Source organism: Populus trichocarpa, chromosome 19 (assembly GCF_000002775.5).
Source record: "Populus trichocarpa isolate Nisqually-1 chromosome 19, P.trichocarpa_v4.1, whole genome shotgun sequence".
In the NCBI taxonomy this organism is placed as follows: domain Eukaryota; kingdom Viridiplantae; phylum Streptophyta; class Magnoliopsida; order Malpighiales; family Salicaceae; genus Populus; species Populus trichocarpa.
The window spans coordinates 4421860-4493948 of record NC_037303.2 but is presented as its reverse complement, the minus strand read 5'-3'; the positions used below and the strand labels follow the sequence as shown (position 1 = coordinate 4493948).

Sequence of the window (72089 nt, the reverse complement as noted above, 5' to 3'; positions counted from 1 at the left end):
TATTTATGGATCATGTTTGGAGTTATTTGATGAAGGTATAAACGGGTTTATTTAAGTCTTTAGAGTGTTTTTAAGTGTTTTTTAGTCAAATTGTGGTTGAAAAATAAATTTTTAGGTGTAAAACACCTTTGACTCGACTTTTTGGTGACCAGAAATAGTTAAGACTTGGGCAAAACAAGCGACGTGCTATCTACCTCTTTTAAAAAGAAAAAAAATAAAGCCCAAGTGTGCGGGCTTGGGGTGGAGGGCCCGTGCACCTGGTCTTTTTTGTTGAGGCCACCCAGGCCCATGCACCTAGGCTCTTTTTTTTTTTTACTTTAGATTTTTTTCAATTTCATCGCCCAAGGTTTATTTTAAAAAAAATAATTGAATTTTTTCAATTTTATCTTGAAAATATTTGGTTTATTTTAGATGGTCTTCCTAATTTTTATTTTTTTATTTGCTTTGTATGGGTTCATCACGGTCTCAAATAAACATCCTATCATTTTGTTGGTGTTTGATTTTATGTACGTCTATTATTTTTAGTTTTTTCTGATCATTCAAGTTTGTTTTACTCATCGAATCAATTAGGTCATATTGGGTTAAACCTCTACATAATTTATTTATATTTATACTAGAAAACATGTTAGTAGCGCAATACTCATAGCTCTGGCCAACAAACTAGAAAGTTTCTAAATCATGTGCTTTTCATTTGTAAATCATGTGAGTTTTTTAATGGACTAGCCTAAAAATCATACCAAAAAAATAGATTAGAAACTTAATTAATGTTTAAGGATAAAATTGGTTCAATTAAAAATATAACGATAAATTAGAAACTTAATATGATATATTAGTCGGAACCCTTGAGGATTCTCAAAAAAGGTCGAGAGAGAATGTTGAGTTTGCAATCGAGTTTAATATTGAAATTGAAATAAAGAGGGAAAATTAATTAAGAAAACTATATATATAATTGGAAGATTTTTTAAATATTTGATTGAAAAGTAAAATGAGATAGCTTAGTGTCTAATTTGATCAATAACTAAGATGGGATTTTTATCTTCCTTATATTAACAAGTGTAGATATAAAAGAGTTAAAGAGATATATATTAATGAAATCCATTCTTCACAATAGTTATATTTTAAATTTTAATATAGTTATGGCGCATTCACAATAAAACTTGAGAGAAAATAAAGAATTAAATCTGATATTGATAATAATGGTCATTGTAAATAGGAATGGCAATGGGTATCCATGTATTGGATTTCTTGATATTGATACTATTAGCGCTATATCTCCACATTATATATATAAATCATTGTCCAGTTATTAAAAACATATGTTTAGGCTTTATTCTTGGGATCTTATCTCAGTTTCCATGTATTATATACCTGTTGTAACCATGAATGCAAAACACACAAAACATAAATCTTCTACTTTACATGGTATCAGAGCTTACTTCTTTGTATACGTTCTTCAACATCACTTGTTTCTTCTTATAGCCATGTCCAATACCCCATCTCAGAAAGCCTTCTCTTTAACATCTTTATCAATTCCAGATGTATCCTCTCCATATTTCCTTCATTCCGCTAATCACCCAGGTGTCATCCTAGTCTTCATCCTTCTTAATGGTGACAACTATCCTACCTGGAAGCGGGCCATGAAAATGACATTGAATGCCAAAAACAAATTGAGTTTTGTTAATGGTGTTCTCTCCAAACTAACATCCTCCACATCAAAAATTCAATTATAGGAACATTATAGTGAGATGGTCTTGTCATGGATTCTCAACTCCATTGATAAATCCATTGTTAGTAGTCTGATTTATCATGAATATCCCCGTAATGTATGGCTCGATCTTGAGGATTGTTTCCTCAAAGCAACAATCCTAAAATTTTCAAATTGAAGCGTGACATTGCTACTGCCATCCAAAACTCTATGACCATCTCTGAATATTTTATCACACTCAAAGGTTATTGGGATGAACTCGTCATGCTCACTCCCACACTAAAATGCACTGTGGTGTCCTAAAAGAATTAACCCATATGTAAGACATTGAGCAGGTTTTTCAGTTTTTGATGGGGTTATATGACTCTTATGCTTCAATTTGTGGCCAGATTTTGGTCATGAATCCTTTACCCTCTGTTACCAAAGTGTATTCAATTTTACATCAAGAGGAGAAGCAATGCCTCCATATCTTTAGTGTTCCAACAGAATCTGTTGCAATGGTAGTTCCCTATCTATTCTCTTATTGTTCTGATAATAAGGGAAGAGGACATGATTGTCCAAAATACAACTACTATGACTGTGATGGTCATTGAAAATCCCATTGTTATAAGCTGCATGGTTATCCTAAAAACAAGCCTCAATACCGTGAAACATTTAATGGACAATCTGGTTCATCAATGGCAGTGAATAATGTCACTAGTCCTTCAACCTCTTCTGAGATTACTATTATTGACCTCACCAGTGACCAATACAATCGACTCTTGGATCTTCTATCACCCTTAAACACAAACTCTGCAAACTTTGCTAGTAACCTTGTCTTTTGTCATTCTACTTCTTTCCCTAATCATGAATGGATTATTGATCTCGGTACCTCAGATCATATAACTTCAAATTGGTCATCCCTTAATAATGTTCATCCCCTACATCAACCATGTCCCATTAAACTTTCAAATGGTGATGTTATTTCTATAACTCATACTAGCACACTGCATGTTTCCTTTGATATCTCTCTTTCTAATGTTCTATATGTTCCTTTATTTAAATTTAATTTACTATCCATTAGCAAACTCACCATCAATCTCAATTGCATTGCCATTTTTTATTTTGTGTGTTTTTCAGGACCTATGAACGAGGAAGCTTATTGGAACAGGTAAAGTACAAGATGGACTTTACCACTACAAACCTTTCTTTGCCTCAGTTTTCCATTCTCAAAACATCCCTAACTCTATTATTTGGCATCAATGACTTGATCGCCTTTCTACTTCATATATTCCGAAAACTCTATATATTTATAATCAACATTTGGCTTGTGATATATGTGCTAGAGCAAAACACACTCGTCTGTCTTTTTCTTTAAATATAAATAAAAACATATTTTGTTTCAATTGTATTTATTGTGATATATGGGGTGGTTATCCTATTGCTTCATATTCAAAAGTACATTATTTTTTAACAATAGTGGATGACTACTAACGTACGACCTGAGTCTATCTCATGCCTGGTTTACCAAGTTTACCTATCTTTTTTTATTTTGATCCTCTATCTTCCAATTCAATCATTTCTTAAAAAAAAAGCAATTAGGTACCAATTTGGCCTAAAAAAGGCTTAATTGTATAAAAAAAGTTCAATAATAAAATTGAAAATTAAGAAAAAAATCACTACTCCAATCCATAGTAATTTACGAGGGAGTGAACAGATAATGAAAACACCACAAGTTTTAGTTTTCGTTAATTTGGACCAGTTAGGTGGGCTGACCTGGGACACTTTCATCTTAGAGTCTAAACTGATTGGAGTTAAAGAAAAAATTGAAGAAGAAATGACTTGGCCTTATCCAATTAAAAACCCTAATTGACTTGGAGTAGAATCAATTCTAAACCTGACCCTTAAACAATTAACTGTTTTTTATTTTTTTTAAAAAAAAGTTATGTGGTTTTTATTCTTTTTCTTTAAAAAAAAAATAGATTGACCATTCATCACTCTAACGTAAACTTGGATCAATCCAAATTTAGTTTTATAATTATAGTTTAAAGAGGTTTTGAGACCTCAACACAGAAAATAAATCGGATCAATGTTTCAACAACAAAGCCTCTCCCTCGCAATAAAATCAAGCTCGTTTGACTTTCATTATGGGCCTTTCTTAGAGAGTTTTTTCTTTGATTGTCCGGCCTAATGCAAGAGATTCGGAAACCCATTTTCGAAAACATGAAAAGTTGCCACGTTTCCTTTCTTTAATATATTTTTATATCTTTAATCGTGTTAATTTTATACACCAAGTTTCTAATTTATCATTATAATGAGATTTTCGCTAGCTCGTAAGATTTAATAACTTAAATTCACATATAATTTAAAAACTTAATACATATTCAAATATAAACTTATTATTATAATAAATCATGTAGTTAATTCCTATGAGTGGGCTTGAGAATCTCATTCAAAACAAATTAGAAACTTGATGTAATTTCAATGATAAAATTAGCACAATTAAAAACATAAAATGAATTAGAAAATTAATATAATTTTAAAAAAATTAGTGCACTAAATTACTTCTCTCAATGTTTAAATCTATCTGAACAATTAGTGCTTATAGCTTGTTAGACATTTAACAAACAAACAACACAATATAGAGAAAATTAATGATTAAAGAAGAAAAATTATATTGTTAGCTACCAGAATGATATTATTATAAGGATTATGGGTTTATTATTGTGATGTAAAGTGCTTTTCAAAAATGTTTTTTCATTTAAAAATATATTAAAATAATTTTTTTTCAGATTTTATTTTAATTTTTGACATTATCATATCAAAATCACCAAAAAAATACTAAAACAAGCATTAATTTAGTACTTTTTAAATTAAATATATTTTTAAAATGTATATAAATATAGTTTCAAATGTAAAAATAAACGGTATTGCAAAATAAACTATCTTGAAAGGATAGTCACCATTTGTTCAAATTAAAAAAAAAAAACATTTTTGAATCAAGACGATACGATGAGAAATATTAATAATTAGGCCGGCCAAAAATAATGCTATCAACCATTTTCGACACAACTGTAATTGCATTTTCTAAGTTTTGAAGGGAAATTTTAGTTTTAGAATAAAAATATTTGACATTATATAATGTAAAAACTATAAAGAAGAGATAATTATAAAAACCGTACTATAGTTTAATTTGAATTTTACTTTTTCTTTATACTTTTATAAATTATATTTTTCATCTTTTAGTTTATAAGTTCAATAACAATTTATATTATTAGAAATTTTGTTTGAATTTTTTTAGTTTATCTAAAATATAAAATGTAATTTATAAAAATATATAAGAAAAATGAGATTTAAATCAAACTATATGAGAGTTTTTATAATTATTTTTTATAAATAATTACAATAACTTTTTGAAATACTACCGAAATCACCTAAAAATATGAAGTTTTAACACAAACTTTCTTTTATATTCACACACTTAATAAATGTTTAGAAAAAACAATTATTTAAAAAAATAGAAAACAGAGAAAAGGGTTAAAAACGAAACTCATAAATAAATTGATTTAAATCGAATAGCAAATTTAATGAGGTAATCATGTCCATTTTGTTTTTTGTTTTATGTTTTATCTCTAATTATATAAGTTTTAAATTTAATTATCTTTTCTGAATTACAATTAATGACATTAATTTTGGATAAAAGTGGAGGCTTCTTTAATAATATTTTTCAAACATGGATAGGGTTTTTATTAAATATTGAAATTGAAGACTCGGAGCAAAGTTGATGAAATTAATACTATTCATGTACTAAAAAGTACGTAATTGTGTTCATTTTATTATATATGTTCTTTCTGTAATTTTATAAGTCTTCAATTTAAATATATTTTTTAAAAATCTCAATTAAAGATATCTTGGATAAAGGTAATTTTCTATAGAAATTTTTTAAACATGATTTTTTTTGTTTTACGTGATTTGTGTAATAAGAGATTAATTAATTATCAAGATTTATCTTAAATCAACAAAACATCTTAGTATATTATGAGAGAGAGAAAAAAAAGAACAATTATTTACTGTTTAGTAATGTTTTATATATATATATATATATATATATATATATATAGTTTTGATTTGCTAATATTAAAAATAAAAAAAATTATCAATATATTTAGTTAAGAAAGCAATTTTTTTTATTATATTTAGTTAAGTGTAATTTGTTGTTAGGATTCCTAATTAGTGTTTGTTTATAGGGTCAATGATTAATGTTAGTGTTTAGATTTGTTTTTGAAATTTAGGATTATAGTTTAGGGTTAGGGTATTATTGAGATTTATATTTAAGATTAATTTGAGGTTAAAGTTAGAGTTAGTTTCCGACTTGATTATGACATCATAAATGAAACAAAAAGTTTTGTTCGAACATTGAACTTTGCCTGGTGGTGATCCTTGGCTCCTTGTCCAAATTTAATACAGCCAGAAATTCTGTTTGTCTAGAACATGTTCAGTGCCTGGCTTTCAATGTGCATGCATGTTTCCCTTTCACAAATCTCCTCCTTTTTCTGCTTGTCTGCTTGGCCTCTTCCTCACCGTTTCTTCATCTTCCAAAATTAGACTCTGTGTTTAGAAATATGATAGCGATTATTTTTTAAAATATTTTTCATTTTAAAACACATCAAATTAAATAATATTTTTTTTTATTTTTTAAAAATTATTTTTGATATCAACACATCAAATCATCTAAAAACATCAAAAAATTATTAATTTGAAGAAAAAAAATAAAAAAATTTCAAATATTTTTAAAAATACTTCCAAAACGAAATCCCAAACTCACCTTCCGATATCGCATGCTAAAAGCTGCGAGACCCACTAAAGGATAATGCTATATCATTAAGAGATGATTGTTTCATGCATGATTGCAACTGTTAACATAGGCTGTCTTGACTCTTGGGCAATATTAGCCAGGCAAATTCATAGAACACTACATCACAAGTCTGTAATGGTCTGACCGAGAATAACAAGAACAAAATCCAATAAATTTTAAAGTACACGTACTCCTAGAAGAGCTAGTCAGTAGAGATAATAAAAACAAATTATGGAAAACTAGGGAACAATTCTCTTGTTTTTGCATCCTCTACAATGAGTTATTCATATCTAAACTCTAAAATCCTAGCTTACTTCACTGAGAAAATGGCAATACCAGAATAAATGCAACATTTAGTTTTTCCAAAATTTGAAATATCCTTACATAAACCTAATTTGGACCACTCATATTTATAATGATAACTTAGGATAAAAAGATTAATAATCTTGGTCGCATGCAGCAGCGGAGCTGGTAGCATTGGATAGGAGAGTCTAAAATTAATATAACAAGATATATTATTAAAAAGTTTATTTATTTAAAATAAAAATATCATATTATTACATATTTAAATAATATATAAAAAGAATTAAAGTGTTTTGCAGAGCCCGGGCCTGCTTGCCTCCCTGGTTCCACCCCTACTCCCATGAATGATAGGTATTCATCACCCTTTTTTTCTTTTTTCTTTTTTTCTCTTTTCATGTTTTAATATCTAGCTAACCTCACCGCTTCGTACCTCAATTGTTTTTGGTAAACTCATTTTGCATTCTAAATATTATGATGCATTGCCCTCCTCCACACACACACACACAGATATATATATATATATATATATATATATATATATATATATATATATATATATATATATATATATTAAGAATACGTACGGTGAGAAGTGTTGAATCTCATACTCATATTAGGTTTTGCCACCAAGCCATCAATTTTATAGTTAATGCACCGCTTAGATTGGGATGAATGCATTCATTAAGCTATTATTAGAAACTCCAATATTGTTTAGATTCATCCTCTGTAATTTTGACCACCGCTCTAGCTAGTTGAAGAAAGAAGGTTGATATTTTTCTTTTTTTGGTTACATTAATTTCCTTGCATATAAATATACTTATAATCTGCCTCCATTCATCGGTTCAGCCTCCATACATCTTATCTGTGACATAAGAAAGAGAGGGATCTGAAAATAAAAGGGAGACACAGTACTCTTTTTGGCAAACCGAGGAAACCTTGGTAGACGAAGGTATCCCAAGCTTTCTGCCTTTTTGTATTGAGTGCTGAAAGTGCCTTGATTCACGAGTCCTTCAATTCCCGATAATGAACGGTTTTGCGGTGCCACACTGCTGCCGCTCCTGCTTCTCATGTGGTAGTGTTCTTTAATCCTTATTCTCTAACTTTCTTCCAACAAGGCAACATTTCAAATCAATCCTTCGTCTTTAAGTTTAAAGTTCTCCCCGCTCCCTGGTGCAAGCATACAGAATCCAAATCTGAAGAATTATTGAATTAATATGAAACCATTCTCGTAACCTTACTTTATAGTTTTAATTTTTCTAATAAAAAAGGTTATTTAAAAAGAGAACAATGAAGAATTTGTTTCTCTGACATGCATGAAAGTAGATTGAGAGTAGTTAATCACCTCATTAACTACTCTTTTAAGCCTTATATGAATATATTAGCACCTTTAATCTTTGAAAATAAAGTAATATAAGCATTATTATTCCCGCTTCCGAGTAGTCTTGAAAAATTCTAAATCAATAAGTTAAGAATAATAAAAGGCTTAACCAATTGGTTAGCCAACCTTACCTATTTATATATGTAGAGCAATGTACAATATTTATTGTAAAGATCTAAACACAAGAGTGAGCCTATCAACCTTTCATAATTATATACAACCTATATTGTGCAATTTTCTATAATACATCCCCTCAAGCTACGAGTGGAGGATCAACACGAAACTTAAACCGAAGACCAGTAAAAGAAGTAGTAGTAGGAAATGGCTTAATAAGAATATCGACAAGCTAATCCTTGAAAGAAATAAAATGAATTTTAATGTCTTTCTTAGCAACATTGTCATATACAAAATGATAATCAACCTCAACATATTAAGTACTAGCATGGAAGATAGGATTTACAAACAAATAATTAGTACCCAGATTATCACACCAAATCATAGGCACAGAAGTAGGTGTAATTTGCAGATCAGGCGACAAATACTAAAGCTAGAGAACCTCAACAGTGCCATCAACTAAGGCTTTATACTCAACTTCGGTAGAAGAACGAGCAACCGTGCATTGTTTGGCACCTGATTCCCAATAAATTGAGGTATTACTAAAGAAAACAAAATAGCCACTTATAGACTTACGATTTTCAACATTATCAACCTAATTAACATCTATAAAACCATGTAAAGCAAATGAGGAGCTATGGATGATATGTAAGCCAGAAGAAACCGTACTCTTAAGATAACACATAATGCATTTAATGGAAGCCATAATTTGACAAAACTGAGTAGGAACAGAAAACAAGCAATCAAGCACTACAGTAACCTTGGAGGTAGAAATAAGAGTATCAACAGGTTTGTAAGAAGACATACCTTCTCGATGGAGAATGTCAAGTATATACTTGTCATAGCATGAGTCTCATACTAGTAGGATGGACCTCAATCCCTAAAAAATAATGAACAACGCCTAAATTCTGAAGTTTGAAATCGGAGCTCAACAATTGTATCAATTGGTGAAGCAAGGCTGAATTGAAACACAAGAGTGAGCCTATCTTGTCGTAGTATGAGCCTTTCAGAGATCTAAATATAAGAGTAAGTTTATCAACCTTTTCTAATTATATACAACCTATATTATGCAATTTCCTATAATACAGTAAAAGATCTCCTTTCCAAATCATGTTTTATATATATATATAAAAAAATTGAAATTAAGACTATCAGGTCTTAGAGCTTTAGACCTATCACAACTCCACATTGCACCCTTCACCTCCTCCAAAGTTATCTCTCTCTATAACCAAGTTAAAGAATCATTACTTAATGTCTTAAACCTTATACCCTTTACATACGATCTATCAATAATAATACTTTTGTACTAGTTGGAAATGAAAGTTGTAGCCTGAAATTTGATCTCTGAAGGGTTAGAAATACCATTCCCTCCAGTAACTTTTGTATCAATAAAGTTTCTTTTATTGGTTAAAGAAGCCCAGAGCTAAAGAATCTAATATTTCTATCACCCAACTTGCACCAATTATTTCTTTTTTTTCCTCTAGAAAGATTCAAGATGCTTGTTCAATTTCATAATCTCAGAGTTCAAACACATCAACTTTGCATATTCAACATCCATTAGACTCTTACTTTCACCCTCATTCTCAATAGCCTTAATTCTAGATTATACCAATTTGGTCTTACTTTCCAAGATTCTATAGGTATTAAAACTCCACTCTTATAATTTTTTTCCTAGTCCATTAAGCTTCTTAATGATACAGAAGCGATTCAACAGTCATAACAGAGTAAGGCCCACATCATCTTTAAATCAGAATAAAAGGACTTATGCATCAACCAACAATCTAAAAAATAGAAAGACTTTTTACTGCAATCTCTGTATTCTCTACCATAGACAATGGCACAGTGGTCTGAGAGGTTTCTCTCTAACCTAAAGAGTTTGTGCTGAGAAAAACTCAACATAGCATCTAGATGTGTAAAATAGCTATCACCGTGGCTTATAGATGAGCCTTAAAACCAAGTATACTAGTGACCCTGCAAAGGAATCTCCAAGAGATCATAAATAGACAAAAACTTCTAAAAGTTCCTTTCCCAACACTATTTAAAAACCCACAACTTCGCTCAGTTTGAACCAAAGTTTCATTACAATCACCTATAACATATAATGACCATCCAAATGCAAACTTTAGAATAGTTAACTCCTCCCACAATATTTTCCTATCTACTAAACTACCCTCAGCATATAGACAAACAACCATACAATTAAATCTCATGTCAACATGAGTATTGCTACCTAATTTTTTACTCTATTTTTGAAGTATTTTCAAACAATAAATAAAAAAATATGTTCTTTATGTATTTGTGTCATTTTCAGTGTTTTTTCTATGCATTTAGTTGTTAAGGCGCTTTTTTTTAATTGACGTTGGTGTTGCTTTAAAAAAACACAAAAAATACATATAAGAAAAAATCAAAATGGATAAATGGACTAAAAGTGAAAAAAAAGTTGAGGGATCAAATTATTTTTGGGTTGCTTGGTCACCAAACATATAAAAATAACAAACTTAATTACCTATAAATAGTTGCCTAACATACACAAAGGAAGGGGGGAGAGCCAGGAAAAAAAAACCATAAAGAAAAAACGTACAACACGAAAAAACCTTACCTTATTTTTTTTGGCAATTGTGTAGCCGTCTCTCTTCTCTCAGCTATCCCCTCCATCTTCACCAATCTAGCTAAGCGTATTTACTTCCCTCTCTGTTGTCAAAACTGAACTACCTCTTTGCCTTAACTGACCACCATTTTCCTCTTCTCTGATACAACCTTTCCTTATCTTCTGATTAACAACTCCTTCTCTTAGCCATTACGCTAGCCACCCCTATTTTCTCCCAGTAAACCTAAACAGCCATCACCCACACTTCCAGCCGAAACCCTCGCCTACCATTTCAGCTTCTTCATCTCCTTCAACCAGCTTCGAACAACCCCTCTTGTTTTTTTAGCTGAAAACAAAACCCCCTCCACCAGCAGCACCCCTTCTCATCCATCCACCATTAACCCCTAAAAACAACAACCTAGTTACCTTCTTCAACACATTAACACAACCCAACCATATATAACCAATAAACCACAGCTACCACCCATTGTCAGTCAAGTTAAAAAAAAACCCAAAAACCCTTTTTCTTTCATTAAACCAACCTCAACTGTGACCGACCCACCATAACCAGAAAACACGGCTTCAACCCTTCCTCTTCGCTACTAATAGCAGCTCAGATTGATGGAGACAAACAAAGTGGAAGATTGAAATAGAAAGCTTAAACAAATCTAAATAAAATAAAATAAAATCAAGTGCTTGTTGCGTTTTATTCCTTTTGCAGGTGATGGTAAGACTCATTGCCGACATAAGGAAGAGGAGGAGGAGGAACCGCTCTAGATCCTCTTGTTTTCTACCTTCCCCTACAATGGCATGTAAACCTACATGTCGGTAGAGATGGTGGCACATGGATATATGTGCCACCATTGTTCCTACAATTTCAGAAGTTTTCCAACTTGTTTCATTGATCACAACAGTCTCTCCAATTAATTCCCAGCCTTCACAAGGTTAATTCATGACCTCAAATTATTTTTTGATAAATTGCTATTGTAACAGCCCGGCCCAACTTGCCATATATTGTCCGCTTTGGGCCTTACAGTCCTAACGGTTTTGTTCCTAGTGACGCGAGCCCACTTCTGAGCCTGATGCCCCAAAACGCGTATGACAAGTCAACAATCAGCACTACTAATAAGGGCAGCTACCACATCCTTACTCGCCGATGTGGAATATTACAATCCACCCCCCTTAAGGAGCTAGACGACCCCGTCGGCACAACTGGGCAGCCAGTGAGGTCGACTCTAATACCAAATGTAACAGCCGGGCCCAACTTGCCATATATTATCCGCTTTGGGCCTTACCGCCCTCGCGGTTTTGTTCCTGGTAACGCGAGCCCACTTCTGAGCCTGATGCCCCAAAACTCGTATGACAAGTCAGCAACCAGCACTACTAATAAGGCCAGCTACCACATCCTCACCAATCGATATGGGATATTACAACTATAATGTTGTGGAATTTGAGACAAATGTTTATGATTTTATATAACATTTGGACTGATTGGACACTATTAACTGATATGTGTTTTTTATTTAATAATTTATGTTGGATAATGCGTTTATTTTTATAGAGTGTGATTGCTAATTGAAATTTATTTTTTTAATTCATGGTTTATATTTGAGTTTGGTGTTTGCTTGTTTTTGAGTCGATTTCGAATAGTAAATAATTTGTTTTTAAATTGATATCTTGTTCGATTTAAAACATATTATTGTGTTTCGCCGAACATGACTTTAGTCAACTTTTCAAAGGTTTGATGACAATTTTGCAATCAATTTTGATTTCTCCACTTTTGTTTTCTCCCTTTCAAATTTAATATTTTGAATTGTAACCTACACACGAGGCACTTTTTTTGTATTAAACAAATTGGTTCCCTAAAAAAAAAAACAAAAAATCTTTCCTTCAAAAATATAATTTCTATTTTAATTTGCATCTGGCCAAGTCTCTCAAAAATAAATTATACTTGTATATTTTATTATATTAAAAAAAATTACAAAAAATAGTCTTATATATTTGCATGCATTTTGGATTTAATAACTTGTTTATAATTAAAGTCATGAGAACTTGGCTTATATTTCAAAAATACCAAAAAAATTATTTTGTTTTCTATTAGTATTCGAGATTATGAACTTATACGTAAGATATATTTCTAATATTAAATAAAAAGATAATTTCTTTTATTTTTTTAGACCAGTTAAATTTTTAACCTAATAAGATAAGGATCTCCTTACCGAGGAGGACTTTTCTTCGACCATAAATAGACCAATAGTTAGAAAACACAATATTTTCTTAGTTTATATCAGACATATAAACAATGAATCTTACCTTGAGTAAGATGTATTATGGGTGCTAATACATTTTCTTTACGCAATTAGTTTCCTTACTCGAATTCTGAGACCAGTTATGGTTTCTAATAACCAAAATAATAGATGACGACTCTCATTCTCTCTTTTTAATGATAAAAAACAAGAATTTCTTGTTTTTTTTGTCCCACACCATTCCCAACCATTCTCGATTTAAAAAGATGATTCCCGCAACGTGTGACAATGAGTATCAAACAAAGCAATCTGAGAGCTATATTCAATATTTGCAACCTCAAAAGATTATGAATAAATCTCTTGACCTACCTTGTGAGTCTGTACCATGCCATTTTATATTGCAATTTTCCCCTAATCCACAAAAGAATCAGTTAACCTTAGCAATGCAACACAAATCAAGTTGATAAACTATCAATGACATTTCTAATCACGTCTTTTGGGACCATATCAGTTAACCTTAGCAATGCAACACAAATCAAGTTGATAAACTATCAATGACATTTCTAATCACGTCTTTTGGGACCATATCAGTTAACCTTAGCAATGCAACACAAATCAAGTTGATAAACTATCAATGACATTTCTAATCACGTCTTTTGGGACCACTCCCTGGTGCTCAAGTATTCCAGAAAAAATGATCTTAGTAGATATGGTAAAAATAAATGTCTATTGCAGAAACGGGAAGGAATTAATTATACCGTTTTCACCCATTCTGCAACCTCCTTATCTACCATTTCTTGAAATTGACTCTTCAAAACCTCCTCTCCATACAGTACTGTAATGGCCAGGTCATATTTAGTATTCAATGACCTCTCAACTTAAGATTTCTGATATGTGCAGTACCCATCTCTATTTTGCGCCTTTCGATGCTTCTTCTTCTTCACACAATCCTTCTTCTTCTTACGTGTAGTGATATTAACCATATCAAAAGTTCCTGGAGAAAAGGTGTGATTTGACGATGTCCCGTCTACATCCGCCATACCAGTCAAGGTATTCACAATCCCATTATCAGACCCAAGCTCTGGCGCCTCCCCTGTACGATTTGCCAACCCACATGGTGAAACAAGCATAAGCTCGAACTGATATGGTTTGTCAGCCAAATAATAATCCACCGTTACTTCCTGGATTTATGGAAACAAACAGTTTATAGAGTGATTTTGGAAGTCAAAATAATGTCTCGTATGCTTAAATATTTCAATCTTGACGCACACCCAATGAAGAAAAAAGTCGCATAATCGATTTGCTCATAAGCTGCTATACGTTTAGCCATATTGTTATCCTTTTAAAATTTTGTTTTTTTTAGCCATTGTAACGTGTAGAAGTTATCTTGAGTATTGATTTTGACATGGGTAAGGCAAAATCTCTTTGAATGATGTCATAATAGCCTCTTGTAAACTTGGAAAGGACCACCTTCTTTGTACCCAAAATATATGTAATAATTAATTACAACTTCATGAGTATTTTGCTAATATTACTCGATTCAATGACAAAAAAGGAATGAAAGGATCCTTCATCACTTTTTTCAGCTGGGTCCAAAATTAGATCCTGACATAGGAGCTGTCGCTGTTGCCTCGGCAGTAGATAATGCGTAAAAAATTGCAAGATATTTTACCACAAATCTCAGCATACCATCGCCACCTCTTACCACAAATCTCAGCACACCATCACCACCTCTCACCCCTTCAATTCTATTTAAGGCCATAAGTCGCCTCCTCCATTTCATCCAATCTTTCTTCTTGATATTCACCACACAAAACTCTCTTTTTATCCTTCCATCTCTCCTTCTAAAGCCTCCAAGACAATGTGTCCTTCTTGCTTCAGTTGCTGTCTCACTATAGCAGCCTTGCATGGAGGCTCATAAAGTTTGATGCAGCCAAGGATGACTTGCCGACGACTCAATTTTTGCTTCCATATGGTAGAAGAGATGAATAGGTTGGCAGGTTTTCCTTGGCTACATTTTCCTTTCTGCTCCTCCTGCTAGGTTTATGGTGATAATCCTAATAACTTGTAAGGAGCTCCTTGAAGAACACTATATACTGCTTCTCTGCATGAAAAATCATTGTAATGAAAACATTATATCGCATTACTGTTACATATGCTACTTTATGGATCGACTAGGGCTTCTAGGCTTCCTCCCTTTAACAAAATCTCCACGCATAAACTTGAGGAATAATTTTAAATTCAAGTAAACCTCCTAGCTTTTTTCTCTGTAGATATAAATCAATCATTACTATCATATTAATATGCTACGTAATTCATGCGCACACACACACACACACACATGTTATTGAGAGCTTCTTGTCCCATTCCAGAATCCAAGCTATCATGAAATTGTATGAGATGATCTTGGACACAACAAAAGACTACATTAACTCTTTAATTAGCATTTACAAATGTTATTTTGCCTAAGTAGATCTTATATGAAGCTCTTGGGAGATTTTTTCATGTTTGTCTTCTGCTTTAGTATATCTTCTTGAAACTTCAATACATATGTTCGCAAACGCATCATCTTCATTCTAGTTAATCAAAAACATCCCTACGATAATTACATAGTAACTCTTCTATAATGATTTTCAGTATTATATATTTGTAAAGTATATATTAGGAGTTCAAAGTTGTTCCCAGTATTGCTGCATTTTCCAATTGATAGATGTCTCACAGTAATATCATTAATGTTCTTAGTAGTTTGTTAGTCGATTGTTTAAAATTAACACGACGTTTAAACAAGAATTAATTACTTTTCCAATCACTATATCTCATTCAAAGTCAAAATAACATGATTTTATGAGTGCGTGTATTATCATTGGATTCCATATTTCATGACCTAAACTATACTTAGATCTACTAGAATACTCTATCCCATAAAAAATATGTCATTACTTCCTTGTATTGTCAGAGTTTCTTTTGTCATTAGGGATGTGGACAAAGTCTTCAAGTTTCTATGTAATTTGTGATTTGTATCCTAGGTTCTTTCCTTGTGTAGGAAGAGTTTGTTCTGGCAGTCTGTAGACTAATCATGTACGTTGAAATCATTGATTTCTATCCATGCTCATCACGTGATTCATTACATATATTAATTACATCTATTATAATTAAGGTCAAGAGTTAAAAGATTAAAGAGATATTCAATGAATTATTTTAGGATATTTGGGTTTTATTTCCTATAAAATTTATGAATTTAATTTATTTTTCTACTTACATGTATATTAAACTTATTTTTTATAATATATAATTTTATATTAATAGGTATAATTTTTAATTTGACCGGACTGAAATTTTGTTAAATAATTCTAAAGGCTTTATTTTTTTATAGGGTTAAAATTTTATAAAGATTAGATATCGCAAAAGCTCTTCCCATAAAGACCAAAAGATACCGGGCATGAATTGCACTAGTTTCTTTGTTGATTTATGATTATTTTTTTATTTTATTTAGAATTTTTTGTTATTTTTATAGTCTTGTTTATGATGTTTTACCTAATATAAATAGAGTTATTTAACATTTATTTAAAGTTTTTAAATTATTACAGATAGATTAATTATTCAGAAATAAAACTTGTATGTGAGAGCTTACTCTTACTATTATTTTCTTGTGGAATTTTTGAAAATCAATTATCTTTGTGGCGTTCATCCTTATATTTTTTTTTATTTGTTATAATTCACGAGTCACGGTTTTTTTATCCAATAATTATGATTATGTGATTCAAGTAATCTCTTGTTCGGATTTCTTTCAAATTAATTTTGATTTTCTTAAATTGTTTTTTTTTTTAGGTGTGAGTTCAAGAATTCTTCCATTCCAGATTCACATCACTGCTTCTTTCTTCATGTAAATGCAACATTGCTGAATATAAAAAATATATAAAAAAAAAACGAAAATTTAGAAAGGTAAGGCACCTGTATATATACACACACAAGTAAATCAATATCAGATTTCAGGGCACAAAATGCTAGCTTTCTTGGCATGTAGTGTCTAGAGTTTGGATAATTCTGTCACATGCTTCTGGATGCATTGATCGGTGATCATCATAGAGAAAAATTATTCTGATTTAACATATATAACTGTATATGTGTATAAATTGGCAGCTAAATTCATTGGTCGGCAAATGGATTTTGCAGTCCCAATAGACCGAATATCAAGAACTTATTCTTCCTATCTGTAACCCAAACATTATATATATTAATAAAAACTAAATAACTTGTTGCTCGTAAATTTTCTGCGTAAAATGACACATAAACACAGTACACACACATGTATATTATCATATAAAGTTATTTTTTTTGGTTATCTTTTTCTTCCCATCTTCTGTTCTATATGTACAGTACAACCATTCTTTTACTCAGTGCAGAGACAGGGAATGCAGACTAGGAGACAATGTAATGTGACGTAAGCCCTTTTTGTTTCTGAGCTAAATTATATGGCTTATCTGCAGCTGTTCTACTTGGCAGAGAGATTTCACTAGTTCCATAATTTCTTCTTGGACGTTGTAAAATAATAATCTCAATTTAATTAGATTCATGAATAAGCTTTTTTTGGTTTCTAGATATACATAAACAAAAATTATTATAATTCAAAAGTTTAAACTATTAAATAAAATTCAATGAATTGTTTTATATTACTCTTTAATAGATCTTCTTAATTAAAATACATGATTTTACATTTTATTTATCGGTAACGAAAGAAAATATGTTACGTATATAAATTGATTAATGGTATTTTTTAGTTTATTTTGCACTATTTTCTTTTAGCTTTTACTTTTTAACTTTAAAGCAAAGTATAAAAAAGTATTTGGTAAGAATTTTAAAAATATGTTTGAATGTGATTTTTATAAAAAGTCAGTTAAAGGTATACTAGTTTCTACTAAAAAAGGGAGGGGGGGTTATGGTTATAGTTGAGAATAATTGGGAGGCTTAACCTATTGGTTAGCCAACCTTTTCTATATATATGTGTAGAGCAATATACAATAATAATGGTGTAGATTACAACACAAGAGTATGACTATATTTCCTCTATGGTATGCCTATAATATTTTCTATATAGTTACATTCTATAATATGTTCCCTCTAGCTAAGGGTGGAGGATCAACCTGAAGCTTGAACCTTGAACCGAAAAGCAGTAAACGGAGCAGTAAGAAGCGGCTTAGTAAAAACATATGCAAGTTAATCCTGAAAGGGGATAAAACGAATATGACTCTTTTTCTTCGCAACACTGTCTCGTACAAAATGATAGTCAATCTCAACCTTGTTTAGTCAGAATTGCAAGATCAGGCGTAACGTGTTGGTTCGCACCGGTGTCCGAGAACCAAGCAGGGGCAGAAACCAGACCAACAATAAGGTGGGCAGAGGGCTGGTGACCACTGCTGCGAAACTGAGCACATTATAGGGTTGTATGGCTGAAGAAGAAGTATAGCTGACACTTGACGTTCTGCTCAAAAGATCGGTGAAGAGACCACTTCCCACTAGTAGCATGTCGTCTAGGTTGCTACCAATGACCCTGCTTCCAGTCTGTGGGAGCAGAACCTTTCTTGCTCGGTTTTAGTCCAATAATTAAGAAGAATCCGGACTGGAAGCAGAGGAATGAGAACCACAAAAATCAGACCTGTCATGGTTGTTGTACCTGTTGTTATTGGAGTGCCAGTTGTTACGAGAACGACCTCTATTACGACCAAAATTAGAGTTGTGTTGCTGCTGGGCAAGGTGAGCAGAGGGCAGCAGAGATGGTGTGGGCAGCGGAGGTGGATTTGCAGCAAATGATGGAAGAGAAGTCTTATACAGAAACTCATAAGTAAGAAGATGGTTGTGAAGTCCACGTATGACAGCGATTCTGTCTTGGTCACGAGACTAGTTACCAAGTCTTTAAACTCACCATGAAGACCACGAAAAATATAAAGGTTGAAGTCTTCAAGAGAGAGAGGCCGGCCAACAGCAGCCAATTCATCAAACAATGATTTGGCATGCTGTATATATGTAGTAACCTAAGCATCTCCTTGCCGAAGATCTTGAAAAGACCCATGGAGTTGCATAATGCGAGAATTTAACGGAGAAACAAGCGTTTTCTCAAGAGTGTGCCAAACACAAGAAGTCCGACAATCTACCACAAGATACAAGACGTCCATAGAGAGAGAGGAGAGTAATGCGCTTAAAATAAGCTGATCTTGTCGCTTCCAACGGAGAAAAGAGGGGTTGATTGTTAAAGAAGAACCATCAGAACAGTAAAAAACATGAGAGGGAGGACACGACACTGAGCCATCAACAAAATGGAAAACACCTTGATCAAGAAGATATGGCTTCATCTGCATTCACCAATAAAGATAGTTGGTGGTCGTAAGCTTCAATAAGACCACTTGATGAGTGCTGGACAACACAACGATAGAAGGAGTTGTTGTCCTCATGATGTGAAGAGGGACGACAAAAACATGAGAGAAGGAACCATGGTTTTGCTCTACAGGTTGGGGCTGCTGCTGGTGGGAGAAAGAACCAGCGGCAGCAGCTTCTTAGTGGCTGGCTTGTTGGGCTGCACCTTTGGTTCGGTGGGGGGAAAAGGCAACAACAGCAGTAGAGCCCATCTAGGAGAGGGAGAGAGGAGGTCGACTGTAGGGGGGAGGGAGAGAAGAGTTCTGACGGCAGAAGACTATGATATCAAGTTGAGAATAATTGGGAGGCTTAACCTATTAACGCCAACCTTTTCTATATATATGTGTAGGGCAATATACAATAGTAAAGGTGTAAATTACAACACAAGAGTATGACTATATTTCCTTTATGGTAAGCCCATAATATTTCCTATATAATTACATTCTATAATAGTTATAGAAATGAAAGACTACTTATTTCATTTAAAAAACAAAGATAACTTAAAATTAACTATCCTCAATCATTGTTGTTTTAAATATAGTAATTAAATAATATTTAATTATATAATTAATACCCTTAAATATTTTAAAAATAATTAAATTATTTTATTTTATTTTAAGTATATTAGCTCCCAACTTGTACGTATTTAATTAAATTATTTAGAATGTGTTTGGTATTGAAGTTGTTGTTGTGGTTGTGGTTTTAAAAAAGTTATTTTATAAAAAGTACTTTTAGTTGAGTTTGGTTTGGAAAAATATATGTTTGGTTAAAACTGTGGTTAAAATTGAGGTTGAATAAAAAGTAATTTAATGTGTTTGGTTAAAAAAATGCTTTTCAAATTGAGGTTATAAAATAATTAAAATATATATATATATATATATATATATATATATATATATATATATTAATATTAATGATTTTTAATTTAAATATTGTAAATTTAACTACTGTTATTACATCATGAAATAAATAAATATTGATATCAAATATTTTTTATTATTCCATTAAACTATGTGCAATGTCATCACATACGAAATTTATCCAACAATGACTATATTTTTCATGGTTTCTTAAGCGCGCAACAACAAAAACTGAATTTTTTGTTACGTCATCAAGCGATCTCCTTTTAATTTTTTTGAATAAAACACAATTAAAATAAAAATAAAAACTGAATTTCTTTTTAACTGGGTCAGACCCGGCAAGAACATAATTGGAATTGCGATCAAATTTCACAAATGTTACGTCATCATGCGATATCTTTCTAATTTATATAGTGTTATTAAATAATATTAAATACTAGTTTTTTGAGTAAAACACAACTTTTTAAAAAAAAATTACAATTTCATTATGTACAAAAGTCATTCGACAAGAACTATAGTTTCATCCATCTTTTTTTGAGCGTGCAATAAAATAAGGTAAAATATTATCAGGAATAAAATTGAGATTACAGTATGAGTAAATTTAATTCACCTTAAACTAATTTTAAAAAAAAAACAAAAAAAAACAATATTGTTCATGTTCACGTGAACAATGCGAGTGAAATCAATTAACTACACTGGTTTTTCGAGGAAAAAAAAACTAAATTTTTCAAACTGTTTTTTTTTAAAAAACACTATTCACTTTAGTGAACAGTGAAGCCATGTTTCACTGTTCTGCTTTTCCCCTATGAAAATGCAGCTTCTCCAAAACAGCTATTAGTGAGGTTTTAATAATAGTTTTATATTACTCTTTAACACATCTCTCAAGTGAAAGTTATTTGAATTTGAAACTTCCACAGACACAAACTATCTTATACTATTAATTTTATATTATCAAATAAAATGAAGGTAATGAGATTCGATCTCATGATCGCTTGATCAATAAAGCTATGATATTATATCAAAGAATCATCTTAACCTAAAAGTTTAAGCTATTAGGTGAGATTTCAAGAATAATTTTATATTACTATTTAACTCATCTAAACATAAAACAAGACAAAATTGGTGTCAAACACGCTCATTATAGAACTTAATCTTATATGTGTGTGTGTGTGTGTCAAAAAATCATTTCAACTCAATAGCTTAAACTGTTAGGTAAGGTCCTAAGATACGATTTATATTATTCTTTAACACACTTTCTCAAGTGAAATCCCTTCAAGCATGAAACTTGCACATGCTCACACTACCTTGTGCTTAATTTTTATTAAATAAATGAGGATGATGAGATTCGAAATCGTGACAACTCGGTCATCAAAGCTCTGATATCATGTCAAAGAATCATCTCAACTCAATAACTTCAGCTATTAGATAAAGTCTCAAGATATGATTTATATTATTCTATATATATATATATATATATTATATATATATTGCAATCCAATAAAACGAAAATGAATTATCTATATTTAGGAATCAAATATTAATGTATTGGTTAAACAAAGCTTATTATTTCTAAATCAATTAAGATTATTCTTAAATTGCCTTTACAAACATGTGAAGTATGATCTATATAGTGCTCATATGAGGTGATCAAAAGCATGTTAAGATCGGAAAGATTATCGATCTTGTCTGCTATTCTCTATCTATAATTAATTAGTGTTCATCAATTGTCTTATATCATGTTTTTTTTTTAGTTTTTTTTTAATATTTGATAACATAAAGTAATTAACCTTAGGACTAAGCAAGGTAGTAAGAAAAAGTTCCTTTTTTTTCTTGATTTTATAAGTAGGAACCTAGGAGCTTTTTCATGGAAAAATATATTATGTTGAATTATAGAGTTTTTAAAATTGTCTGGATGAGACACACAAATTTAATCTGAAAATACCTTTGATAGTAAGAAAAAAAAATTGATAAATTAAAATGTGTTGAAATCCAATGTTTTTATTTATTTTCTTTGTTCCCTAATCCCAATAAATTATTTGTGTTATATACACACACCAGATTTCCTGTAATATAGTATTCATGTTGAAGGTTATCTATCTCATTTATACTCACAATTTGATTTTGTTGAGAAGAAACATGTGAAGATTAAAGTAAAAGCATAAGGTTATTTTTCATTATTGACCAGAATCGTGTGGTGGGCTTCAGCTGGGTCTATATAGAGGGTGTTTGGTTGCGTGGTTGTTTCTGCGTTTGAAGCAACCACAACAACTCACCCGTTTGGTAATGCTCCCACAGCAGATTTCTACTAGTGGGGCCTACCGTTAATTGTGGCACGACCACAAGTTTGCAAGAAGCAGCAATTTGCTGCTTCTTGAGCTGAAAAACTCATGAACAGTGGAGCTAGCTACACTGTTCATGGGTTTCCATTAATGAACAGTGGAGCATGCTCCACCGTTCATGGTTTTCTTCCATGGACAGTGGAGCATGCTCTACTGTTCATGGGTTTTTTCCATGGACAGTGGAGCATGCTCCACTGTTCCGGGCGGACCGGTCTGGTTCAACGCTAAAAATACATTGAACCGGGTCCGATCTAACAAAATAAAAAAAAAATTTATTTTTAATTGTGTTTTATTCGAAAAAATAGTGTTAAACATTATTCAATGACACTACATAAATTAGACGGAGCTCGCTTGATAACGTAATATTTGCAGAATTTAATCGCAATCCCAATTTTATTTCTGATTATATTTTACCTATGTTGTTGCGCTCTTAGAAAAATTAATGGAACTCATGATATAATAGTAATAGTTAAATTTACAATATTTAAATTAAAACCATCAATATTAATATATATTTTTTAAAATTATTTTATAACCTCAATTTCAAAAGCATTCTTAACCAAACACATTAAACTACTTTTTCTTCAACCTCAATTTCAACCACAGTTTTAACAAAACACCTATTTTTTCAAACCAACCTCAACTAAAAGTACTTTTTATAAAACTTTTTTTTTTCAAACCACAACCATAACCACAACAGCTACCGCAATACCAAACACACCCATAATACCGGAACGTAGCCTGTTGATATTGATTCTATGAAAGCCCAAAAAATAATAGAAAAATAATATAATTGATTACGTTTTTTTTATGTCTTTTTTTATATTAATTAATGGTATTATAAGTAATAGTGACTATATTAGTAATTAAATAATAATTTAGAGAATAAAAAATAGTAAAATCCTATAGTAACTTACATCAATAGAGAGAGGGAGAGGAAGAGGTAGGTGAAAGAGGAGATTTGATTTAAGATTAAAATTTTTGTTTTTTTTTATCAATTTAAAATGTGTGTTCTCTATTATTATATTTTAATTGAGCTTTTACATGCAAGGTTATTGAGAATGTTTAGGAATTAAGATTTTTATAATATTTATTTTTTTAATCACTTTTAAAGAGTAGGTGATATATTAATGAAGTCGTAGATTGATAAAAAATTATTTAAAATAATTTTATATGTTTTTGGTAAATTAATTTGAGGTATGAAATAGTAAAATTAAAAAATTAAAAAAATAATGAGTTGGTAATTTTAGACCATCAAAATTTGGTCTTTCAATAAATATTATAGTCAGAATTTGATGCCTAATTATAATATGTTAATGTTTTTTAATTTGATGTGGATCGTTTGTCTAAATTAAATTTGTGAATTAAAAATTATAATAATTAAAAAATTATTATTTAAATATGTAATTTCTAAATTTATAAGAATATTTTTTTTTAAGTTACACAAATATTTTATAACCCCAAAAGAAAAAAAGTTGAAGATAAAAGACAAGGTAATTCTTTCAAAAGTTTCTTACCCCGATGCCCAGTATGCTTTTATTGGTACTCTCTACCTCATTTTTTTTTCCTTTTCAATTTGAATAATTATATTTTCTTTCCTTTTACTTTGTAGGTGTTTTGCTTGAATGCTGGACAGAACAAACGTGGTGGATTTTTTAAGGTAAAGTGATCATTTTTCGTCTGTCATTTTGTATGAGAAAGTTTAGAGAAATGTAAGAATAAAAATCTATTTTAATGATCTTCTTGTGTTGATCATACACGCTGTAATCTTGGGGTCCATTTGATTCTTGAATTTTGGGTGAGAATAGATATGAGAATGCCTGAGAGCCAGCATTTTTTTCAGCAACTACTTGAGGGCTTAAGCTTTGGCGTGTGTGATCTCATCAATTCTGTGAAAGTTATAAGTAGATTTGGTGTCTGAAACTAGCTGTGTGCCCAAGCTTTGCGCGATGAACTTCCAGCCTACAGCATAACACTAGCAGAATTCCTAGTTGTGTTTCAGTGCCCTTCATGGACTTGAGTGAGCTATTGACTTCCATTTTCACCGTGGAGTACCTAGCAGTGAATGCAAAACTGCAAACGCCATGTCTATAAAACATGTATGTGCCTGTCTCCGATGTTTTCTGAGAACTGTCCGCAACAATTAGTTACTTCCAGCAAGGAGTCAAAATCCTATGATGCTTTGATATGTGCCCTTTTATAATGTTTGCGATAACCTACGAAAAAATTCTTAGTTTTTTTCCCCAGAGATAGAAGGATTTTTCTTTTCTTTTTTGGTTAGACTCTGCTAGATGGCCTGCATCTAAAGAAGGGAAGGTGAATAAAGAAGTGCCATTACCATCTCCATGCTGTAATTACAATAAGAAGCTTACTGTCATAATTACTCGTCATTAAAAGAGAAAACAAGCTGCATATGTGTCTTCTTTCTCCCAAAACTTTCAGATTTCAAATCTGCAATATGCTATTCTCAAAAAAATAGACTACTTATATGTCTAGAAACCCTCCTGAGTTAAGTTGCGATGACTCTCCCTTCCCTAGAAGTAGGACTAAATCTGTTGTGTCGGATACTGTTGCTGTCAATAATTCAAATCTAAGGTGTTCTTCAAGTAACATTCTCCTGTCAACAAAGCATAACTAACAAAAAATGAATGGGAGATATACCTTTTAAAGAAGAGAATGCAACAGAAGAGATGGCAATTGCGTAAGCAAATACCACAGAATTCTAATCTTGTTCATCCTGAAATGTGCAAGCTATTGCTGAATCCTGGAATTTCAGATGATAAATACTGGAGAACTTGAATGCTAAGAACTTTTCATGGAAGATTGACAACTTGGGAAATGCTTGTTATGATTGGTGAGAATTTTTTACACAGTGTATAAAGCTGTAAGTTTAGGGAATCTTGAATGTTGATCGTATATAACTGTCAAACTTCATATCGTCATTTGCTAAATCCTGTGTATAATTTTTGTAACTGTGCCTCAATTCATCTATTATACCTAAACCTAAAAATCCGAGATCATCATCTTCATTTGCTTTCCTGATGCCCTTAAGATATGCGCCATTCAATTGTCTGATACATAACAAGGAAAATAAAAATGTCTAAGCTGATTAATTTGTGAAATCAGCAATAAATTCTCTTACTGAATCATATGATAGTTCTCTGCATTTTTTTGGTGTTTGTCCAGATTGTTTATCACAGTTCTTTATGCTGATCTTATTTGGCTTAATGATATGTTAATTTATTCCATGAATTGAATCATATGCATGCTTTAGATATTTCCTTTTATATTTAGATAACTGTGCTCTCAAATTCATTACTTATTTTGCTTTGCAGTGGTTTGATTACATTCAGCAAGCCAGTTCTCAAATTTCATGATTTCATTATGTCATCCTCTAGAAGCTCTGACTTGATATCCATTATGTCTGTAAGCTATAGCTCCTCCCCCACCCCCCATAGTAATGAAAGAGATTCCAAATCTTTCTGAGGATTTTGATACGTGCATATCCTCTGCTGCTTGTATAAAAGAAGTTGTTGTAGGTAACTCTGAGGGGGAAAAGTCGATAAAGAATTCTTTGATTTTCCATGCAAGCTTTGGCCATCTACATCAATTTATTTCATGTTTCATTTCCTTTAGTGACAATTAACAATAAAAGATGGAAGTAAAAAAAAAAAAGAATCCATGGGATAAGAGATCTGCACTTAAAATCGATATGGTATTGGGTAGGATCTCCTTGTTTTTTTTTTCTGAGTGGTCTTGAATTGATCATGGTTTTCTTGAATTTTAGGTATGCCTAAGTATGGTATGATTTCTGTCTTAACTGTGTTTATTTCTTATGGCTACCAAAAGAGTGGTGTCATAACTCTATTATGCATTGAACTCTGAGTTCTGTGTTTTCTCATCAGCCTTAAAAGTGAGAAGTTTTTGATTCATCTCTCTTCCTCCCTTTTTGTTTCTTGTCAAAAAAAATTTCCTTTTTAGATTGAAGATCATGGTTTGGTTCGTCTGTCAGGATTTTGTTTGACAAATGTTGCACCATGCATGCAGATTTCTGAAGCATCAATTAGCACAAACTGCAGGAACATTATCATTCCTTGCGGAAAGAATAAGGACAATGGTTGTCAATTGTTTACAAGGACATTAGAAGAGATTGGTACAGCTACAAGAGTTCTTTTCCCTCCACATCAGGTCTCTGGCTTTTCATTTTTCTTGTTTCGTGTTTGTGTATATGCAAATGCATTTTCTATTCTGCAGCGGCAGCAAATTTATATTCCTTCAGAGGAACCCACGGAGCTTGCAGACGCCAAAATGCTCAGAGCACTTCAGCACCACAATCAAATGTGGAGCCTGCATGCTACGAAAGTAATAGCTGTTGATCTTCAAAAATGATGAGAGTAGGCCAGAAGCAGTTCTTCTTTGATCTTGGAAGCAATAAGAGTGGTCATTTCCTTGAGATTACCAATGGTTCATATTCAAGAGAAGGCCATTTGACTGAAGAGAATGTCAATAAGCGGTGCAGTGCAGAAATGAGTGAAACTCAGTGTTGAACGCAGATGAAGAAGCTTTAATCTGATAGCTCTACTCTGTTTAGACAAGTCATGGGACTTTTGATGTCTTAAACTGGATCAACCCTCTAGTTTATCAAACTTTCTGTACTTGACAAACCATAGAACCTTCTGAACATTGGATCAATGAACAGTATTTAGTACATCTGAAATGGAAGCATCTAGTCCTGGTAATGAGATGGAAGCATGCAAACAGGTCATGGTGATGCAGTAAGCTGTATCAGATTTGGGCTGACCTTTCTGTGGGAGTATGTAAGCAAGCAAGCAGATGGACAAGTTTTTGGAAGCCGACAGCTCCACCTTACTGCTCTGGTTTCCTGCTCGGGCATTTTGTGACTTGGGGTTGGATCCTAAGCTAGGCTCACCTGATTAGACCCAGCCTAGTTAAATGCAATCAAAAGATATTCATATTACTAATTATTTGATACATAATGGCCGGATGGCGGGATTGTAAGGTGAACTCACCTGTCGTTAAATCAATCTAGGTTTATTCCAAAATAATTTAGAAAAAAAAAAAACTTAAATCACATTATTTTAGATTAAAAAATTAAAATACTATTGTTTAAAAAATTAAAAATTTATTAAAGTTAACTTGACAAAATCAGTCTCAGAAATAAAAGTCACCAATATATATATATATATATTTCTTTTTTTCTTGAATTCTACAATATTTGATGTCCCACAGGTACATAGATTAGACCAATATTACTCTGGTATAGCAAATCATGATTATTTACATCCGAGTATTTTTTTTTTTAATATGACTATTTTTTACTTGAAAAAAATATTAAATTAATGTTTTTTTAGTGTTTTTTAATAATTCTAATATATTAATATAAAAATAAATAAAATTTTTAAAAAAACCATTTTAATTTATTTTTAAAAATAAATATTTAAAAAAGAAAACACCCTAATTACCATACTAAGCACAATCATATCAAATTTTCAATGCCATTCCCATCAATATTTGACAAGGACATGGTAAACAGGAGCCAATACATGCCAGGTACAAAAGGTTGCCTTCAAGCAATATAGGGCAACCAATCTTTGATGGATATGCCCTACTGGGACCTGGACACCTGTATGGAGAAGGAAGGAGCTTCCTGATATTCAATGCCTATATTTGTGCAGATCATTCAAAGCATGGGAATTTTTCACTGATGTGTTGGGAATCAGGACACATGGTAGGGAAGGAGAGGAGCTTTGGATTCGAAATCACTAAAATGTGTTCGAAGTATATAGATAGGTATACCCCACAAAGCATTTTGTGTTGAGCAAATCAAGGCACATAGGAAGAGGAGAGGAGTCTAGGGATTCTTCAATCCCTGAACTTGTGCTGATAAATAATACAAGTTTATCCCCACAAAGATTAGGGTTTCCAACGATGTGTCCTGATTTGACTTGAGGCTTTGGTTTTTTTGAAAAACGCCATGCGAAATGCAAGATTGTGTCAGAAACAGAAATTTCCTCCCCCGCACAAAGCATCATAGTGTCTGCGAAGGGAGTTGGGCCACGTTGATCAATCCTGGTACACAAGCAAGAGCTTTATCCATTTTACTTCACTTTTATAGTACTTTTTTTTCCTGTAGTCAAGTTTCATGCATCTTCTCATCTGGTCCAGCGAAACCCCACTTGCTGCTGCTGCCTGCAGACAGAGATTTGGTCATCTAGTGGCCCTAAGTTACATCAATCATCCTACAGTTGACAACAGTTTTTTTGGCGACCACAAACATAGAAGCACCAAGCCTTTCTTTTTCACTATTAAAAGAGAAGATATTTCTTTCCCTTAGAGGATAAGACTCTCGCATGGGATGGGGAAGGGCATATACACATCAATGATATCATAAACTCAGATGAAAGAAAGAAAGAAAGAAATGATGGAAATATTAGCTGTATAGCTGCTGCATTAAATTGATACTGCAATCGGTACAAGCCAAACGAAAAAAAAAAAAAAAACTTTTTAAAAATTAGATCCCTCTTAAGGCTCGTACATGCAAAGGCTAGGATCCAAAAAAATAAATCCGTAACCCTGCAACTCCATGAGGACATACATACATCATGACTTGAGCCTCTTTTGGTTTGTTCATTCCTAATATTGATACGAAATGAAAGTAGAGCACAGACTGTACAATGATAGTAGGGAGGAGGTCACTGATGACTGCCCACATCATCTCCCAGAACTCACAAGGGTTTTCTCCTCTGAGTCTTGAGCAGACTTCGAGCTTGTTATAGGAAGAGGAAGTGGTAGACCTCGGTCTGAATGAGATGGGCCTGCTGTTGGTGCTACCTCTTCCTCTGCAGGGACAGGAGCAGGTTGAACTGGTTTGGGTGTATACGTGAAGGAGAGATCTTTGTTAGCTGCCAATGCAACAAGTTCTTTTTCCTCCAACCCTTTTGTTGGCCCAAGGCTACATCGCTCTGGTGTGTGCTTGGCCAATGCATCTTTGAATTTCTTGATCTGAAATAGAACCAAAACAAAGACCAACATTATAGAAACAATCAATGACATTGACAAAGTACGTGTAATAAATTGAATGATCAATGCAAAATGCTAGCAACTTACATCCATTAATCTGGTTCAGTAAAAAACTGGGTTTGTGAAGCAACATTCAAGATTAAGTAGTGAAGTTGAGTGTGATGTGGTTCCAATGAGTTTACAAATCTTGGATTTTGAAGAGAAAAAAATGCAGAAAATGGTTTATCTCAAGAATCAATCAAGCTCTGCATTTCATTATTTCACCATTAAAGCTCTTGGTATACAAGAAACAGAAAATCAAAGGCGAAACTGAAACCAATTGGTCTGTTCATAAAATTAACAGTTATTAAACTCACTTCAAATATTACAATTAATCAACAAAAGAAGTGAAGGAATGGCAAAACTAACCGTGGCATTAGTACAGCTAAAGCTGCATAACCGGCCATGAGCTCCTCTATAAAACCGGAAGAATGGTAACACATGGACATTGAGGCTATAACACATGGATTTGTGCTCCTCGTAATTAACTTGAAGAAATTGTACATCTGGATTCATCTCTGCCAATTGACATATCTGCCCACAAAAGGACTCCCATTAGCATTCTTCCAGAAAACTAAATCCATCAAAAAAATATAAAAAAACAACTAAACCATTCATATTCACATGCACATGCACCACATGTATATCGAAATAGTTATGCAGATCATACCTTGGGATGGAGAGCTTTGCAGCCACCACATCCAGGGGAAAAGAAATCAACTACAACAAGTTGGTCCCCAGCATTCATTAGGGAATCCACAAGATCTTGCGCAGAAGTTACTTCTCTCATGTTGGGTTGCAGACCTTTCTCCCACCATTTTTTAGCATATTTAAGTTTAAGGCCAGTCTATTAATTCCACAAAAGATAACAAAAGGAAAAAACCATTAAGCTATCCATCCTTGTAATATCAAAATGACACGAAAAAAAAAATCAAAACTTTGAGTTTCCACAATATACAAAATCTCATGATTCTTTTTATTAATTAAAAAAAGAACAAAAATCCAGACTTTCTTTTCCTCTAAAAACCGAATATTGAGGACCCAGCTCCTTCGATTCATTCAATGGTTAAGCGAAATCACAGTAATTTAAGCAATCCAATAATTAAAAATAAACCAACAATTACGATAACAAACAGGGAAGAAATTAAAAATTCAACCCCACAAGAAAATAAAAAAAAAATCACTCAAAAAACAAAATCAAAATAGAGACCATAAATCCAAACCATAAAAATTTGACTAACCAGAGCCACAACCGAAGCTTGAGGAAGATACCCTCTTCTGGGTTTGCTTTGATTTCCATGAACAACAACCCTCTTGCCATAAAAATCACTACAAGACGAAGATCTTGAAATTTGAGATCTCAAACCCTGTGGTTTGACCCTCGAAGGAAACCCTTTAAGCCTGCAACTCTTTGTAAACACAGAAATAGTATTGTGTTGCCGGGTTTGATAATTACCAGAAGAAAATAGATTTGTCTTGCTCAAAACCTCTGTCATAATTTCTCAAAACAATTTGAAAAAAAAAGACAAAACAATTGTTTCTGAAGCCAAAGAAAGCTCAGGTTCTTGCAAAAACAAAAAGAAAGGCTTTTGCTTTATTGGTTTTTGCCTTTTCTCTTTGAATAGATAAAGCGTTTTCCTCTCTCTTTCTTTCTTTCTGAGCTGGGAAATGTTGAAAATTGAAGATGGTGGTGGGGTGTTTTGGGCCGCTAGATTTTTGTTTTGGATGATGGATCTAACGGTTGGAGAAATTGGTGAAATTTGAAGATTATTGGATAAGGTCGTTATTTTGTGCTGTTTAAGATTTATTTTGTTGACGTTTGCCGGTTTTATGGTTGATAGCGGCACGTGAGGTGCTCGATGTCTTAAACGTGGCGTCATCTAATCTTATGGTTTTTTCGGATTTGGAATTGGATGGATGGAATACTTTGGAAGCTTCTTTTTCTTCTTTTTTGGGTTATTTTCCAACCTCTAGTAGCGGTAGAGATTTACCTTAATCACTTGGAAAAAAATATATAAAAATATTTTAAATAAAATTTTATTTATGGAAAAAATTTTAAGAGTTAAAAAGGCTTCAACTTTGATTTTTCCCAAAATAAATATTTTTTTTTATTTAATAATACGATAGAAAGTATTTTTAAAAATAATTTTTAATTTTTTTAACATTAACGTATAATATCATAAAAATTTTTAAAACACATTATTTTAATATTTTTTAAATAAAAAATATTTTACAAAAATTGAAATAAAACAGGTTTGTTATTGTATTGAAAACTTTATTTTAAAAAAAATTATTTTTTTATATTTTCATATTGTTTTGATATATTTATGATAATAATAAATTTTAAATAAAAATTAATATTATTTTTAAATAAAAATACTTTAAAAAACAACAATTAACATTTACAAAATAAAAACTTAATCTTGAAGAGTGGAACTCAACTTGTCATGCCTGAGTTTGTTTCTAAAAGGTCATTAATTCGAGTATTGTAAATCTTAGGATTTATCTGGTTATTAATTTTAAAGACTTAATTGATTAATCAAGGTACGTATAAACGGCTTCAAACTATCATATATAAAAAATAAAAATAAAAACCCTAACACCTTGTCGGTTAGAACTGAACCAGCAATTACAATTCGCAACATCATATTTCCATTATCCATAATATCCATTCACCGAGAACAGTGTTGGGTTCCATCATCTCCAGGCCCCATCATCAATCTTTAAGAACAGAGTGCTGAGTACTATTCGGTTGTTTAGTGGGCTGCACAAGCCACAGGAAACAGATCCCATCTCTCCAGGCCTCAGCCCTAATATTTCCCACAAATCTCTCTCTAACAGTTGAAAGTCGGTCAGGAGTGATGATAGATTCTGACTGAAAAGGTCACTGTTCTTTTCCATGGATACTTGTTGCCTACCGGTCAGCATTCAGGATTGAAAATGAAGTAGATTCTTACCCTGAAGATTCCAAGACAAACATCATCACATCACAAATCTAAGTTTAACATCCCAAAATGTTTCATCTTTCCCACAACCTATCCAAACCCAATTCAATCACATGCTCAAGATTCAATCTTCAACCCCACAACACTTCCAGGCTCCCCATTTCCCACATTACCCCACCCAGGAAAGTTACTTCATTTTCTAAAAACCCTAACATTCTCATCCCTAGGTGCACACCAGAAGATACCATTTCACTTTCCATCACTACTACTCGTAAGGATAGAGCAGACGATGGTAAATTTACCAAGGAAAATGAAGTTATAGTATTAGAAACCCCAGAAGGAAGTAAAAAGAATTTCTGGGGTGCTGTCAGTTTGATTATTGGCACTGCTGTAGGGCCTGGAATGCTGGGCTTACCAACCGCAACTATAAGGTCTGGTTCTTTTACATCAACCATTGCCATCATCCTTTGTTGGGTTTATGTAATCTTCTCTATCATTCTTGTTGCTGAGCTTAGTTTTGCTGCTATGCAAGAAGATGGAGTTGCAGAGGTGAGCTTTACTGGCCTTGCAACAAAAGCATTAGGAAGCAAATTTGGTGCTTTTGTGGCGGTGGTTTATGCTAGCTTAAGTTTTTCTTTGCTAGTAGCATGTGTTTCAGGCATTGGTTCAATAGTATCACAGTGGTTTCCATGGATGAATGTTGTGTTGGCTCATGCTTTGTTTCCTGTTGCTGCTGGGATTGTAATTGCGTTCTTCCCTTTTAAGGTCATTGATACTGCTAACAGGCTTTTATGCTTGCTCATGCTTTTCTCCATAACTTCACTGGTAGCTATTGGTTTATCTGTGGCCAGAACAAATATATTAACCTCCCTTGTTCCCACCTCGTTGAGTATTTCAACAATCTTGCCTGCTATCCCTGTAACTGTACTTACGTTGGGGTTCCATGTTATCACCCCTTTTATATGTAAGATTGCTGGGAATTCTGTATCTGAGGCTAGAAAAGCAGTGCTGATTGGTGGGGCTGTTCCTTTGATAATGGTTTTGTCATGGAATTTGATTGTTTTGGGGCTTGCTGGTGCTCACACAGCCACCTCCTCCAATGACCCAATCTCTCTCTTGCTCTCTGTCAATCCTTCTGCTTTATCTGCTGTCCAGGGCTTTGCTTTTTCAGCTTTGGCAACTAGCTTGATAGGTTATGCAGTCAGCTTTCCGAGACAGCTTCTTGATACCTTGGAGTTGATTTTCACAAAAACTAAATCTGAAAAACAGATTCACACTCAATGTCAAATATTTGCTAATGGGGATAGTGCTGGTAGAATTGGATTCGTAACCTTTTCTGGTCGGCATAATCTTGGAAATACAGGGAGGGCTTCATTTGATGGAACAAGGTGTTTTGCTGCATCAGAAGTGAAACCACCATCAAGCACGGCCGAGTCTAATGCATTCCACCATAAATTTGTAATGATGCTTGTACTTGGTGTTCCCATTCTTATAGGATCCTTCTTTCGCTCAACCTTTTCAAGAGCTCTTGATTTTGCTGGAGTTTATGCAAATTGCTTCCTGTTTGGCATACTTCCTCCAGCAATGGCATATGTACAGCAATCCAGGAAGAAGCTCAGGTATTGCAGGCAATTCCATGTTCAGTTATTCGCTAATTAATAGGATGTTTGCACTTCTGATCCACAATGAAAACCTCAAAAGAAAAACAATATTAAAGACAGCAAAAAAGCACCTAACATATTTGAGACATCCGATAATATATTTGCACCTGCTGAAGCCTAAATCTTAAGGTCAATCTCATATCTTGGAAAGCAAACATAAACCAATTTATCATTTCATAATGAGTTGTTATTATGTGTCTGTAAAATGCATGTTATTTCTCAACAATTTCCCAACTTTACACCAAATAACAAGTAATTCGTTTCCATGCTTAACTAAGTACTCAAAGTGATTTTAATTTATTCCTTTCAAAATTTTCTTTTCAACATTTTACAAATGCTCTCTGGTTTTTCAGGTCATCTATTCTTCCAGGGGGAGATATCACTCTTCTACTACTTTTTAGCATTGCTGTCATTTTGGGGATTTGGCATTAGACAGTTAGCAGCAGAGCAGTGTCCTTTCTATAGGTCAAAATTCCGTAGGTCAGAGTTTACGTGGATAATTTTTCCATATAGTCTACATTTAGACTGAATAAACCTCATGCCCTTTCCTTTGTGGACTTTGGGATTTCACAGAGGCATCTGAATTCTGAACACATGTTTAGGTCATAAAATTTAAGTCAAGTCATGCGAATAAATGCATAGTAATTGGATTTTTTCGTCGTCCCAAATACTGATTTAAGATCTTGTCGATTAGCTATCAGATCATGATATAATCTGTGTAGTTCCGTTTCTTCATTTACTCCTCCTGGCTTCAGAAGTTACGGATCAAGTCTTTTGTAAACATGGAATGTTTAGTAGAAAACAAGCAACAACATAACTCAATGTCAAATAGGCAAATGCAATTGGTTGATGCAAGATGAATACAATACTAGGCAATGAAAGTAGAACTCGGAAAAATAATTTTTGTGACTGACTTCTGTTTTTGAAGCAAAGTTCTGTTTGTGGGATCCATGTAGGATAACAAAAGGCAACATCAAGCTGCTTTTTTCTGAGTTGTAAACACAGATTTTTCTCCACTGACAACTTCCCACACAAAAGAGCCATTGTTTTCCAAACTTCCCATTACCTTGTCATCTTCCCCATCATCTCTACCTTTACTAGCATCTGGTCATTCCACCTGTAATCATTTTGCTTTTGTCCTCCTTTCATCTTACTTCCTCTAAGTCTGGCCGCCTCAAGTAGGTTTTTCATTTCTTATATTCAATATATGTTATCTGTCAAACCTCACCTTACTATCTATAAGAAGAGAACCCAAACCCCATAAACAATTATAATTTTGTTTCAACGTAGAGATGAATTTTTGAATTGCAATTGATGGCCATCATACACCAGAAAAAAATAGTTGATTGTCAGTTAACTTCCAGCAACCCAGATTGTTCAGGCCAATTAAAAAAATTGATTATTTCAACCCTTCATTTAAAACTTTAAATGCTCACTGTTATAAATTAGTGTTTGCTTTGGTAATTTAACGTTCACCGATAACTTCCACCTCACTTTGGTAATTTAAGTGTTTTCGATCACAATTTTAATTAAATATTTATTTAAATTAAACATATCATAATAAAATTAATTTTTAAAAATTAATTTTTTTCAAATCTCAAACACAAAGACAAACATATAAAACACGGGCAAGTAACTGTGGGTGAACTTGTAGGGTTGGTTGGTAGATTTTTGCAAGGTTCTTGTTTAATAATATATTTGGAAACGTGGTGTAAACCGTGTTTTTAAAAAATAAAATTTTTTTTTTATTAAAATTTAATATAGTTTGTACGTTTTAATGTGCTGATGTCAAAAATAATTTTTTTTGTGGAATTTTTGTGAAAGCAGTCTTGTCAACTTTCTAGGAGCCTTTGCTTCCCGCAAGATGCAGAGTTAGAATCATTAGTGCTGCGGCATTTTTATGTTCTTTGGTCTGGCATTTTTTTGCATCATGCCAGTTTCTGGGGCTAACCACCTTGTTGCTTTCAACATTTAATACAAATTATGTTCTGGTAATGCTGGTGTTAAAATGATGTATTTTTATAAATTTTTTTATTTTTAACATTGTTAAAATCATAAAAAAAAAATATTTATAAACATTATTAATTTAAAGTTTTTTATTAGCAAAAAACAAAAAGGCTATCCACTTTGTCGCTTTCAACACTCTTGCTTTTGGCAGAACAGATCTATTGATGAATCCAACTTCTCAGCAATCAGGCTGCTGCTGCAATGATTATTGATGCATTTTCAGTTTTTTATCTACTCCTCTCTTCATGAGAGACAGGAAAACTGCACCATTTTGACGTGACAGAATCCCCCGTCTGATAAAATTCAGAATAGGTCTATTGTTGGGTCCATTTTCTCGTTTACAAACCTTTTTCTTTTTTTTCTTTTTTTTTTTTTCATTTCACCATTTCTACATCCCCCAGAACTCCAAAATGTTACAAAATATGAAAGCTCAATATCAGAAGGTGATAGAATTTGAACTTTGGACACTTTCTTCCAGATGTGGATATTCTGCATGTCAAAAGGCCTTTTTTTTTTCCCTTCTCGCTTGTATTATAAAGATTAACGGCAGTCTTTGTTGCACTGGCAGTCTGCATGGTTACATATCCTCCCCCCCTCTCTTTACTCGAGTCATTTTATATAAACGGCAGCAACTTCGGATGCTCAATTGCTCACCATCAGCAACTTGCTCTGCACATCTTTCCCGTGAGGAGAAATTGACATTGTCGACCTTCCTACAGCCATAGAACGCAGGTATCTGCAAGAAGAAAAGAATCATAACAGATACAATATTCCCACATTTGTTTGGTTGAGGTCTGTGTCAAGAAGGTACAACTAGCAAATATTAATCATGCATGCATCATTGACTCGATTCCCCAAGTTGACATTGAATTAGTCTTCAAAATGCTCGACCCCACAGAACAATCCTTGCAACATCAGTATTTTATAACCTAAAGTTTAAGCCTTCCGTGTTAGCTTGCTTAAGAATATTAAGTAGATTGATCGATTATGCAACGAACCATGAGAGGTATAGTACAAATAGCTCCTGATCATGACAAATCTGTCTAATTTGGCTTGGCAGCTGTGGGATTCCGACCAAATTGTATGATCATTGGTTTGTCTCTGAATACATATCCATTCACTAGATTCTGCAACCACAAGCCACAAACACATTAGAAAATATTAATGCTCCATCATCACTTCGGCAGAATATTTCAGAAGAGAATGCAAAGGAAGGTGTGGTCTTGTGACGCGGGACAAGAAGATTTAAAGCTAGAGAAAAAAAAGTAAAGAAGAAGCTAAGAAGAAAAGGCTAAAGAAAATACGGAAGGGGGTTAAAAACGTTTACAACTTTGTAATTTTTATTCAATTCATAAAAAATTATCTAACATTTAGAAAAATATGATATAAATACTAAAAAAACCTTAACTAGAACAAACAATTAGGCTTATAGCCTAATAAATAGAATACCTAACAATAACTAAATTAAGTACAAATAAAATCTAATTAAGAAATTTCAACTAAAAGTTCACATAAATTAAACCAAAAACATAAGTTAAAGCCCAATCTCTCAATGGTTTGGGCTACCCTCTATCATCTATATGACCATACGAGTGCGTAAACAATATCTTGGGTCTAGTGTCCCCACCAACTCTCCTGAAATTGGAGAAACTCGACCCCGTCGAGTGTAGTTCAAGGCGACTCCAATAATACTCTCAAAAATCATGATCAAGCTGTTGTGATGTTTCTCTAATAATCCAAATATACTCCAAATCTGATCGTCTAGCTTATATACTAGGATTCGCTGAAGTTCATCATCTTTGGTAAAAACAACTTGTGCATCTAAAATAGCATTAATATTTTCTTTTTGTGCCAAAAACAATGATAATGGGGCAAAGATTTCATAAGAATCATCAGGGATAGATTGTTGTGTTTTATATATAACAAGGCTTTTCATGTCAAAAGTAGTTAATATCAAAGTTTAGTGGCGGTTTAATGACATAACTATTTGATTCAATTATTTACAACACTTTAAAAGGTCTAGCACTACTCACTTGCAATTTATGACTGGTTTTCAAAGGACATCGTTCAGGTCTAATCTGTTTCATGAAATAATCTCTAACATTAAGTGCATCATGATACTTATATAAATCAGCTCGAAATTTATGTTGTTCATTACTTATTTGAATATGTTTTATGATCTCAACATGCAAATTATAAATTCTACATGCAAAAAACTCAATTGAATCAGACATTTTAGAGTGAGGAGACAAGAGAAAGATCCATTGGCATCCCAGGTTTGTGACCATGAACCTTATATGACTGGGAGAGTGGAACGAAACACACTTTTTGAATCCTAGATAGATATAGATTGGACATAACCCAATGAATCAAAACCTTCCTTATCCTCCTTATCATGAATAAAAAGTAAGGATTTAGAGAGTTCAACAGACTTCTCGAGACTTATGACATGTTGGATGTCAAGCATAGGGCACAAAACATTAGGGAGATTAAGAGGTTGTTTAAAATCTATGACATGATGAATGTCAAATATAGAGGGTAAAGAATCAGAAAGCTCGAAAGGCTACTCCATATCTATAACAAGTTGGGAGTCAAGTATAGAGATTGAAGAATTAGAGAGCTCAGAATAAAAATTTTCTTAAAACTCTCCCAACATTGCACTTACCTCTTCAGGCAACTCTACTAAAGTCTTCAGAAACTTTTACAGCTAAAAGAGACACAACTGACTCTTTATGAATCTCCTTTTCAAACTCATTTGGACCTATTATGTTAGCTATATTTAACTTCTTAGATAGTTCCACTAGAGAGTTTCTTAAAATTTCTTCTATAACTAAACCAGACACTAGGTTGTTCCTTAACCTCATTCACAAACTCATTTGGACTCATTGTATTAAGTCCTTGTTTGTTCCCATTCTCTTTTTTCTTGTTTTATTGCTAGGTCTTAGTAGTAATCTAATGAGTTTGATCTTTCTACCTTTAAAAGCAAAAGAACATAAATTTGACCGACCGGAAATGGTGACGTGTAAATTATATATTCATGGCCTCCCTAAAATGACATGTCATACATCCATTAGATTCACATCACACCAAATTTCATCATGATAATCTAGGAATTTAATAGGGAACAAACATCTCTCATTGACTGCTATGGAGTTATTATTAACCCATGACACATTATATGGTTTAGATTGGGGAACAAGTTTTAGGCCTAAACAAATTACAGTAATTGAAGATACTGAATTGATACAACTTTCATTATCAATGATGATTTTGCAACCCTTATCCTCACACTTGATATAGGTGTGAAAGATAGCAGTCATTCTTCAATCTTCAGTTCCCTCAGGTTGTGTCAAGGCATATCTAACTACACCTAACCTAGTTGCCTCAAACTCTACAATGTCTTGTTCATGATTGGTTCTAAAGATATCACTCTAGGTCAAATCCATGATAGTTGTAAGCTTAAAATTGGATACTAGACGACTATTAACAAATGCATGCAATACTAACTTAAAAATGGAATTGAGATCACATATGATTCCTGTAAGTGAAATCACAATACAAAAATAAAACTAATTTTATTTTTTTTAATGTGGAGATTAATCAAGAACAAAATACATCACTAAAATTTTAAGCATGTAGTACTAGACCCTTAAGTGTAAATAATTAATCAAACACAATATTACAAACAAGGACTCGCAATTATCAAAGAGGACTAAATGCTAGATATCAATGATGAAAGAGGTTGTTAAGCAAAAATTCACAGATAAAAATGCAAGGTGTGATTTTTTTTAGCCACAAAAAGTAATATTAACGACAACTTTTAATGACAAGTGTAAAACCAGAAAAGTAAAACTCAACAAATCAAAAGGTTAAGTAATTTACCGATCAAATTGCTTAATGTTGACGATAGACTATTTGGATCATGTTAACTTTCGTTAATGTCATAGAGATGTTGATGTCAAAGTGTTGTCGTCAAATAATATCCGTTTGTTGCTTTCACTTTTCCCTTTTTTTTTTCTTTTTCACTCATTTTTCACTCTCTTTTTTTACTTTTGACTTTTTTAATAAATCAATATATATATATATATATATATATATATATATATAAACAATACAATTAAGAGTAAAAGGCAGTTGCGAAATTGGTAGAAGAGTAAAAGACAACGAATAGTAAAGAATAGCCAAAACTTGTTCCTTTCTTCTTCATTTCTCTCTTAGCCAAAATCGGTGGAACTCTTGAGATTGAAAACGCGTGATGACTTGCCTTGATGAAACTGATGGCTAAGGAACAGCGTGTGGAAGCTGAGGACTGTCTAGCTGTGGTTGGACTTCGAGCATGGAGGTTGATGCACTGGATTGAGTCTGTGGTGGTTGCGATGTTGATGATTGGTGGACTGATCGGGGTAGAGTGATTGTTGGTTGTGGTTAGATGGGAACGGTGGTTATGGTAGATTGATGGTGTTATAGGGAAGATTAGATTGGCTGTTGCGGCTTGATTTGTTGTGGTGGACGATGGCTGATGGGTGGCTACTATTGGGCTTGGGTTTTGTTGGTTGGCGATTAAGGCTCTTGGTCTGGGCTCATTATTGTTGCCTAAGCAAATGGTTATTGGATAGGAGGTGTTTACGAAGTGTTGCGGTGTTTGTTGTTGAGGTAGTGTGCAGTGGTTGATATGGCAGTTATTGCTAGTTTTTGGTGGCTGGCGGATGTGTGTCAGACTGTTATTTTGGGCAGCAAGTATGTGTGGTGGCTGGTCTTTGGCTTGACGTGGCATGGTTGGTGTCTAGGTTGGTCAGCGGCGTGGTGGCTGCGGCTGAAGACTGGCTATTTTAGTTGGTTGTTCCAGTTGGTGTGTGTGGGGTGGCTAGTGGATGAGAAAGATGAACAGTAGCTAGAGTTAGAGTGTAAGGGGTGTTTGGTTGGATTTATTTTTTTTTAAGATCTAGATTGTAAAAGAAAGGCGAAAAGAAACGGTTTTATTTATACGTACTGCTACATTTTTTTTATCACTATTGATGAAAGCTTCCCACAAAATCTAAGATTTACGAACTGGATTGAATATTAGAAATTTAAATAAACCCGTATATCGTTTAATTGTGAGAACAATTAAAAAAAAATAAGCTCTGATACCAAAACTGATGCGGGACAAGAAGATTTAAAGCTAAAGAAGGAAAAAAAAAAGAAGCTAAGAAGAAGATGCCAAAGAAAAAGAAAAAAAAATGTTGAAGAAGAGAAGAATAGAGGTTGGAAAAGTCTGCAACTTTGCAATTTTGAATAAAAAATTGTCTAACATTTAGAAAAATAGAATATAAATACTAAAACACTAACTAGAGCAAACAGTTGAGTTTATAGTCCAATATATAGAATACCTAACAATAGCTAAATCAAACCCAACAAATAAAGTTTAATTAAGAAACATCAACTAAAAATTCAAATAAATTAAACCAAAAACACAAGTTAAAACTCAATCTCTCAACAGTTTGGGCTACCCTCCATCATCTATGATCATACATGTGCGTAAACAATATTTCGGATCCCGTGTCCTAACCATCTTGTCACATAAACATCTACATGACACTCCCAACTGGGAAAGTGAGATCAAGTTAATGCCCCTGACTTTATAAAAGCACTCAGCAGCCAGCACTTGCAAAGCATTTATAAAAAAAAATGAATGAACTCACACAGGGGTTCAACAATCGCGTAGGAGTTCAGGCATTATAGTAAACAGATGATCTCAAGAGATACATACCAGAGCTTGATGGGCAAGTTCAACTGATGGAAATGTTACAAAAGCTTGGCCCCTCATTCTTCCCTCCTGAAATTTAAAAGCAGAGGTGATTCCACATTGATAAATAATGTAATCTAGCATTTTAATTTTTTGATATATAGTGTAATATAGCATTTTAATTTTAAGTCAATGTTGATCAGTCTAGAGATCACATGTTTCAATTATATATGCAATATGTCATGCACAAAAACAGGATTTTATCTCCCAACAACAAAGCTTCTCAAATTTCTTCTATTTCTTCGACAGCAACTCAAATAAATATGCAAGCACATAGTCCTCAGGTACAGCAGTACAAGAAGAATCTGAGCAATATCCAATCTTAGATAACACTGAAACCTAAAGCTGCCATCTAAAAACAAAGCTCAGGCAAAACAAAAATCAATTTCATCAACCCTACTTCATACTCTTGGTCTCACTCTTTTAGATCTTAATCCTGAGCCATCAATACACATAATATGCATTCTCGTGCATGCTTCATACTCTCAAGTTAAGAAAGAAAAGATTTACCTGAACCAACAGTCCGGTTTCTCATAAACATTTCAATCCACAGTTCCTCTTAAGAACCTATTAAGGAAAAGCTCCTCTCACCCTACAAATCAACAAGCATCCCCTTGTAACTGACTTTAAACATTCTCAACTCATATTCTCATTAGATGACACACCCAGTGTCTTGCCAACAAGCCCTTTCTCACACACCAGTGGCTATAAATTTCTAAACTCGGGTTTGAAATCATCACCCTCCCTGGACCCATTGCAAAGCTAGCAGTTTCAAGGGAAAGGGTTTCCTTGCACTTCCATGAAATTATCCTCCTTTCACATCTTCCATTCACCAGTCCTCTCATTCAACATTAATGATAGAACATATACATAAATCTATGAGTATATCATACACCAACATAATAAAAGGTGGATCGCAATCTCTCTAATGCCCACATGGCATTTGTATCACATGAACTAAGACCTGGTGCTCCTCGGAACATTGAACTTAAACAAACATGTTGAGCTTTATGCAGAAGTCAAGAGTCTACCAAATGACCTCACCTGCATCAACTTGACACTGAGGCCACTTTTTGCTGCATCAATGCTTCCAAACAATGATCCTACAGCAAATTGTGAACAAGATATAGCAAGCAGGTATTATCTTTGCAGTAACAAGAGGCAAATTGTATGAATAACAAGATCCACAAAAAGAATAAGCTTCAAAAATATCAGCACCAAATTTTCATGCGTAAAAAACAACCATTTCCTAAAATATTAATGTTTGGCACTAAACACAAAAAAAATATACCCCGCAATTTGATACAAAAGCGCCGAAAATTGGCATCCAGCAAGTGTCAAGGTTTGCCAGCTTACCAAATATGTAGAAGAAATCATCAAAAACCACTTCTTTGTCCAGGTTCTTTATGTACAGCACAGGTGCAGGTTTCCCAACTGTGTAGTTCTGCAAAATTTAAGAAAGCTTATGCAACTGGGTATATATTCTTTGCAATTCATACAAGCTACCTTCAGTCAAAAAAGCAAAAAAAAACAGTTCAAACTGAACATAGATTAGACTCAACAAATTAGGAAAATTATGTATCTTCCATGCAGAAATCACTTAAAATTTTCCAGACCAGGTACCTTAAACTTTGGAAGTGATAAAATTTCCTCTGGAGCTAGTCTTTTACTCTCTATTTCTTCTGCAACCCTCTTTGTCTGGGTCCTCAGATTCTGTCGCGATGTTATCATCTTTATGTTCATTTTGAGTTACTCTTGGTGCAATCTTAATCTGCAATAAAACAATAGAAGAACATGAACATTTGTAAAAGTGATCAGAAAAACCAAAAAACATTTCTAATTAGACAGAAAATGACCTGCAGCACAGGATTCTTTTTCTTTATAACTGGAATTTCTTTTGGGACCAAGAAGGCAGGTTTCAGGCCAACAGCCTCATGAACTATGTCTTTATCAGCTGCAGGTCCTACAATTGCTTCCCGCTTGACACGCTTTCTTCTGGGTTTAACAGCTCCTGAGGCTTCATACAAGGCTTTATCATCAAACTCCTACAACCATTTAGCCCCCAAAACATTACTATTGAAATTGTTCATGGTAATTAGAAAAACAGTAGAAAAACAAATCTGAACTGCTCTATCTAGAACGCACAAAAAGTATTTGAAGCCATCATTCCTTGATAAAAGAAGTAAGAAAAGAGGATATCATGTACCTTCCAATTATTAAATTACAGATAATGTGGAGCAAGCATAGTTTGGGTTCAAATTTCAGATCAGATGCCCACTTGACTTTGTACAGAGTGATATTAGTGAACACACACACACACATGATGTATAAATCAAGACTACAACGTAGCAGCAACGTACCTCATCTGAAGACTCCATTTCTGACTCGCTACTGGATTGCTCTGCCAATGGAGACTTTTCAGATATACGAGGAGGTGGTGGTGGTGGTGGAGGCACAAGTGCTGCAGGGGGGAGAGGTGGAGTGGGCAGGGCCATTCTAAATGGAGCTGGAATATTCATTTTGTTCATCAAATGCAACACCTATGGAAGAAAAGTAAGTAGTCAATGACATGGCAACATGCTTGCAGCTGACTAGAATTTTTTTTCAAAACAAAAACCACAATAAATTGTAACTATCAGAGCCAAGGAAGGTGATTTTGTAAACTTGTCCCAAACTTTGCAGATTATGGGAACAACCTGTGTATAGAAGCGAGGAACAGCAATAAGAGCATTTACAATGTTGGTTAGAATGTTTCCATCTGGTGGAGGGTAAGCATACCTGTAAGAACAAAACATGACCCAATCAAGGTAATTCTAACAGCATATCAGGATACCATGGAATAACGAGGATGTTTTTCTGCCCTGCTATTAATTGCATGATGCTATAATCGGTTTCCAAAAGGTAGTGTCTAACTTCACAAGAGACCAATCAGTTATATGAATGGCCAGTTCCTGTGTAGATTCCCTCTAACAATTATATCTTAAGATAAAACTCATATTGATGCCATTAAGAGGAGACTTCTAACAACTTATAAATCAGTCTGCTTAAATCCCTAATCTCCACCTCTTACCCTCTCCATTTGCTCAAGCAGCCAACTGATCTGCAGCGTAGATCTAAAATTTCACATTAAGCATGTGGACACTAGACTAATGTTGTCAAAAGCGAAAAGCACCCTAAGGCGGCAAGGCTATCAAATGTCCAAAGCTCCAGTGCTTGCCTGAATAAAACAAGGCACTATGCTATAAATTCAAATAAAATATATGTATAGTATTATAATATATAAATCACAAATATATATGTTAAAAATTAAGATTAGAAAATCAAAGTGAAACTCAAAATTTTTTAACAGTTATAAAAAGTAATACTATTCACCCTTAAAAACAAAATTAGACAATTTAAAAGTGTAAGTAGATTAAAATAGTTAAACTTAAATATCATCATCATTAATCTTCCAACACATCATCATCCATGCTTTCATTTCCTTCACTCAAGTCCCCCGTATCCTCGATTTCAAGATTGTCATCTGAATCATCTCTTAAACCATAATGCACTTCTTTAGAATTAGAACACAATCCCACTTCATGTCTAGATCTAGAACTTGATGCTCCTCCTACACTTCTCAACCTTGTTTGCTGCCTAGTGATTGTTCATGGTTCGTTAGCTCCGGTTGCCCTTGCCACATCACCCCAAGTTCGAGTGTCATCATCAGACACCAATTCATCCATTTTGATGATCTTTTTTCCTTTTTAAACCCTACTATTTACTTTAACAACTATACCCTTAAATTATTTTTTGTGGTAAAATGAGCAAATAGGTCAAAACACATATCAATTTTAAAAAAAGGGGAAAGATATTTTGACCAGGCGAGCGCTTATGCAGCGCCTAGTTAAATTGTCTCGCCTGGAAAAATAAAAGGTGTTGGGGTCTCGCCTCTCCTTGCTTGGAGCGCCTCAGTGACTCTCGACAACCCTGCACTAGACACCAAAAAATGAAGATGCATGTCTCAAGTAACCTCAAGTACCGTGACATAAATGTCTTCCATCACAAAACACACAATGGCATTCACAGAGAAGACACTGCTTTCCAACATAGACACAAAAATCCTTATCAAATTAGAAAAGTTTGCGAAGAACGGAAAGGGAAACATACTCCAAATGAGGGGGGAATGGATAGTCAACACCAAGCCTTGGAGCAATTGGTTCACTAGCAGGAAAGGACCTGAATTTTGAGCCATCGCCAACATCTCTAGTCACAGAAGCATCCTCAATCAAAGATGTTGGTGGTACAGATTCTTTTCCTTGTTGAGCCTCACTTAGCTTACTAGCTCTCTCCACCGATAAGACCTTGCCAAGAAAACTCAGCCTAACCAAAAATAAAAAAGGAAAGAAAAAGGAAAAAGAACAGGCAACAATTCATTGGCTTATTTCATCATATTGGACTAGCATCAACCAGGTGACAGTGATAGACAAAATTACCCATTTAACTGAGTATGCGCTTGATAAGCCAAGCTTTCACTTTTGAAATCAACAAATGCACAATTTTTCAATCTGCATAACCAACATTATCAAAGAAATATCACCTCAACAGGACAGTCAATAGTAACACAACAAAAGCGGAAATAAACTCTATTCAACAAAGAAAGATTATAGAAAAAAAAAAATTATAAAGTTCAAGAATTTATCAAAAAACAACAACAAAACTAGTAAATAAAAGCATCAAAATTGACAAAACATACAATAAGCAGTTAAGGCACAAGTAAAGTAAAAAAGATTACAAATTTACATTGAAATAACCTTCCAGAATTGCAAGGACGAACAGAGACAGCACCATAATGAGAGAAAAGCCTTGAAAGAGTTTTAAAAGGAATAGCTTCAGGGAGGTGTTTGATCAAAAGGGTAACAGTCACTTGTGGTTCTACTGATTCTGCTTTCAAATCGTTGCCTTGAAACCCAAAATCCTGCAGCTGGGCATTCATTAAATTCTGTGGAGAAGGAAAAGCAGACATTGGAGCATACACAAGGAGACATAGGCAAGATTTTTCATACCCTGCAGTGAAGGGAGGGAGAAACTGTAGAGAACACAGGATTAAATATCTGATTGGGCTGGGCTTTCTTTATGGATGCAAAATATATGGGTTTTGGTGCTGGTTGGAATATTAGTCAAATGGTAGCTGGGAAAATTTTAAAAAATAAATTATTTAAATTTAATTATTTTTTTATTTTTAAATTATTTTGATGTGCTAATATAAAAAATAATTTTTAAAAAATAAAAAAAATATTATTTTAATATATTTTTAAGTAAAAAATACTTTAAAAAGCAATCGTTATCATACTTTCAAACATCCATTTAACTTTGTTATAAAACTCAGTGAAGCCTACGGGTTTATCTAAGATTCGACTTTTTACCTAGGCTAAGTTTCAAAAAAACCTATTAAATTGAAGTTGATCTAGTAAAATAAATTAAAACTTATTTTATTTTTTTTTCAAAATAGTACAAAACTCATTTAATATTAGAGCCTTGTACCATACTGAGTTTAATAATATTGCAAATTAACCTTGCTTTTATGAATCCAAAGTCTTGGAGTAGGTTGTAAAAAAAAATCAACAAGAAAATACTCAAAACTGCTATAGTGTTTTTTTCAATGCAAAAAATAAATTATTGTTAAACAAGCTAATATAAAATTAGTTTATAGAAGTTAATCAAATTAGATTAAATTTTATTAAAATGTATGATAACTACTAATTAAAATTTTTGAAATGCTTAAGAAATTTAAAGAAAAAAACCATTAAAAATAGTTTTGTAAATTTTTAAAAATAAATACGAGGATTTATACAGAACATTCCATAGTTTGTTATTATTATTATTTTTTTTTTTTGCCTAATATCTTTCAAAAATTATACTTTACATCCTTAATATATAAATTAATAACATTTTACATCCTCACCCTGATGCACAAAAAAAATCAACAAAAATTTTGAATTATTCTCAGGATTTTCATTATCTTTTATTTAATTACTAAAGAGTCATTGTAATATTATTAATATTATAACTTTGTCATTAAAATTAAAAAAAAAAAAAAAAAAAACCCTAGCCACCATGGCTATCTTCTTCTTCAAGCCCGCAAGGAATAATTGAAGTCATTATTATTAATATTATTTTATTTCTTTTACTTTTCAATCTCCAACAAGCCTAAAAAAGAGAAAGCATAGAGCTTAATTACAAAATCATTATTTTTCCAAACCCCACTATAGCTCCAAGCTAACAGTAGAAATTCATACGAAAAAAGACAAAAAAAAATCATTAAGAGAAATGAACAGAAACCTTTCTCTTGACACCTACGATGATTAAAATGCCATCAAACCTACTTTATTTTGATATTCATCCACGTTAAATGTATCTTCTGAACTACCACCATGATCACATGCCTTGTCCATTTCACTGTTATTATACATTCCAGTCCTTGAACTTTGTTAATTCTAGTATTTCAGCCCCAGTGTTTTCTAATATTTATAGTTTAGCCCTTGATGTTTATTTTATTTTTTTTGTTAGAAGTTTTGTCCCTTTTGAGCTGTTACCCAGGTCTGGCCTTCCAGGCCTCCTCGTAATGAGTAGCAATTCCATGGCTATTTCATGGGAAGTGATATCTGGAAACTTCTTTAAAAATTTGAGCGCGATTCAACTGTCGGATTAAAAGTTATGTTCTTTTTGAGTCGTCACCTAGGTCTGGCCTTCCAGACCTACTCGTCACTGAGTAGCAATTCCATAGCTACTTCAGGGGAAACAGCCTTCTAGAAACTCCTATAAAAATTACAGCGTGATCCAACGGTTGGATTAAAAGTTGTGGTCATTTTGAGCGGTTAATTTGGTCTGGCCAGACCAGACCTCCCCGTGACCGAGGAGCGATTCCATAGCTACTTCAAAGAAAACGCCTTCTGGAAACTCCTATAAAAAATTGAGTGCGATCCAACGGCTGAATAAAAAATTTTGTCCCTTTTAAGCAGTTACTCAGGTCTGGCCTTCCATACCTCCGCGTCACCAAGTAATCATTGCATAGCTACTTCAAGGGAAACGGGCCTCCATGAATTCCTATAAAATTTTAAATCATTATTCTGATCTGACCCGACCAAACACTTAGATTTTTATTTATTGTGTGGATTTATATTATGATCTATTGACTTATTGTTTTTTATATGATTTTCATAAGATTTATGTGATTTATCAAATCAAGATTAAATGAACTAGGCTTAATTGACAAAATTAGAGATGTTCAATCTTGCCTGATATATCAAAAAAGGCTTTAAATCTAAATTTATTATACGGTTGTGCTTGAAGAATGATAAATGGGGTGGGTATAGAATTATATTTTCTTATTTATTTTTTATTTTTTAATAATTAGGGGTTAAAGGTGATATATAATATATTAATTTTATTTTCAGTTAAAAGCTTCTAGGAAACTTTTTGGGCAATGATGAAGTTAGAGATGTGCTATCTTTTTTCCTATGTGCTAAAATTAAAATAAACCAACAAAATTAATTTGTCAATAGCCATATAGACTATAGAGGTGTCGGTTGGTTAATTTGAATATGTTTCATCTACCTATTATGTGTAGGTTTGATTATTTGGTGCTATGTTAGTCTTGGTATAAATCTAGGACTTGGTTCATGACGACAAGGGTTTTTTTTATATTTATTTATTTGTTGTTGTTATTATTTTATTTTTATTAAAAGTTTATTTTGAAGTGTGGTTGTAGTTATTTTTTAAAGTGTCGGAAATGTATTAAAATAATATTTTTTTTATTTTTAAAAAATTATTTTTGATATCTGCGTATTAAAATGATCTAAAACTACCAAAAAAATATTAATTTGAAGCAAAGAAAAAAAATAAAAAATTTTCAAATTTTTCCAAAAGTATTTTTGAAATGCAAAAACAAACAGGTTCACTGGGATCATGTTTGTTGATTTTATTTTACTTTTATTTTTATTATTCTTATTTTATTTTTTTGGTGTCCTTAAAATTTTCTTCTTTATAAATTTAGCTATATATTTGAGATCAGATCTCAATTTTAGTTTTGTTAAAAACAAATTTGGGCAAAAAAAAAAAATAGAGATAAATGAACTTGTACGAGGAAATTTAATTAGGATTGAAATAAGGAACAACCTTGCTATGAGAGCATGCTAGGCTAGGGTGATTGTGGTTTAAGTAAAACTAGATGGCAATTTTATGAATAATCTATCTTAATGATCGCCTAAATATCTATTGTGATAGTAAGGGACTCAATTGCAGAATATAGAAGTTAAATTGTGGGTGTGTTTGATATTGGGTTTCAAAAGTGTTTTTTGAAAAAAATTAAAATTTTTTATTTTTTTCTTTGCTTTAAATTAATATTTTTTTTATATTTTCATATCATTTTGATGTGCTGATGTCAAGAATAATTTTTTAAAAATAAAAAAAAACATTATTTTGATGTGTTTTGGAATAAAAAACACTTTGAAAAGCAACGCTACTACACTCTCAAACACGACTTAAGAACCCATTTAGTATTGTAATAGCGGTTGTTTTTCAAAGTGTTTTTCGCTTAGAAATATATCAAAATAATTTTTTTTTATTTTTTAAAATTTATTTTTGACACCAGCACATCAAAATAGTTTAAAAACACTAAAATAAAATTTAATTTGAAGTTAAAAAAACAAAATAAAAATCAATATTTTTAAAATACTTAAAAAAAGAAAAAGAAAAAAAGAGTGGCTATACGTACCTTGTTTGACCATGCCTCTTTATGTTGTGATTGTATTAAAAGCACTTGAAAAAGTATAGGTTGTTATGGTGGGCTGGGCCTTGTTTGTATAAAGCCCAACGTAATTAATGGATCTTAAAATGAATGGCTTCTTATAGTTGAGTAACTATTCTTAAAACCCATGATCCATCTAAGCCCAACTTCGTAGGGATCAAACCCAAAGTTATTACTGCTTATATATATTTGTTTATAGAAGAGAGAAATTTAATTAATTACTACTAATTTGTGTAAAGTTAAATAATAATAATAATTATGATAGCCACTAGAAATTCACATGATCGTTAATTTTAGAGCTCGTGGAATTAGTCAAGATGCACGCAAGCTGATCCAAACAACCATGTTAATTAAAAAAAGAAGTTATAATCTGGAAACACTAATATAAACAATCTTTTCAATGCATATATTTTGAGTAACAAAACACCTTTTCAATTAGACTTTTTTTTTCATAAATATTTTTTAAAATTTCTTTTTTTTTCCCACATCACAACCATAAAAACCATGGCAATATCAATCATGCATGAAGGAGTGACTTGACTATTGACCCCTTGTTTTTTTTTCCCCCCTCAAAACAGAAAAATCAATTATTAACCTAGATAGATAGATAGACATTGATGGTGTGAGACCAGTGGTCATGCCGAAAAGGTAAAATTAGGCCATCAATCTTTATCATAAAAGTAGATATGCGGTAATATGAATAAATATATGCTGCTGGTCTTGGTTTCTAGAAGTGCGGTGCCCTAATACAATGAAAGATCACTTTCCAGTTCATTTTATCTGGTTGTATTCATGGCTATGGCAGCCTCACCCCTTTTTCAATCATCAATTAAGTGATTAAAATCATAGTCCTATGAACATATCATTACATGTAAAGACAAATTAGTATATCATCAATGATCAGAGGTTTGTAAGATAAATAATATCATCTTTTAGTTTTTCAAAGGTTTAATGCTTGTTTTTAGTGTGGTTGCGGTTGTTTTTAAAAGTGTTTTTCACGCGGAAATGCATTAAAATGATGTTTTTTATTTTTTTTAAATTATTTTTAAGATCAGTGCATCAAAACGACCCAAAAAATTAATTTTTTAAAAAAAAATTAAATTTTTTAGAAACGAGGGTTGACCGACATTTCCAAACGCTCCCTAAATCTCCTGATTATTATGCCATGCAATTTGCAGCCATTGATTTTGGGTTGATGGAGAGGAACTTCTCGTAAAAAAAATAAAAATTGAAAAGCACGAATATAAAAAATTTGATGAATAATTTATGAATATGAAAAATAATGATATATAATGTCGTCATTTATAAAATGATGATAAATAATGTCGTCATTAATTTATTTGTTTTAGGGTTAAGTTTAATTTAATCTTCTGATTATTATGTCGTGCAATTTGCAGCCAATGATTTAGGGTTGATGGAGAGGAACAGCCTATTTTAACTTTGAAAAATAGCCTTCATTTTTCACACTCATGGCTCCCACGCTTCATTAATTGTTTGAGTGATTAGGAAACTAATTAGTGGATGCTAAGTTCTACCCTAATTTAATTCTTTTATATTGTTATATTTCAGGTCACTAAAGACGTTTGCTTATGTAATGTATCAAAGCTTTCACCAATTATTATAAAATAAACTTTGTAATATATAGGATCCCATGCACTAATAGAGTGTATTTAATAGCATGATAAATAAAATTAAACGGGTATTTTTTTTTTGCTTTACAATCTGTTTTTTAAAGTGTTTTTTAGATTGTATTTCGCCTGAAAATACATGTTTTTTAGTGCATGGATAATTTATGAATATCTCTATAAAAAAATATGTATCATAAATAAAATTAAGCAGGTATTTGTTTTTGCGTTACAATCTGTTTTTTAAAGTGTTTTTTAGATTGTATTTCGCCTGAAAATACATGTATTTAGGTGTTTTTGGATACTTTTAATGTATTAACATCAAAAATAAAAATAAAAAAATCTAAAAAAAATACTATTTTAATTAAAAAATACTTTTAAAAAACATTGTTGTTATTTATTTTCATTTTCATCGAATACGTGACTATGAATCCTTATCGAAATTAGAAAATTCATGAGAATTTTACTTGATGTGTATCTTGTTTTGAAATTTGAATCATGATGATAAAGAAGGAGATTATAATTACAAGCAAAGCAATGTATTAATTAATTACAAATAGTGAGGTGTCAGATCCATATATTCAAATCAGCAGTATTGAAGAATTCATAAATTTAGATAAATGCAGTGATGACACTCTTAGAAATTTTGGAGTAAATCCAAAATGGGATTTCATTTTCAAGGGATCGATCGTGTACTTTCATTTTACAAAAATTCAAAGCACAATGGGGAGAGTTCTTCTAGCCCACCAAACAAGTCACTTTGAATCTATGATGAATTACCACGTGGCATCTCTATAATGGGTGTCTGCGTATTTTTTTTTAATATTTTTAACTTAAAAAAAATATTAAATTGATATTTTTTAATATTATTTTTATAATTTTAATTTACTAATGTCATAAAATAAAAATAACACGAGGAAAAATTTTACTTTAATATATTTTTAAATACTAAATTATTTTAAAAAATACCCTGCATCGCAATCTCAGACCCGCGTAAACATTGATGTGTATTGATCATCATTGATTATATTTCATAGTCCCAACTTAGCTAATAAAACAAATTTCTTCCAACCCCCTGATAATATATTCCAAAGAGGAAACTTCTTGTCCTTGTTTATTACTCGAATGGAGTTGGGTGGCCCTATAATCATAACAAATATTCATCATTGATTGTACTTAATATAATATGAATATGTTGATTAATATGATTAATTTTAAAGGTGAATTGTGTTTCTTGCATTGTGGTAATTTTTATGATTTCAGTTTGAAATAAAAAATGTTTTTAAAAATATTTTTAATTATAGCTTTTAAAAAAAATAGATTTTAAAAAATATATGTTTGATTAAAAATATTGTAAAAATGTATTTTTACATGTAAAATAAATGAAAAGCAGGAATCTATAAAAATAAATGTTTAATTAAAAATACTGTGAGATATATTTTTTTACTTATTTGATTAAAAATAAATGAAAAACATGTTATTTTAGATTTTATAAAATTAAGATTTGAAACTCAATTATACGTGAAACTCACTGTAAAAAACATAAATTATTTAAATAATTTGTATTTTTTCTATAATTAGATAAGGTTTCTAAGAAATAGTGATTCCTTTTAAGGATAGTTTAGGACTTAAAGTTTGCATAGAGATGAATGGTTTGATTTGTTTTTTTATTCAATATTTTAAATAAAGCAAGGGCAAAAACTAGTATTAATTAAGTATCTAAAATATGTCTACTAGATATTTCATTTTTTTAGTTTAATTTTATTACTAGCTAAGTCTTCTCTGAAAAATGAAAAAAAAAATACGAGAAAAAAAGAGGAAATAAACGGGTATATTGTTAAAATTACTCCTAGTGCATACGCAGCCACTATGATACCACCATAGGAATTTTGTGACCCAAAAATCTATAGAGAACATTGTATTAAGCAATCATGATGAGGAGAGGCGAACAATATGACAGATGAGAGGGCGGGCGCGGTGCACCGAAATTTTAGAAAAACTATATTAATCATAAAAAATAAGAAATTTTCTTAATTCGACCCTTCAATTTAAGGTTTATTTACATGTTTGGCACCCCCAAAACCATGCATTACCTATTTGCGTCTCCTTTTATTATTTTATTTTCAAATTCATCCAACATTTTTTCCTTAGTATCCAACAAACCACAGGCGCGCGCGCACATAGAAGTAGAGTCTAACTCTGAGAGGTGTAGTTCAACTAATCAGATCCTAAATTTGTTCTTTAGAAATCGTCAGTTTGAGTCTCACAAACCTCAGGATCACTGAATGTTTATATGATTGTTAACTTCAGGGCCTGTGGGAGTCATTGGAGGCTTACATGGTTGTTAACTTCAGGGCCTGTAGGATTAGTTGAGGTACGCGCAAACTGGTTCGGATATCTACGTTAATAATAAAAAAAGTACTAAACTCTTGAAAGGCTTATATGATTTGCTTTCTAGAAATCAACAGTTCGAATCTCACAAACCTCAGGGTCACCGGAGGGTTATATGGTCGTTAACTTCAGGGCCCGTAGAGCTATTGAAAACTTACATAGTCGTTAACTTTAAAACTAACAGGATTAGTTGAGGTACACGCAAGCTACCCCGGATACCCACGTTAATAAAAAAAAAAAATACTAAACTCTTGAAAGTTAGTAATTTCTTTGAAGATCCTCGATGTTCTACTATTGAGATAAAAACTTGCATGAACTTGTTCATCATAAATCTATATTCACAGGCACTCAAGCTAGCTTGTGTTGGCGAGCAGGGCCATCAATGGCGGATCCTATTCTCTATAGCCCTCTTTCATGTTCAAGTTCGAAGAGATACACAGTTGCCATGGTGTTTTAGGTCAATTCTCGAAGTGGGACATGACCATTAAAGAAGGGATGATTTCAAAGAAGGGGAGGTGATGGCATTACTATCCAGAAATCAGATAATGTCTTTCCAACTTCCAATGACTTGAAAAATGGATCTAGAGATAATTTAATTACGTCCTTTTCTATCAGTTTTAAGTCTTCAGACTAATTATTGAGCTTACATAAGCTTAGCACATCAATTTTTTGATGACTAGATGTAATTTGCTGCTAGCTGCGCTGGAGGAGGTGATGCATTATCAATGCAAGCCCTTTTTCAGCATGATTTTCAATGTTCATTTTGCTTCCCAATATATCCATTAATTAATTTCAAAGATGCAAGTAGCCGAGAGGAATTGTCAATGTATTAACAAAATAAATAAATAAATAAATGGCTAATTAACTGTGGAGGTAGAGAGAAAATACCTTGCATTACTAGTAGTTGGTTAATTCTTATCACTTTGGATCTTGCGCCATCACTTGGATGATGCGTTCTTAGGAAAAGCTCTATGAAATAAATTTTATTGATTTAGGAGTCTATACCCATTCTATTCAAAATGGTAAGGGTCCTGCGATTTTATTTTTATGTTAGTTTTGGTTTTTATTTTATCTTTTTTATTTTGTTTTGGATTCTTTATATTAAATGACTTTTTTTTAAAAAAAATTATCTCTGATTTTTAGGTTGATCATTGAAAACTCGACTTTGTGATTTTTCTTCCGGTTTTCCTTCTATATTGTAATCGTGGCCTCATGATCAAGCCTTCAATATTGTAATCGTGGTCTCATGATCGAGATCATAAATTTAAAAGGTTAATCTGAGTTGAATTTGATTTTTTTTTTAAATTGATATGTTTTATTTAAAAAAAAATTCATCTTTTAACATTGTGTTGGTTGGTATTGGGCTTTGTAATTTTTTTTGCTTTCTTTTCTATGGGATTATCTTAGTTTTATGAGCTAGGTCGAGGGTTTGACGCGTTAACCCGGGTTAAATTAGATCTTTTTTATTTTTTTATTTTAAAAATTGGATTTTTTTTAAGTTTTACTTTTCAACATTGGGTTGGTTTGAGAATTGAGTTCCATAAGTTTTTTCTTTTTTTTTAATTGACTTTGTTTTCAATTTTATCATTTAACATTAGGTTGACTGAAAATTGAGCTTTTTTATTTTGCTTTCTATAGGAATTATCTTGTTCTCATGACCCAGGCTACATGTTTGGTGATTTAACTCGGATTGACTTGAGTTATTTTTTTAGTTTTTTTAATTAAATATTTTTTCTTGTTTCACTGTTCAATATTTTGTTGATTGGTCTCCTTTTTTATTCTTAAATGACTTTAAAATATGTTTTAGATATTATTTTATTAAATTTCATTTAACTTTCGCTTTGATATCAAGTAAGATTGTATAGACCTTTCAAAATATTGACAAGATATATTTTCATAATATTAGCAAATATTCATTTTGTGCACGTAATCATTTGTTAGAGAATAATATAAATCATATCTTAGGATTTCACCTAACAACTTAAGCTATTAGGTTGAGATGGTTCTTTGAAATGGTATCAGAGCCTTGATGACCAAGCGGTCACGAGTTTGAATCTCACCATCCCCATTTATTTGATAAAAATCAAGCACACAGTAATGTGGGTCTGTGCAAGTTTTAAACCCAAATGGCTTTCACTTGAGAGGGTGTGTTAGAGAATAATATAAATCATATTTTGGTGGGACCTCACATAACAATTTAAGCTATTACGTTGAGATGATTCTTCGACATCATTATCAATTTTTTGCTTAGTTTAGCTAATTGATTGTCGTTGCCTATTTTTTTTAATCATGTTATTAAAATAACATAGTTTATTGAACCTTATTGAACATAGTCGAGTTTATGACTCGAGTCTCGAATTTCTCTAGTTTTTTAAAAATATTTTAGTAGTGCTTAAGCATCCTTTTTTTATATTAGAAAAAAATTTAGTCCAGTCCACGACATACACTTGTCTGCTATTAGTTTAATATGTTAAGTAGTCAATTTAGTTCGTTACATGTGGTATTATTATATTCATGTAAATACATATTTATTATTAAACTGAGATGATTTAATTAAGTATTACTTGATTAAAATATATTTTAGAAATTAAAAACTAGAATATAATTAATACAAAGATTATATTTCTAGATCTAAAAAAATAAATTAAGGACTTGATTGAGTTAATTTTTAAAATTATCTTGAATTAATATATGAATATTATTTAGGGGAGAAATTGATATTTTGTCAATTTATATGGTTTTTCATATTTTCCTACAAATAGATAGTTATGCCTCTTATTTTTGTGTGGTTGTTTGTTAGACAAAAAAAAACTACGTAAATCACATAATAAAGAGCTAGCACTTTAAGCATAACAATCTCTCATTTCTAAATTGAGATTTAAAAGATTTCTTATTGGTGGTTCGTGTAGATTACCGTTGGAGGCGGAACAATTGAACGACTTGTGGTTTGCGATAACTTTGCCTTTAAAGAATTATTCAAAGTCGATGAAGATCAGATTTTCAGTTAATAAATCTCCAAACAACTCTAAATTTATCCAACAGGATTACAAAAACTTCCAAATAATTTTTTTATTTTTCTGCTACGAATATGATATTCAGAAATCCAACACCCACATGTTATAAAGGAAACAAATCTGTAATTTCTATAATAAACTGACATTAATTAGATCTAGTACATTAGACCTTATTATATACATGTATATATATGGACAGGGTTAGGAAAGGGTCATCAAAGTATTCTAATTGAAATTGATGTTAATTTTATTTATTTATTTATTGAATTGAAGCACCATACACAAATCGGAAAACAACACAAACATATATAAATTTATAAAGAATGTGACACAATTATGGAATTCAAGTACCTTCCAAAATGTCACAACACAACAACGTTGCCCACAGGTTATAAAAGAATTTAAGAAAAAAAAAAACCCTGTGATTTCGCCAGAGCCACCCATGGAAAACGTTGATGAGAAACCGCTTCCCGTCGGAAACTTCTTGGAAATTTCTCATCTCTGGGAGTGTCGGTTAATTAATTTCCTTTTTTATTTTTTATTATTATTAATCTTTCTTCTTATTCCTTTCATTTCCACTCACAATTGTTATTCTAGAACAAAAACAAGTTAATTAGTAGAAATTAACTAAAGGTAGTGCTTTCACTTGACACGTGAATCCACCAAAATTATACACATAACCTCTCATGCTACGACTCTTATGTCCATTTTGACAAGACATTAGGTTTAAATGTTGCACAAAAAGCCAATGTTACGTGAAATTTCCCATCATGCCTTAGGATGGCTCCTTCTGCAGAATAATTTATACACGTCAAAGAATATCTGTATATGGATTTATGTTTACACTATGGTTTGGGGAAGATGTTTACATCATGAGACTTTACTCTAAGAATCATCCAAAACACACCTGCCTCCAAAATTCTCCCTATTCTATCTCCTTTGGCATTATTATTATCTTTCATTGATGTAAAATATATTCCCTCCACTCCTAAATCCTATTATTAGATAACTATATATTATAATATTGATATTATATATCATTTTTGAAAATTGAGCTTTTAGGCTTCAAATATCATCTTTTGCATCGTGAGATCACTCCCAGAAAATTAATAAATATAAACAGATATACCGACAAATATATATATTTTTTTATTATATTGATTTGATCTCGAATTCATGATGGAAAAAATCTCTTGAAGGCAGAACTATGTAATCCGATTACGTGTTCTTGATTTGTTCTTGATTTTATTAAGCATTTGGTTATATATAGGCTAAATTTAATTTCATTAGTTTTTTTGGTTGAAGCTCCCATTATGTATGGAATTAGAATACTGAAATGGTATCAATTGACTATCGTATATTCATCTAGTTTTCCAACCAAGTTCATGGATATGTTTGATGACAATTAATTTAAAATAACTCTTAAGAAAAGGACATAGTATATTATATAAAAAAAAAACACAAGAAAAACAAGGGAAGACATAGTATAAGTTGGAATCAATACGTCAAACGTTAAAATATTATAACTTTGATTAAAATAAAAAATAATTCAATTTAATCAAAAACTTATTTCTAACTAATATATATTTACCGTACTCATTTGTAAATTCGAAAATCAAGATACAAAAATCACAGAAAAGCCTAATTCAATTTATATGATCCGTGGTCGGGTCTTAATTAAGTTCAACCAATGTAAGAGCAAAATCTAACAATTTTCTCTTAAAATCTTACCCATAGAAAGATACCTGGTTTTTATCGATATAGATAGAGATCGTTGAAAAGCAACAATTTTCAGGTAGTTTGAGTCTAGCTAATCTTATCGGCAATTTCCATAAAGTCTCAGATCTAGCACTTTTATCATTACATGGAGACTAAAAACATTAATCTGATGTTTTTTTTTTGTGATTTTAAATATTTTGGTGTGTTAATGTTAAATGTTTTAAAAAATATATAAATAAAAAAATTATTTTAATATATTTTCAATCAAAAAACACTACCATACACCACAATACCAAACATACACTATAAAAAACAAAAAAGAAGAGAAGTTTTAAGGTTTTGATCATCACATAGTTCTAACATGTTTGCATGTATGGTGTCAGAAATCAAATCTCTATAATAGACCAAAGTAAATACTAGCCAGCTAGATAATTTAGTGTTGTTAGGACATGTTCCTACTAATTTCCATGCATGTGAAATAACCTTGCAAAAAACATGAACCGACAACACAGGAACAAAAGCATATGCAGATGCAGGCCAGGTGGAAGTACTGTTAAATATTAATCTAGTTACCATGTCGGTTCTTCTGGTGAAATCAAAATTAAAAAGGTTAAACATGATGAAATCAATGACAATGAGATGAGCTAATTGTGGACAACTCAAGCAAGACAAGGCATGTTTATGTTCTGAGACGACAGCCAAGTGTTTCTTTTGTGTGTGAAAACGAGGTGTAGAGTCTTGATTGGTAGGTGTAGGTCTAGTCTCCACAGCCCCCATATTTTCATGCAGCAAATAAGGGTTTTTTTTTTTTTTTTTCCTTGTTGATTATTGGAGAAGATGCTCCCTGGCGAGCTCGCTTCTCTCTGTAGCTTGTGTTGCTTATATGCTAATTACTTGGAATAAAATATATGGTATTTAGATTCCCTTTCACTACAAAAACATACGGACCAAGTAACCCTAAAGGGGGATTGGCTTTCCTGCAAGTCTGTGACCTAGACAGAAGCTTTGCTTCGAATAGAAAGGAAGTTGAATGGCTTACACTTGGTGCACATGTTTCCGCATGATCCTGCCTAGTTCCAGCTTACCCTTCTTTATTCTTATACAGTGACGGATTCCACTCTTTCCCTTGACTCTTTCTCTCTTCTTTAACTTTTTACCCATGACATGTTTCTGTTTTCTGTTATCTCCCTTTTGAAAACAACTTCATTAAAAAGAGGAGAAAATTCAAGGGACCTAGCTAGCTGCCCCACTTTAATCTCCTTGATTGAAAAATGTTTCTCTATCCAAAAAGTTTTGAAAAAAGAAAAGAAAAAAAAAAGAGTACTACAGATAACAGAGAATCTGGTCACAGTTCTGCTTGCTTGGATATGTTAAAGATGTAATCAAGGTTAACGGATGGTCATCTTTAACCCATTAAGCATGATCATGATTTAATAAATGCCGATTATATTCCATATATATATATATATATATATATATATATATATATATATATATATATATATATATATATAGAGAGAGAGAGAGAGAGAGAGAGAGAGTATTACTTATATTTCTCATGTGTGAACGGAACACAAATATTGATTTATATCATTTTAATTTTAATAAGATAACCCCATACTTTGATCTATATTGATATTAATGAAAAGTATTGTAAAATCAGAATTGATTGCTAGTTATATTGGTAGTGGGTTGCATGTAACACTAATACACTAATTTTGGCTTAAGAGAAGATTAAAACTTGCTTAACTGAATAAGCTAAGGTTAATGTCATCACAAAGTTTTTAATTAAAAAGATTTTAGAGTGGCATCTAATGCATAGTTTCTGGGATATTTCAAGTGATTCTCTTGAACCTCTTATGGGTTGCTTGAGATGTAATTTAGGATGTTTTTTTTTAAAAATTTACTTGGAAATATATTAAATAATTTTTTTTAATTTTTAACATTAGCACATTAAAAACCATCAGAAAATACTAGAGACATCATTTTAATATTTTTTTAAATTAAAAATACTTTTAAAAAATATCTAAAAACAAAAACAGATCGACGCGAAAAACCGTCTTGATCCGACATGAGGTTAGTACTGATTCCAGTGTATATCCACTTGTGATCCATTGTAAATGAAGGTAATTTTAGATGCTGCCATTAGTATCCCTTCCTACATTCATCCCGTCTCTACTGATAATTCACAAGGAGAAAATGACAAGTTAATTTCTTGCAAGTTGTCTATATTTGTTACATGATATCGATCCTTGACGGCAAGGGGCATATATCCAGGCCCATTTTGAGAAATCAGACACCATCTTAGCTACTGTCAATTTCTCGAATAAGAAAAGAAAGAAAAATCGTTTCCTGGTGTCAATCAAGTTCAAATCAATCCCCTTAATCAAGCTAGGAAAGCTGGCTGCGCATTTCTCCTAAAAGAAATGGATGTTAAGTGTCATATTAAAATTCATTTAAGGCCTTAATTACCTTGTTAATTGCACTTAACTAGTTGCTGAGACGTCGAAGTGCACGGAATTAAGGACTTGAGTACAATGCATTTTGAGGTTATTTACTTCTCTCGTTAATTCGCATCTAATTAAAGAGAAAAAACGCACATATGACAAAAAAATTAAATGATTTTCTTACACACACACACACACTCATGGCATCTTTCCTTTGGTATCTATCAATCAAATGAAAAAGAAATCGGAAAAGGAACACCATGAACTAATAAAAATCTATACAAAGTATTTATATGATCAATACAAAGAACTTTCCAAACTCTAATCAAATTACCTAGCTAGCTAATGGAGAAATGACTGTTTCAAATCACATGTCCTCAGAAATTTTTCTCTCTTTCTTCTTTTTTTTTCGTTACATTCATATATCCTAAGAATTTAAAGAAGAAATTAAACCACGCGTAGATATACACATATTCTCTATGGTCTTCAATAATCCCACAAGCAATCCAAATCTGCAATGGGGCCAGCTGATGGACCCTCAAGATCTTCAAAAACCTTATCATGGCTCCCTATTTCTTGCTTTGAAACCACAGATGATATCTCAGCTGTGGTGTTCACGTCTGTGCTAAGTCCAGTGTCCTGTGAAAGGCTGACCATAGATTGATTAGATGAGAAGCGCTCAACCTTGCACTGTTTCTCCAATCCAGATGCTTCTCTATAACTGTTTCTAGCTAATGATCTTAGAAGGGTATGTTCATTGTCACTGAAGATAGAGTTTTGAAAGTTTTGGAATGAATTAGAAGAACTCTTTCCTTGGTGCAAGTAGCCAGGCATATTGGGACTGGTTTGAAAGGTGTAAAGAGGATTTGAGGCTGGAATTTGAGGGTGAAAACTGGAGTTTGGTGCTTGGTAGTTGGTATTTGGAGGTTGAGCAAAGTTTTGATTGTTGTTGAGCATGCTTGTATTGGAGAAATAATTTCCATCTGATGATCTTGTTGCCATTTCCTTGAACTCATTGTTATCGCCACCACTGAAGCTGCTGGTGCTTGGCCTGCTATTGTAATTAAGGGGATCCATGAAAGGTGGCAGGGAGGAGTAATCCAAGAAATCATCTCCGAAAGAGTTCACCCTTAGGAGGTCATGAATTGAGGTTTTCTTGATGCCTGTACTCTTGTGGAAAATCCTGCAAACAACCCATTCGTCCTGTAAAAACATAGCCAAAAAAAGAGTCATGCTCAGTCCAGATTCTTCTTTCGCACAAAAGCAAAAGCAAAAGGATAGATAAAGCAAAAAAAAAAAAAAAAAACATGAAAGAAACTCTCCACCAAATCAAAAGCAAAGAAATGAAAAACATTTAAAAGATGTGACAATAAGTAATAACTTAAGCTTTCTTTAATGACAACCAAGAGAAAAATGTATAAGAAAGAAAAAATTGGAATTTTGTGCATGTGGGTGCATACCCTTGCAACCTTGGGGAGGCTATAGTATGAGAATTTGCCTTCAAGTCTGTATTCATGCATAACCCAATTGGATTTCTCTCCTTTGGGAGCTCTCCCTTTGTAGAAAACAAGAGTCTTCTTCATCCCAACAAGGCTATGTTTTCCCTTGTAAATTTCCTTGTCTTTCCCAGTAGCCTTCCAGTACCCAGATTCTGTAGCACGATTGGTTCTCATACCAGTTGGATATTTCCTGTCTCTTTGGCAAAAGAAATACCATTCCTTCTCTCCCATCTTTGCTTTCTCTGTTCAAAACAAGTCTTTTTCAACATTTGGACCGAAAATTCAGCAACAAATTAAAATGAACAAAACCAAGATTAAAGAGGAGTAAGGGTGGTGTCTTAATATTGACCCTAAAGAAACTCAGAGTTGGTAGAAAGACGAAAACTCACTTGGCAAATCCCATGGCTCAACCTTATTGAGATCAACTTCACCAATAGCACTTGCACAGAAGCTACTATTCATCACCTTCTCTGTAAGATAATGAGTTATTATCTCTTCATCTGTAGGGTGGAACCGAAAACCTGGTGGCAAATCAATCAGATCATCTCCTTTGTTCACCACAATAGCTTCCTCCATTGTCATCACACAACTAGCTAGCTAACAGCTTAATTAATTCTCTCAGCAACCTATAAGACTATGCGCGCGTGCCTCTGTGTGGGCGTGCGTTCATACACACACAAAACAAACAAGCTAAAAGAAGAGGGAGGATTCTTGGTATTTTGTTTTTTTTGTTTTGCAAGAAGAATTAGAAGAGATGGAGAGCAGTTAAGAAAGTAGAGCAAGGGCCTTAAAGAGGGCTTAAATAGAGGTTAGCAAAACATTGCTGTCTATGAAGATCCGTAGGCAGCAAGCAAGCCTTGTTTGAAGTCCTGAGGAAGCCACTGGTTTAAATGATTCAATAGGTTTTTTTTTCCTCGATGGTGTGTTGTTGTGCTGTGCTGTTTTCTTAGCTGGCTACTATATCATCTACTTGTTTGAAAAATAATGTGAAAAAGGCAAATGGTAAAAGGAGCTTTCGTTCTAATATCATATGCTGGTGGTGGGGGGCCGCGCGGCCATGTATTTTAGCAATAAAGAACTTAGAAAATGGAGGCCTTTTTATTTGCTTGAAACTGCCTAACCTTTTTTTTTTTAATTATATATATAATAATAATCTCAAGATTCTAATCTATCGGTGTTTTAGTCTCTTAATTTAACCAATAGTCTTAGTTCAATGCTTTTGAGTAGTTCCTATTATCATTAAGAAAAGCTGTTACTTTGTCAATTTTCAGTTTAATTCTTCCTGGCTAATTAAGTAGCTCTGCTAGCTACTATTGTTGACTGCTACTGCTATTGGCATGCCTTAACAAGTGTCAACGTTTTTTTTTTAATTATTTTCTACCTAAAAAAATTGTCAAATTGATGTTTGTGGATGGTTTTGTTACTATTTTAATGTAAAAAATTAAAATATTATTTTAATATATTTTAAATTAAAAAATACTTTTATTATTAATATCTAACACACATAATAAGTTGAACAGCTACACTTGATTGCGCACACGGATTCATATTAAAACCATAGTTATTAGATCTGATTCAGGATCTGACCTAACCTAAGACTTGGGTAACGGGTTGGTTGGAGCAACCATAAAATGATGTTGTTTCAATTTATTAAATAAAATGAAATAGGTTTAGATAAAAATTAAAATAGATGTTACTTTTTACAAAACTTAAAAAAAATTCATCAAAATCAACTCTACTAGATCTTATTTGGGTTTGATCGAGTTCCAGTTAACCCTCTAGATTACTTGATTTTGAATGGATCAACATTTATTTTAATTCTAAAAAAGTTCTCCGTGTTCAAGTTAGGTAATTAGTCAAGCTGAATTTAATAACTACGATACAAAAAACAAAAAAGAAAAAGATGGATAATTCCTTGAAAATATGCAAAGCATGCTAAGTGGAGGGAATCTAGGGAACTATTGAACTTAAAAGTTGATAGATGAAGAAATTAGAAATTTCAAAGCTTTTAATCTAATTAGATTATAGCCGACCTAGTGCTAGCTAGTTCTATTACTTGTAGATTTTATTTCAAACTTGCAATATATGTAATTCGATCAGGAAAATAGTATTTTCACAGGACACTTCATTTTAATTCTATGAAAATTAACGAAATAATAACTTCTTCATCTTATTGCTTCTGCGTGATTATACTAATCATTTGATGAAAAGAATTTTACAAAGCTATGAGAGTTGCACTTATAATATTCTTCCAATTTCTCTTCTATATATATGCAAAGGCAAGATCGGTGTAATCTGAGCATAATTAGCATAGGAGTGCATGCCTCTTTATTCGTGCTGTTAATTATATTGAAAAAAATAAAATAAAATAAAATAAAAGATATTTTTTGTGAGTTCGCATATTTTTATTTTATTATTAACATGAGTGTTCGGATCAATTTGTGTGTACCTCAACTAATCTTATGAATTCTAAATTTAACGATCATGTAAGCTTCCAGTGGCTTTAAAAAAACTCGAAATCGTAACCATTAAAAACAAACCCATATTTTTTTTATGGTTTTGATGTGCTGATATTAAAATCTAAAAATACATATTTTTAATACATTTTCAATTAGAAAATATTTTTAAAAAAACACACTATATCATATTTTCGGAAATACACTTAATCCATAAAAAAAAAAACATGTTAAACAATAAATTAGACCAACCATGTCTTCTTTTAGCGACCTTAAAAACCAGTCATATTAATTATGAAACAAAAAAATCAAAGGCTATTTGGAAATGTTGTTGTTTAGGGATCCAATTGATAAGTAAGTTATTGTTGGGGGTAAATTTGTCCATTTCCTAAAATAGAAAGTGCCCACACGGTTTATTACGCGGAGTCGAATAATGATTATGACTAATTACATAAACAAAACAAGTTACAAAATACCATGGAATTGACTAGAGAAAGTCGTTGCTACATGCTCTCAATTTGCTTTTAAATAATTTTTTTTAAAAGTTTTTTAATGTATTATTAATTTTTGTTATGTAGTTGGATGATAAAAAATATTTCCAGATAAACTATTGAATCAGCCGAGATTGAATTATTTTTAATAATATCCTAAAGACGTATTCAAGAAATATTTAGTATAATAAATATTGTTCAAATTACATCAGCAATGAAAAGATATAACAATAATAATAATAATAATAAAAACTAGTTATTGACTGACCAGCAATTCCTACAGCAAGAGGCTTCGGTGGTCGATTTGGGATTTTATTTGAATGTTTTTTATTTAAAAAAAAACAATATAGATGAGAATTGGTTTTATTAAACTAAACCACTCGGCTGGTCAATTTATGATCTAATTAAAAAAAAATTGATTTTATTTTTTTTCTCAAAATAATTTTGGGTTTTTTTAAAAAAGACTTCAAACAATATCGTTTTTAATTGATTCTGTTAATCTGAGTTAACCTATTTACCATATATAATTACATACTTGTTTCCAAATGAAAGAAATATTACTAAATAAAAATAAAACACCTCGGCGCTGAATAATAAACTGTTTGGAATTACGTTCTAAACGACGTTTATCTAAATTTTAAAATTTGTTTTAAAATTATTTTTTTATATTTTTTAGATCATTTTGATGTGCTAATATTAAAAATAATTTTTTAAAAAATAAAAAATATTATTTTAATACATTTTTCATAAAAAAAAAACGCTTTAAAAAAACAATCATTATTATAATCTTAAAAAAACTAAAATAGAAAATCAAGCTATAACATCAACTTTCTCTCTTTTTTCTAACCACTACATCTTTCCATAAATAGAGTTGTGCACAACTTCTCTTTAACAAATCAACAAACTGATTAGCACATTTAATTAATTAATTTTTTTTACAGTTATATATTAATATTATCTTATTCAAGTTGAAGTTTATATATTAAATAAATTATCGTATGATTAGGTGCGGGGGCCAGCTAAATCTTCTTCCACGTGTTGACATTCGAAATTAAATCATGCTGAGTTGGACTGTTACTTTCTGCTGACATCATATGCTGTGCATTCACATTAACTTGGCCATGGTTTTGTCCTTTCTATCACTTCTCATGACGCCTTCTTTTCTTTCTTTTTTTTTTCTTTTTTTAATAAATGAGTTGTTTTCTAAGTAATTTTCATGCACATTATTTTTCGATAGAATTTTAAAGAAGCTATGTCATTTTTTAATTTAAGATAATTTCCATTAATTTAATTGATAAAACTCAATTATAAGGAATTTGACTCTTTACAATAATTACATATTTTGAATTCATTGCTAATTACAAGATAAAATCAGAAAGAGAATGGTAGAAAACTTTAATTTATAATATATGATTAATATATAAAAAAAGTAATAAAATTCAAATAACTTTTCAACTTAATTCGGTCGTTTAACTCGAAACAAGAATAAAGACTAGAAAAAAAAATAGAGTTTAAGGATGTTTTTACGTTTACATTATATAACGAATATAAAAAGTAAAAAATATTAAGAGTTTTTTTTTTTATTTTTACATTTCATATCAATGTTTTTTTTGTTAATTTTATATCATTTTGATATACTGATATCAAAAATAAATTTTAAAAAATTAAAAAAAATTATTTCGATACATTTCCAAGCAAAAAACTCTTTGAAAAACAACTATTACCACATTACCAAACAAACTCTAATGGTTAAATTAATAATTAGCAATTTGGGTAACAATTTCAAATATTTAAAATTAATAATTTGGCTTTTTCTAAATGATTTTTGTCATTAAAAATCTCCTAAAGCATAAAAGAATTTGCTTAAGATGAGAAAGATTTGACGGTTAATTATTCGGTTTTAATATTCTACGGAAGTGAATAAACTTGTACAAGCAATATTCTACTTTTAAAATTGTACAATTCCTAGGCAATTTGGTAAAAATATTACCTTGTTATCCTAGCTTTCACTTGTGGAAGACGAAAAGGCTGTGAAATTTGTCTCTCTTTGCACAATCCTTAACCCTTAAAAATAAAATAACTAATAATTTGATAAATTAATTTTCATATTGAGAATATTGAAGAACGACACACACACATATAGGGGTGAGTAAAAAAACTGAAAAACCGATTAAACCGAGAAAACTGGAAAAAAAAATAACCAAAAAAACCAAACCGTGAAAAAAAACCGATTAAAATTTTGAAAAAACCGACCGGTTTGGTTTCGGTTTTTAAGCTTGAAACCGAAAAAACCGAACCAAACCCAAAAAAAAAACAGAAAAAAACCGAGCCAAACCGGAAAAACCGAGCTAAACCGGTTTGAACCGGTTTTTGTCCAAACAAACCGAACCGAAACTGGTCGGTTTGAACTGGTTTCGGTTCGGTTTCAGTTTTTTTTTAAAATAATTTTGGTTTAGTTATTTTTTTGATAAAAACCAAATCGAACCGAAAATGATCACCCCTATATACATTTGCACGAAACAAGGAACAACATGAAGATTTTTTTAATATAGAAAAATAACATAGTATTGTAGGGTTAATTGAAATTAGAATTAAGCATATGTACATGAAATACACTTCTTCTTTTTTTGGATTCAAGGAAACCCCACTCACCGGAAAACGCACTTTGTGGGTCCAGGTGAGCGAGTAAAACCCCCGACTGTCTAAGGTTCTTACAAGAAATACACGCCCTGATTTGAACTCGAAACCTGCTGTACAGATCTCAAGCTCTTTACCATCACGCCATGTCTAGTGGGAATACATGAAATATATACACAAAACAAGCATTGTAAAGTTGTTTATTTTGACTGATTGTAAGAATTTGTAGTGATTTTAATATTTATCACATTATCTTTTTGTCAAATATTTTTATTATTTCACCGAATAAATTATTAATCATCTACGAATAGAGAGCTTTTTCTGAATAAGTAAGCATAAAATTGAGACGACTACGTCTTTATATATGGAATCAAAAGGATGTCTAAAATATGAGGCATTATTAATTATAAAAATTAAATTTAATATTAATTGGTGTGATTTTTTATTTTTCTAGTTTCATTAAATATATAGTCAATTGACCATACAAGTGATGCTGAGTTGTGAAGATCAACGAATCAAATGTACACGTAAAGAAAATTTATATGAAAAATTTCAATGAAACTGATATTTTATTTATTTTTATTATCACAAGTAGAATCATATTTTTTCTATAAATAAGAGTATGTTTTCAAAGGTTTTTATAGGAATGAAAACATTAATATAATCGAGAAACTATCTTATTAATTGTCTCATTGATTCTAATTTAAGGGCGGGTCGACCCAGGATCCGGGACTGGAACCGAGTCGGGTTGAAGAAAAAACAGGGAAATAAAAAACCCGGCGTGACCCGTCAAGATCCAGTCAAAAACCCGGTTGCAACCCGTTGATTTTTTTTTTACTAAAACGATGTCGTTTTGATTTTTTTAAAAAAAAATTGACCCGGACGACCCGGTCAAAACCCGATGACCCGGTCAAAACCCGGAATCCAAACCTTGAACCGGGTCAGGTCTAAAAATTATGAGTTGTACAATTAAAAAAATATAGTTTAATATTGTTTGGGAACGAGGTATATTATAGGTTATGCTATAATAAAATTATATTTTTTTATGTTTTTGTTGACGAAACGAAAGTTACACTAATATAATGTATCACGTTATTAAATGAATATTTTATTTATGCTATGATGTGTAAAATAAATTTAATTATCCAATGGAAATGGGAGCGGGACATTGAGGCAATCAGGAAAACAAATAATTAAAAAAGAAATAAGATAAAGAATGAAAAATAAAAAAATTGATAAAAGAATTGCGTGTGGACCCTAAAGGGAAAGCTTGACAAAGTATTGATCCAAAAAACTCTCTGTGTGAATAGCTTTAATCTGTTGACTTGCGTGCCTAAAACGAAACCGCAAAGCAAAGTAGCCACCAAGATGGGTGACGATTGGTGACGGACCTGGCGGTGCACACTCATCTCTTTGTTGGCACATTTTGGTTGGTCCACCTCTTGCATCATCTTTTGTACGTATAGCATGTGAGGATGACCCAACTACCTGATTGGCCCAAAATCCCAAAACCTTGATATACAGGAGCATTGTTAATTAGGAAAATCACACTACCTGTTGTTTTAATATTTTCTCCGTCGTGTTTTTAAGAATTATAATTTATATTTTAAATTTAGTGTACTCGTAATGTTTTATATTCTAAATCATTTTATAATTTAATTATTTTACACTAACCAATAATATGAATTATAATTTTTAAGAACAAGAAAAATAAATATAAAAACAACAAAACTATAGAAGAAAATCTTGAGTATTAAAACAAAAATAATTGGATGCATTTATATATCTTTTATGAATAGCAATAGAGATGTACCTTTTTTTTCTCTCTTTTTTTTAATTGTTAATTTGTTAGATAAGATAGAACTGCGAGTCTCTCAATTTCCCTTAACTCCGATTAATACTAGTAAAATTCTGAGGTATTTTTTTTCGTATTAGGTTAACAACATGGAGTTTAGAGATTAAAGTTCATGTCAGTGTTTTTTATTTAAAAATATATTAAGATAATTTTTTTAATTTTTTTTTATATTAATATATCAAAATCATTGAAAAATATTAAAAAAAATTCAATTTGATACCTTTTCAAGATAAATACACTTTCAAAAAGCAGTCAAAAACAAAATTTACCATTAAAGGTAAGAGAAAAGACTTATGGAAAGAGAGATTAAGTGATACGATCCAATAAAAGATTGAACAAAGAAATTCAGATTCTAGCATAATTGTGTCTTCCATTTAGCTTTACTTTATCAAGCATAACTCTCAATTCGACTGTTGGATTGAGATGAAATTTTACTAGGAGTCACAAGACATATTTTTCTACATAAGGTTAAAATGTTAGGTCAATTGGATTTAAAAAAGATATTGTTATATAGGTCAGCAGATGCAATATAAATTTTATTATTTATTGTCAAAAACAAAATTTACCACTCCTAAAAGTCAGGAGAAAAGACTTATGGAAAGAGATATTAAGTGATACGATCCAATAAAAGATTGAACAAAGAAATTCAGATTCTAGCGTAATTGCGTCTCCTATTTAGCTTTACTTTATCGAGCATAACTCTCAATTCAACTGTTGGATTGAGATGAAATTTTACTAGGAGTTACAAGACATATTTTTCTACATGAGGTTAAATTGTTAGGTCAGTTGGATTTATAAAAGATATTGCTATATAGGTCAGCAGATGCAATATAAATTTTATTATTTGTCGCCTTTTGACTTGTAGACTTCCTATATGGAGAGTATTCTTTTCTTAATAATGTAAGGATATTCAAC

General features: G+C 31.9%; 4 protein-coding genes and 1 long non-coding RNA gene across 7 annotated transcripts; 2 read left to right on the top strand and 3 right to left on the bottom strand.

Annotated features, from left to right (window-relative positions):
• Positions 1-24331: 24331 nt before the first annotated feature.
• LOC112325293 (uncharacterized) lies at positions 24332-27484 on the top strand. Its single transcript, XR_002979345.2, has 2 exons — positions 24332-24434; positions 26822-27484. It is a non-coding gene; the product is annotated as an uncharacterized LOC112325293 (long non-coding RNA).
• Positions 27485-29214: 1730 nt separating this feature from the next.
• On the bottom strand, positions 29215-31611 carry LOC7453586 (thioredoxin-like 1-1, chloroplastic). 2 transcript variants are annotated; one of them, XM_002325368.4, is made up of 4 exons: positions 31096-31591; positions 30525-30701; positions 30224-30388; positions 29215-29797 (listed from the first exon to the last, which is right to left on the bottom strand). In XM_002325368.4, exons 1-4 carry the CDS (start codon positions 31348-31350, stop codon positions 29507-29509), a joined length of 888 nt encoding a protein of 295 aa, XP_002325404.1. In that variant the 5' UTR covers positions 31351-31591; the 3' UTR covers positions 29215-29506. The 2 variants fall into 2 exon arrangements, with proteins under 2 accessions (XP_002325404.1, XP_024446620.1); XM_024590852.2 differs by lacking the exon at positions 30525-30701 and having other exon boundaries at positions 31096-31611.
• Positions 31612-32559: 948 nt separating this feature from the next.
• LOC7469866 (uncharacterized) lies at positions 32560-35241 on the top strand. The gene is made up of 2 exons (XM_024591144.2): positions 32560-34418; positions 34814-35241. Exons 1-2 carry the CDS (start codon positions 32869-32871, stop codon positions 34890-34892), a joined length of 1629 nt encoding a protein of 542 aa, XP_024446912.2. The 5' UTR covers positions 32560-32868; the 3' UTR covers positions 34893-35241.
• Positions 35242-36609: 1368 nt separating this feature from the next.
• On the bottom strand, positions 36610-47330 carry LOC7469865 (U11/U12 small nuclear ribonucleoprotein 65 kDa protein). Its single transcript, XM_052449302.1, is given in 13 exon segments — positions 36610-37203; positions 37466-37594; positions 42217-42282; positions 43297-43355; positions 43609-43696; positions 43876-43942; positions 43944-44023; positions 44109-44297; positions 44613-44792; positions 44949-45030; positions 46402-46614; positions 46728-46799; positions 47046-47330. Coding segments are annotated over 12 exon segments (1392 nt in total). The 5' UTR covers positions 47258-47330; the 3' UTR covers positions 36610-37203; positions 37466-37510.
• A 15152-nt stretch (positions 47331-62482) lies between these two features.
• Positions 62483-64677, bottom strand: LOC7469864 (NAC domain-containing protein 87). Of its 2 annotated transcripts, none has more exons than XM_006371089.3 (3): positions 64125-64677; positions 63697-63977; positions 62483-63439 (listed from the first exon to the last, which is right to left on the bottom strand). In XM_006371089.3, exons 1-3 carry the CDS (start codon positions 64315-64317, stop codon positions 62723-62725), a joined length of 1191 nt encoding a protein of 396 aa, XP_006371151.1. In that variant the 5' UTR covers positions 64318-64677; the 3' UTR covers positions 62483-62722. The 2 variants fall into 2 exon arrangements, with proteins under 2 accessions (XP_006371151.1, XP_024446712.1); XM_024590944.2 differs by having other exon boundaries at positions 63697-63992; positions 64125-64273.
• Positions 64678-72089: the final 7412 nt, after the last annotated feature.

Coding starts and splice junctions, on each gene's coding strand:
- LOC7469866 (XM_024591144.2), top strand. CDS start 32,869: ATGTTTCATCTTTCCCACAACCTATCCAAACCCAATTCAATCACATGC. Junction 34,419..34,813: donor CAATCCAGGAAGAAGCTCAG/GTATTGCAGGCA, acceptor CTGGTTTTTCAG/GTCATCTATTCTTCCAGGGG.
- LOC7469864 (XM_006371089.3), bottom strand. CDS start 64,317: ATGACAATGGAGGAAGCTATTGTGGTGAACAAAGGAGATGATCTGATT. Junction 63,978..64,124: donor TGAGCCATGGGATTTGCCAA/GTGAGTTTTCGT, acceptor TGTTTTGAACAG/AGAAAGCAAAGATGGGAGAG. Junction 63,440..63,696: donor GCCTCCCCAAGGTTGCAAGG/GTATGCACCCAC, acceptor ATGTTTTTACAG/GACGAATGGGTTGTTTGCAG.
- LOC7453586 (XM_002325368.4), bottom strand. CDS start 31,350: ATGACAGAGGTTTTGAGCAAGACAAATCTATTTTCTTCTGGTAATTAT. Junction 30,702..31,095: donor AAGCTTCGGTTGTGGCTCTG/GTTAGTCAAATT, acceptor TGGAATTAATAG/ACTGGCCTTAAACTTAAATA. Junction 29,798..30,223: donor TTAGCTGTACTAATGCCACG/GTTAGTTTTGCC, acceptor GTTCTATTTCAG/ATCAAGAAATTCAAAGATGC.